This window comes from Eptesicus fuscus, chromosome 19 (genome assembly GCF_027574615.1).
Source record: "Eptesicus fuscus isolate TK198812 chromosome 19, DD_ASM_mEF_20220401, whole genome shotgun sequence".
Lineage (NCBI taxonomy): Eukaryota > Metazoa > Chordata > Mammalia > Chiroptera > Vespertilionidae > Eptesicus > Eptesicus fuscus.
Window position 1 is genome coordinate 14,208,989 of NC_072491.1, and position 71,313 is coordinate 14,280,301.

At 49.9% G+C, this 71,313-nt stretch overlaps 1 protein-coding gene across 2 annotated transcripts; it reads right to left on the bottom strand.

Annotated features, from left to right (window-relative positions):
* Nucleotides 1-34,453: 34,453 nt before the first annotated feature.
* Nucleotides 34,454-40,945, bottom strand: KLF10 (KLF transcription factor 10). 2 transcript variants are annotated; one of them, XM_008148490.3, is made up of 4 exons: nt 40,791-40,945; nt 37,618-37,851; nt 36,590-37,505; nt 34,454-36,046 (listed from the first exon to the last, which is right to left on the bottom strand). In XM_008148490.3, exons 1-4 carry the CDS (start codon nt 40,827-40,829, stop codon nt 35,787-35,789), a joined length of 1,449 nt encoding a protein of 482 aa, XP_008146712.2. In that variant the 5' UTR covers nt 40,830-40,945; the 3' UTR covers nt 34,454-35,786. The 2 variants fall into 2 exon arrangements, with proteins under 2 accessions (XP_008146712.2, XP_054564472.1); XM_054708497.1 differs by lacking the exon at nt 40,791-40,945 and adding an exon at nt 40,634-40,761.
* Between the last annotated feature and the right edge of the window lie 30,368 nt (nt 40,946-71,313).

Genomic DNA, 71,313 nt, shown 5'->3' on the forward strand with positions numbered 1-71,313 from the left:
TTTTTTTTTAAGAGAGAGTGGAAGGGAGGGGGAGAGACAGAGAATGAGAAACATTGATGTGAGAGAGACACATCGATTGGTTGCTTCCTGCACGCACCCCAACTGGGCTGGGATCGAGCCTGCAGCGGAGATAGGTGCCCTTGACCGGAATTGAACCCACGACCCTTCAGTTCGAGGACGGACGCTCTATCCACTGACCCAAACCGGCTAGGGCTGGTCTGCAATTTTAGATGAAAAGTCTACAGTGGTGTAGAAACCATCATACTTCATTATATACCAAAAGAACTACTTTTACTGAAAACGTAAAAAGACAGCATAAAAAGAATCGTAATATCCGGCGTTAAAATGTTTCCACTAATGGCACATTGGGAATTACTACTGCATTAGAAAATGACAGGAATATGGTCGCCATGCCTGTAAAAACGAGAACTGTCAGGCACGCTTGAACAAGCTTTGTTTACTGTCTCTGTCCCATATGTGTGTGGTTTTCCCCATATGTTTGTGGTAACCACTCACATTGAAAACGGATCAAGGTTTAGTGTCGGTTCTATATGAATGAGTATGTGTCCCAGATTTCCTGGGACAGCCCAGATCGCAAAGGACTGTATCCTGGTTTTGGGGGTGGGAGCATGGGGTCCCGGGTGCTGCCTGTGTGTGGTCAGGGCCTCCTCGTGGAGGTGTCAAGGGGCTACCGCACAGGCCATTAGGATAACACCTGAGACAGCAACAGAACAAAGGGTACGAGGACAGAAAAAGGTGTCTGAGCCAAGCGGGCAGTCCTTGAGGGAACACGCAGAGGTGGCAGGAAAGCACGAGGCCAGGATGTGTCTGGGCAGAACAACTTGACAATGGATTAGGCAATTATCTCGGAAGAGGAAGATGATTGTCTGGAGTCAGCAGCTTAGTCACCTTCCAGTACCATCGGTGTCAAATATTTTTAGCCTCCGTCTCTGGCCAGGAGCCTCTGAGTTGGTCCCACCTCCTAGGAAGGGGTGGGTTCTAGAGAGGGGAGCCCATAGGCCTGCTTTGCGGGAGAAGCTGTCATTCCTCCTCCTCGGGAACCCACGTGAGGCAGGCAGCCTGAGAGGCGGGCAGGATGCGGGAATGGCCAAACCAAATCTTTGCCCCTGAGGAGTGTTCAATCCAGTGTGGGAGGCAGACGTCAGAACTGATGCGTTGTAATTCCACTTTATCCAGGATTCCTATCTAGACAGAACCAAGCCCCGAGGGGCGTCCAGGGGTCAGAGCCACGAGCGCAGGAGAGCTGGGAGGCTCAGCAGACCACCGTGCAGGAGAGCTGGGGGGCTCAGCAGACCACCGTGCAGGAGAGCTGGGGGGCCCAGCAGGCCACCGTGCAGGAGAGCTGGGGGGCCCAGCAGGCCACCGTGCAGGAGAGCTGGGGGGCTCAGCAGGCCACCGTGCAGGAGAGCTGGGGGGCTCAGCAGGCCACCGTGCAGGAGAGCTGGGGGGCTCAGCAGGCCCCCGTGTGGCAGGCCGTGCACAGTGCTAGTTCCTCTTGCCCCTCGGTGGGTGAACGAGGGGATGGCGGAAACTGCTCCTCGGGGTTTGTATCAGCTCTTCTGAGATGCCTCCTTTTGCTTCTCTCCCTGTCTTCTCCCCTTTAAGGACCTGTCAGAGTCTCGGCAGGAAGGCTCTATCCACTGAGCCAAACCGGCTAGGGCTCAGCTTCCTTTTCTGCCTGGCGAGGATGCAGCCTTGCTGTGTTTTTGAGAACAACAAATAAAACACCTCTGCCAAGTGCCACAGACACAAAGTGCGTCCTCAGTACAGGTTGGTTCTGACGGGGGAGAAGAAACCCCTGAGCTTCCGGGTACAGCAGGGCTGACATGGGCGGGAATGTGCCCAAGCAAGTCCTGGCAAGCCTCTGGATTTCCTCCTCCCTCCCTCCCTCCCTGCCCCACACCTGGCCCATCCCCTCACATCCTTCATTCCCTGGAGCCTGGGCTGGGAGCCCCCAGGGCACTCCCAACCTTCCCCTCAGGTCCCCAGGGGTCTCACCTTTCCGGCATCTCTCTCCCTTCCTCCGAGTTGGTCACACCCGCTTTTTCCCCCAGGTATTTGGAGGTTCTGTGAGGTGCCAGCCACAGGGCCAGGTGCCTGGGGGTTCGGAGATTTAGGGTCCCACACGCTTCCTGTCCTCCAGGAGTTCACTGGCCAGAAGAGCAAAGCAATCAGGCTTCCAACCTGGACTTCAGCGAGGATAGCAGCGTGGCCTTGGCCAAGACACTCCCAGGGCACCATTTCCTCGTCTGCAAAAGCGGGAGAGCGATAAGCACCTTTCGGGCTGTTATGAACGTCACATGGCACAATAGGCTCTTAGGATTCACACAACCGGATTTTGTCTGTTTTGTTTTTGGGTTGTTTTTTTTTGTCTGTTGAGAAAAAATAACATGGAACCACCTCATCAGGAATGGAACTTACTTCTCTCTAGAGACAGGCAAGCTATGTTGAAGATGAAAAAGAATACACAGACATGCATACTATAAGCCAAAAGGCAGACAATAAACCCGTTGGGGAATTTTTCAGTTCTAAGGATAAATACCCGCCCCCCCCCCCTTTTTTTTTTTTTTTGCCTGGGGAAAGGTTTCCGTTATGACAATGTCCAGGTTTTGGTGCCGCCACGAGGGGGCATCTGTTTGTAGAAACGAAACCCTCACGACTGCAGAGTGATTCTGCTTTCCCTGCCAAGGTGGGGAGTCAGAGCAGAAAGGGTGATCAGGAACTAAGCTGAGGCAGGCACTGCGTTTTTCACTTCACTTCTAAATTTAGTTTTCCAATCATGTGACAGTTATAACAACAGAAGAGGCGGGTCTTCCCGTCGGAAACTCCCTCCCGGAGAACCAACGGTGTTATCCCGGGATGTGACCAGGTTGCCGGGGCCTGAGAGAACACATTGTTAGAGGAACTTACTGATTCAGATTCCACAATAACAGGTGGCCACGGAACATCTTGCTTTGGGAGGAGGTTCCTTATTTGATTTCCTGAGCGGTTTCTTTTTATGCACATGTAAAACATGGAACTATGATTTGCATTCATGTCTCTCTTAAATGTCTTCTGTTTTGTTTTCGTGTCTGTGGGTCTCTGGCAGCAATGATTGGTAACCGGGGAGCTGTCCTTCTTACCCACCTCACTTAGAATTAAAAAGAAGGTCTTCGCTTCCCTCTAGTGGCTGCTCTGGTCTCCTTGTCGACAGGAGCTGCGCTGAGAGGCTGGGACCACGAGGGGCAGAGCGGGCGTCCTCCGGCAGGATGACCTGAGCAGGTCCCCAGGCTGGGCGGGCGGGGAGAGGGGAGCATTACCCCCTCGGGGCTGCCAGCTCCTGCTGCCCGACTCCCGCAGGAAACCGCCCGGTCACGGGCATCCTCAGGGGCGTCCGCAGCAGCTCCCCCTGCTCCCAGGCTGGGCCAGGGGACCCCCACCTCCCAGGGCGGGAAGGCTCCAGGGGAGGGGGGCAGTGTGGGAGCCCTCCTGCCTCGTAGCTATGTACTGCACTACAAATGTTTTTAAAGGATGCCTGCATTTATTAAAACTTTGAAGACATTTAACAAATTTATCCAAGCCAGAAACCAAATGAACTCTCAGGAGACTGTGGTCAGAAAGGGAAATTTCGGGGTTGGAGGCCCCAGGAGTTCCATTTCAAAGTCTTTAGAAAGAATTCCCGGTAAAAGGTGCTAATGTTACATTCTTGGTTGAACTGGCACTTGGAGCGCTTTTGGTGTCATTTCACCACGTCGCCCCTAACCCAGTGCCTTGGCAAATTGGTCAGCAGTAGCATGTGTCATGGTGGACAGCTGAGAGCTCATATTCATATTTATCTGCAGGTAGCACATTTCACCGGGTTTCCTGAAAGCTAAAGTCGGTGGTGCTCAGGCAGGCTAAGTAGCCATCCCAGACAGCGAGTAAAGAAAACTTGAATTTCTTTAAAGAAAAGGGGATGGGAGGTGGGGATACCCTAAGGGAAGGGCTGCACAGCACCGAGCCAAAGGGACTGGGTCCATGATGGCAGCAAAAATGTACTCAGGACAGAAGAAGTGTCCTTCTGATTGAAACATATTCCACGCTCTTAAGGCAACTTGAAAAACAGCATTATCTCTTGAGCGGATCCTAAATTTCGAAATAACTCAACTTTTAAAAATATTTTTTAAAATTAAAACTGACTTTGGTTTGAGTATTGGGTGTCCACGAGCCTGCGGACGGAAGGGTCCGGGTTGGATTCTGGTCAAGGGCACATGCCCAGGTGGAAGGCTTGATCCCCAGTAGGGGGCGTGCAGGAGATGCTCATCATTGACGCTTCTATCTCTCTCTCCCTCTCCCTTCCTCTCTGAAATAAAAAATATATTTAAAATATATATATATTTAAAAAAATAAAGGCTATTGCTCCAAAGAATTATAAAGGAAACTGCATTAAATGGGAACTGTTAGACAGACATGAGCAGAGCGAGGACGATGGGCCAGGGACGGAAACTCACCAGGGCAGAAAGCGCGGATGCCTCGCCAGGGGCAAAACTGGGAAAGCATGTACCTTGCCCCCAGGGTAACCTTTCCTGCCCTAGCATATCACTGGTCAGCGGTTTGGAGCCCTGATCTTTCATATCGCTGGTCAGGCGGTTTGGAACTCTGATCTTTCATATCGCTGGTCAGGCGGTTTGGAACTCTGATCTTTCATATCGCTGGTCAGGCGGTTTAGACCCCCTGACCTTTTCCTCCCTAGAGATAACATCTAGGCCTCAGTTGTAGTTCAGCTCCAGGCCCAGACAAGCGACACCTTGGCTGCCTCAGGACCAGCTGCACTGACGAATGACACCCTTCCCTAGCACCAACCGACCCATTGGTGGAGACCACGGCCCTGAAAGAGCACCCCTGGAAAGCCTATGAATATTCTATTGAGACCCTCCCCTGAGAGCGCCCCTAAGATTTCCACCTGCAAGAGAGAGATGAATGCGCTCAGGACAAAGGACCCAACATGTGCTCTCCCTCCAAGGAGCACACCGGTGCCATTCCCTGCCCCCTCTTCTTCCCCCACAGGCAGGTATCCCCTAACCTCCAAGGGACCCCATGGGACTTGCAACCCGGGGAGCAATGGGCAGCAGCAGCTCTTCCTGTGCGAACCCCTGGACCTGTCTCCAAGGCCCCTTTTCTCTGACTTCTCCGAGAGCCAACGCAGCCCAGCCTGGGCTCTCCTGTTGCTGCTTCTGTCCTGAGTACATTTTTGCTGCCATCATGGACCCAGTCCCTTTGGCTCGGTGCTGTGCGGCCCTTCCCTTAGGGTATCCCCATCTGCCATCCCCTTTTCTTTAAAGAAATTCAAGTTTTCTTTACTCGCTGTCTGAGATGGCTACTTAGCCTGCCTGAGCACCACCGACTTGAAGCTTTCAGGAAACCCGGTGAAATGTGCTACCTGCAGATAAATATGAATATAAGACTCTCAGCTGTCCACCATGTCACGTGCTACTGCTGACCAATTTGCCGAGGCACTGGGTTAGGGGCGACAAGGTGAAATGACACCAAAAAACGCTCCAAGTACCAGTTCAACCAAGAATGTAACATTAGCACCTTTTACCGGGAATTCTTTCTAAAGACTTTGAAATGGAACTCCTGGGGCCTCGAAATTTCCCTTTCTGACCACAATCTCCTGAGAGTTCATTTGGTTTCTGACTTCGATGAATTGTTAAAGGTATCTTGAAAGTTTTAATAAGTTTATGCATCTTTTAAAAATATTGTAGCATTATAAAATATATTTTAAAACAAAATAAAAGGTAAAATCTCACAGATGAAAAGTCAGAGCCAGGAATGAAAGAGCCCCTTCAATGTTTCTATTTTTAGGTTCTAAATGTATTTGTGTTATGGAAACCATACAGTATGGTGATCACACTTTTATTTCGCAAACACATAAACGTGTTTTTATTTTCATGTGCTCCAACTATCAAATCTTTGCATGTTATGAAAGGAACACTAAAAATAATTTTAAAAAGGAAAAAAAAAGAACACCTCCAAACAGCTTTTGCTGTGGACTATATTTTCCAGTAGTCCCTTTTCTAATCACTAGAGGAAACTGCTTCAACACAGGATTCACGGTGGGCAAACGAGATTGCTATGGAAATGGTTTGGAGGCTACAGCGCAGTTTTGAGTTCACATGGGGACAGACAGAGGCTGTCTCCCCAACAGACTCGCATTCCAGGAAAGAGTCCCCATGAGGATGGGGTGCGCCGTAGCAAGGTCAGCTCTCCATGCAAATCTCTCGCCGATTTCCAGGAAATAAAACAATCGCCAATCCAAACTGGGTTTCTAAACTAAAATCCAAGAAAGATGCGGTGCTTCTGCAATAGAATAATCCAGGCTCTCAGAGGGCTCTCCCTGGAAACCAGGCTTGAGTTGGTGAGAACCAGACGTACAGCAGTGAATGGAGCGGCTGAGCGGGTCACTGACCCTCCCTCCCTCCCTCCCCTTTGCCTCCCCTTGGAGGGCTGGGGCCTCAAAGACTACTCCTCTGTCCTGCCTTCACGCAGTCCTGTGCCCAGCCTTGGCTCTAGGACCCAGAAGTGGGAGAGGAGGGGTGAACAGGCAGGGATCAGGACTCCCCCCAATCAACCCTCCTACCACCCTATGACTTGAGGTTGAGTCTCTTTACCCCTAAGGCCTGAAGGAGCTGGCCTGGATGTGACCCCTATAATCTCTTTGGGCCCTACAATCCTATGAAATGGATTCAAAGAAAAAAAATAGACTAAAAAAAAAGAAACAAGGGCAGGTCAACTTGCAAAAAAACAAAATAAAAGATGCTTTTGGCTTTGGGCTATTTAACACCGAACCTAAAATATTTATCATTAGAACTTAGAATAGGAAAAAAAAAGCCATTATTTGAAAAATAATCACTTTTAGAACAAAATCCAGCCCAGTTGAGTTGCTAAAGGGCTCCAGGGCTTGTTCCAGATACATGTTCAGATAACCTGGCCTTAAGGTTGTCCTTATCTCCCAACTCCACTTCCGCAACCAGAGCATAATGCTCCTGGGTCCTGTTCCTCATGGAACTGCAACTCCATCAAGGCCTCCAACCCCAAATTTCCCTTTCCGAAGGCGATCCCCTATGCTCCTCCCGGTCTGTCCTTCCATCCCAGCCCCCCCTTGTCCTCTCCAGCCCCCCCTTCCTCCTCTCCAGCCCCCCAGAGAACATGTGCGCTGGCCTATTTGCTTGTCCATGTCCCCTTTGTCCCACACCTGCCAATCCTCCCACGCACAGTCACTGTGGCCTAAGGGGGTAGCAATGGGGCACTTGTGACGGGTCAGGTCAATATATTTATGTTAAACAAATACTTATTTGGGCTTACTCTGCACTTGAAACATGTTGACTTATTTAAGCCTAACAGCCCGAGCAGGTAAGTATCTCATTCTTTCCTTTGACCGGTATGACTGGTTCAGGGACGTACATGTGATCACATAAGTCTGACACGATGCAATTGCTGGGCTTCTCAGAAAGAGACTTTTGTTCTTTCCCCTGCACTTGAGGTGGGGTGGGTGTGAAGAGCGGTGCAGCCATCTGGGGGGGGATGCGGGGGCGAGGGCACAGGGAGAATGCTCCTCTGAGGACACAGCCAACATAGGACCAAGGCAGCAAAAGAGAGAAACTGAGCCCCAGGGACAAAATGGGAGCTTCCGATCAAACGGTGCCTGAAGCCAGCCGGACTCCTGACCTTTTCAACCGGTGTGAGAGTGAATTTCCTTTCTGCTTTAAAAAAGTTCGGGTTAGGTTATCTTTTACCCGTAACCAAAATATCCCTAACTGATACAGCTCAGTTCCTGGACCTCACAATTCAGCCCAAGGTATATTTTTGAACTGTTATAAAATCAATTGATGTGCCCTAACTGGTTTGGCTCAGTAGACAGAGCATCGGCCTGCAGACTGAAGGGACCCGGGTTCGATTCCGGTCAAGGGCACATGCCTGGGTTACAGGTTTGATCCCCAGTAGGGGACGTGCAGGAGGCAGTCAGTCAATGATTCTCTCTCATCATTGATGTTTCTATCTCTCTCTCCCTCTCCCTTCCTCTCTGAAATCAAAGATATCTTTTTTTAAAAAAAATCAATTGATGAGACAAACGAGTGTGTTTGGATGAATATAACATCTGAATATTTAAATGTTTTGTTTTGGTAGCATATTTTACCAGAAACATCATGATTTATAGAGATAAGCACCCGTATAAACACACATAAATCTCATGAGCACAAGAATGCATGGCCCTGATTTTTTAAAATCAAAAGGCCAATGCAAACTATAAATGTCCAAATCTGACAGAGTTACAAAAAGTCTGCACAGCGATGTCTAAATGGTATTCTTACCTCCACCCTGGGGTAAACTCTCTGCCTAATTTACATCCTGTCGCTCTGCTGAAACACTCGCCAGATCAGAGTCTCTTGAGGGTCCTTGTTTTTGTAGACCTTTTTGCTGCATTCAGCTCTATTTGCCTTCTTGCTTCTTTACTTCCTTCCTTTCATATTTCACTTCTACGGTTTTCCTCTCCTCATCTGCCTCCCCTTTTCCCACTTCTATCCTCAAGAGTTGGCCTCGCCCAAGGTTTTATTCTCCACAAAATTATCAGTACTAGTATTAGTAGTATATAAAATAAAGGCTTAGCTCTAACCGGTTTGGCTCAGTGGATAGAGCGTCAGCCTGCGGACTGAAGGGTCCCAGGTTCAATTCCGGTCAAGGGCATGTACCTTGCTTGGTTGCAGGAGGCAGCTGATCGATATTTCTCTCTCATCGATATTTCTAACTCTCTATCCCTCTCCCTTCCTCTCTGTAAAAAATCAATAAAATATATTTAATAATAATAATAATAATAATAAATAAATAAATAAAGGCTTAGCTGTTGTAACAAAAATACACTCTCTTCCTCCCGCCTGCCCCTACCCCAACTTAACCAACAACAGTGGCTCCAATGAGAGAGTTTACTTCTCCTTCCCTTGCTAGCCTGGAGCTTCGAAGGCAGTTCAGCGCAGGCAGGCACCTGTGCCCACAGGTCTGCCAGGAGCCCAGGTTCTTGCTTTCTGTCTTCCACCATTCCTAGGAGGGTGTCCTCATTTAAAAAATATATATTTTTTTTATTGATTTCAGAGAGGAGGGAGAGAGAGAGAAACATCAATGAGAGAATTATTGATCAGTTGCCTCCTGTACCCCTTGTTCCCTACCCTGACAGGGAATTGAACCACGACCTCCTGGTTCATAGGTCGATGCTCAACCGCTGAGCCACACCCAGCCGGGCCTGGGCCCTCATTGTTGTCGAAGCTGGCTAACCAGCACATGCCACTGTTCCAGCCGGTGGGGAAAGGGAATGGGAGAAAGGAAGCGGCTTCCTCTCTAAAGGGCTTGACCTGGGACTCGTACACCTCGTCTCTCCCACTCACATCCCAATGGCCAGATTTTGGTCACATGACCACACCCAGGTACAAGGGAAGCTGGGAAACATCATCTCAGGCTGGGTGTCCATGAGCTCAGCTCAGACTAGAGGGCATAGATCCTGGCACCAACGAGCAGTCTCTGCCAGCCTCCCTTTCCTCTTTCTCCACCCTCTCTCCCTGGGCATCTCGCCCCCGCTCTTGCAGTAGCTCTGCCCTCCACTCAGTGGCTCCCAATTCTAGCCTAACTGCAGTCTGAGCTTCCTCACCCCCAGATTGACCTGTATAATGTCCCCCCAACTTCCCTCTGCCTCCCCTGTCCTCTAGAGGGACCATCCACACTCCTGGTCATTCAGGCCCCACAGTTTGTATCATCTTCAACTCCCACCCCTGCATTCTCTTCATCTACTGAGCAACCCCCAAACCAGGGCCCCGTCCATTTCCTCGGTTTCCTTCCTCCCACGCCCTGAGCTGTGCAAGCCTCCTCAGTCTCGCACCCAGGCTCTCCCCTCCGACCCAGCCTTACCCACAGCCATCCTAGAGACACTGGAAAGTGTAACTCAGATCCCATTCCTCCCTGTCCCAAACCCTTCTTGGACCCTGTTTGCCTGTGGCTCCGAGTGGAAACTCCCGGATAGGGGGTTACAATGTACCCTCCCAGCATTCTTTCCAGGACTCTCAGAGTCTGAACCTCAGGGTCTAAGACCATCTCCCCAGCTCCCGATGCGCCCTGATCCCTCCCATTGTGGCTAAGGTATTTCGACTGTGGTGCCTCCTGCTCACTCGCCATCTGCCTGGCCAATCCTACCCATCCTCCAAGGTCTGGCTGTCACGTACCTCCTCCCGTATCCCAGCCACAAGGCCCAGCACCCACCCTGCCCACCCCCACCCAGTAGCCCAGACTTCTCTGCTTCTGTAGCCCTTTGCTTATAAACTCTGTTTTGGTCCTTGACCTGCTCTGCCTCCAGGTGCCCAGATGCCCCCTCCTAGAGGGCGGACCGGAGGAGGTTTGTCCCTACGGCACTCCCTGCGCCACCCTGCGGGGCCTGGGGTGTCTGCCCCTTGGTGTTGCAGCCATTTGTCTTGGTAAAGTGAGAACCTTCCTGAGGGGGGAGGGGACCCCTGTGGAGGGGGCTGGGTGCAGGTCAAGGCTGCTGGTGTTTGCACGTTAGCGGTCCACCCGGGCCAGCCTGCCCTGAGAATCAGCTGCCACGCCCTCTCGCCCGCTCCTGCCAGCACAGCCGGCCGCCTCCCAGGGCTGTGCGGACTGTCCAGTAAAGGCGGTTTGTAACCCGATTCCTGGTTAAAAATAACCCCAGGTCTGACCCACTAAGAGTCTCCCGGGGACTCCCGGGTGGGTGAGCTTTTCCTGGCAGTGCATGCGCGTGCTTAAAGGAACCCCCGCCCCCCAGCGCCACCTAAGCTGCCTGGGGCCTGTCCTCTCTCACAGAGAGCGTCTCTTGGCCCAGGTTTGGGGAAGGCCTCTGGCTTCTCCCTCCCTGTGGGGCGGGTCCCTGGGCTTCTCAGGCCCCCGGTGGGACTGCTGAGGTCATGGCCAGATGCACTCCTGCTAACAGACACCAGTGAGCTAATACACTCCATTGTTACCCACGTGAATTGAATTTTCACCAGTTACAAGAGCAAGAACCTGATAAGTATATCTCCTAATTGGTCCACCTGCCTCCAAGCTTGCTAACCCCCAATCCATCCTCCAAATGGCTTCCACTTCCACATGGATCTTTCTAAACTGCTGATCCAGAAACACGCCTTTCCTGACAGAACTCTTCAATGACTCTCAACCCCTGGAGAAGAAGTCCAGATTCCTTAGCATGGCACTTCCTGTAGATTCTGGAGTCTGAACCAACGTTTCCACCCTCGTCTCTGCCTGGGACCACCACCGTGCATCCACGCTCACTGTCCTGGGGCTAGCTCAGAGTTCCTGCGGCCAGGAATGCCATTTCCCACTGAACGGAATCCCGTTTGTCCTTCAGGTTCCATCTCTGATGATGATGATTTCCCAATCCTCAAACCAAAACCAGTCTTCATTTCAAAGCACTTGATTCATTCGCCGTTCAACAAGTATTTGTTGAGCAACTCCTATGTGCCAGGCACTTTGCCAAAAGCGGATGAACTTGACACAGTTTTTGCTTTCATGGAACTTAGAGTCTAGGCGGGGGTATGTGGGAGGCAGGTAGGGAGTATAAGTACATCAGACGGGGTGCTTTCGGCTCAAGTAACAGAATAATTCACTCCAAGTGGCTTGGGCAATACGTGCTCTAATACAGCATATAGGAAGTTGTGCGGCAGGCAGAATTGAGAATGCGTGAATTCAGTGGTTCAGTGATGCTGGGGTCTGGGGATATAAGGTAGAATTAGGGTCCAACCTTATAGGACTACTGTAGGATTAAGTGAATTCTATTTATTAAGTGAGTTCCATTGTTCTGTTGCTTTAAAATGGTTAACTTTGTGTTATGTGAATCTCACCTCAGTAAAGGATATGTAGCTACACGTTTGTTCTTTGAGACATGGTTTGAAATAGCAAAACATTGGGTACAATCTAATACCCACCCATGTTAAATAAATTAAAGTCTATCCTCACTGGAGGATATGTTGTTATTTTAAATTGATTTTTTAAGAAGGAAAAGGAGGGAGACTTGGGATGGATGGGAACCGGGTGGAGGGGGACAATACGGGGGTGGGGGGTGGGGAGGGAACATCGGTAATAATATTCGCAACAATAACGATTTTTTAAAAAGAGAGAAGAAGGGAGAGCGAGAAACATAGATGTGAGAGAGAAACATCTACTGGTTGCCTCCCCATATGGGCCCCAACCAGGGCGTGAACCCGCAACCTAGGTATATGCCCTGACCCAGGAATTGAACCTTCTGGTGCATGGGACAATGCTCCAACCACCTGAGCCACAGGCCAGCCACTCCCCTTCCTTCTTAATGGGCAGGTCATGTGGTCAACTCTTGCTGCAAGAGAATTTGGGAAAATGAATTTTTGGCAAAAAAGAAGTAACAGGAATTTGAAAATGTGGGGGAGAGTAATAGGGAGGGGGGAGGCATCGTTAGCTGTAAACAATGGCTACTGCCATTTAATGAGTGGGGACCAGTGACCCTAAAAGTCTTATTTCTCGCGGTCTGTTGAGACACCCTGGAGATCAGTTATGAGTTATCCCTGCAGGTTCAAACCTGGATGCCCTGTTGACAAGGAACAGGGAGTGAGGGGGGCAGGATGAGGGGCAGATGGGCGGGCAGCTAGCAATCACTGCCACAATATGGGAATGAGTCACTGCAATTCAATAGCAACATGTTCAACAAGGCCATGGCATTGAAACGGATGGGGGTGCAGCAGGTGTTCTTGGTTTTTGTTGGTGTGTGGCAGCTGCATCCATCCGTCCGTCCGTCCGTCCATCCATCCATCCATCCATCCATCCATTTATTCAATGAACACAACTCTAATTGACTTAAGTAATAATTTTTTTAAAAAAAGGTTCAATTATTAGCACACTTAACCAAAAGTCCAGAGGAAAATTTTCAGTGTCTCCAGCATCTCCATCTATGTGGATTTCATTTAAACAGGCCCCTCCCACTTGGAGGTGAAATGGCCACCAGCCATTCCAGGTTCACATTCTGGTGTCGCCGGTAGCCCCTGGGAGAGAGAGCTTCTCTTCACTTAGTCCACACACTAAGTCTAATTGGGCCACGTGGGGCGAGTACTCATTCCCGTGCCATCTCTGCACTGTGTGTGTGTGTGTGTGGGGGGGGGGGGGTTAGATTATACAGCCCGTTGAGGATTACATGGTAGACGATGCTACAGAGAGGAGGGGGCGTTGCGAGTGGGGAGTGCCCACAAATTACACGGCTCGTTTGTGAAGAGCGGTAGGAGGTGTGCGTGTTTGGAATGATTTTCAAGATGGTTTGGTTTCCCCTTAAATAAGGAGATTAGCCTATGGTCACATATGCATGAACCTTACCAGACGAAGAGGAAGAAGAAGAAAAAGAAGTCCTAAAAGTCAGTAGTAGGCACATGGGCCTGTGGGCCTGTCACCGAGAGACAGCTTTGTCCAGTGCTACGGCCCACGGTTTCAGAGGAAAGGACAATGACCGAAGTGATCTGATCTCATAAGTGGAAATGGTCTCCTCTGTAAAGTTCCGTAGTCTGTGAGCGCCTCACACCGAGATCCCAAACTTTGGCTTTTGTGTGCAGCCAATTTTGCACCAGAGTCTGACAGACATCCCTGCATTCTTGTTAAGATAGTGGTCGGCAAACTCATTAGTCAACAGCCAAATATCAACAGGACGACGATTGAAATGTCTTTTGAGAGCCCAATTTTTTAAACTTAAACTTCTTCTAACGCCACTTCTTCAAAATAGACTCGCCCAGGCCGTGGTATCTTGTGGAAGAGCCACACTCAAGGGGCCAAAGAGCTGCATGTGGCTGGCGAGCCGCAGTTTGCCGGCCACGGTGTTAAGCCAATTCCAGGCCCTGGCAAAGAGGAGGCCTAGCTCACAATGGCATGGCTTGGATTCCTTCTGGGGCTAGTTCCCCGGCAAACGTCTGTCGTGCTCTGACAGACGACCCTCCTGAAAGGGGTTGAGGAACGTGGGAACTTCCAACCTGGCCCAGCCGTGGCATGGCGGCGAGAGCGCTGTGTGTGTTGGGTCTGCGTTCTTCAGAGGGGAAGTTCACAACTTCACGTTGACCTCTGGCTGCCTTCCCAGACGGGAAATTCAGTGCCAGGGACATGCTTTTAGTCACTGCCTGTTTGGGAAGTGAAAGATCAAGTGCCTCTCAGACGGAATTCCTCCCTCGAAGATTCCCTGAAAATCAGGGGCATGTCAACTGCCTGGAAATGCTCAGAGGCGACCAGGTGTGTGGGGCACCCGGGTGTGTGGGAGAGCGGCGAAGTACTTCTCAGTGTTCTATGTCCTAATACTGTTACGTTTTTCTCCGCTTTTTACTGCATATTGATTATTGAAATGATAGATAGATCTGGCATGAAAATACCTTAGAAAACATCAAGAATCAAAGTTATACATAAATAGATTCCTCTGCTTGAATGTCAATGATAACAATTATAATAACTGACATATTTTGTTCCAGACACTCCAGATATTATATGTAATATCTCATTTAATCCTAACACTATCTCAGTGAGGTACCTATCTAATCTTCCCATTTTACAGATACAGGGAATGAGGCTAAAGCGGTCAAACGACTTTCCCAAGGTTACACAGTAAGTGGCAACACTGAAATGTAAACCCAGCAAGATGGACTTTTAACTACTATCTAATTCTAACCATTCGTTTTGATTAATAACGCATTCCTTTAAAATAAGATTCAGATGCCTATTCCCAATAATTACAGGAAATCCCCTAATTTCCACATAGTTCAGATGGTAGGAACTGGGAAGACTGGGAACAGTGAGGGTCCAAGCCAAACAGAACTAACTCATCAGCCCAGGCCCGCCCAGCCCAGCAGTCCCAGGAGGGTGCCCGGGCCGCCCAGGAGGGCTCTGACCGTGCGAGCTGGGTCCGGGGGTTCTGGCACTAAGAAGCATCCCAGGCAAAGCAGCAGGAGCATTGATTGACAGGAGCTGGGGGCTGTCAGACACCCTTTCCTATCTGAAGGGGGGTCAGGAGTCCTCCTGCTGAAAGTGCGCAGACGTGGCCTGCTCAGGAAGTCAACGCCGCCTCAAAGGTACATGAACGTTCTCAACACGTGTGGGCAGCGAAAGCCCTCCTGACCAGCAAGGAGTCAAAAAATGGTGCCTGTTTTATTTTAAAACCCATTTTTAAAGTGCCTGCACGTCGGGTCCAGAGCTTGGTCCTTCCTGAGACAGGGATGTGGGTGGGAGAGGGAGGATGGTCCCCGCTCACTGCTCGGTCCGGAAGGAGGGGCGGGCTGAGCCACGGGCGATGGACGGACAGGCCCGAGGACTCCAAGAAGGCGCCTCATCTGCTTGGCTCACTAGCAGAATTATGAGAAACAAAAACCGTATTCCTTAAAGCAGCCACCTTTTACCATTGAAAGCAAACTGGTGGACTCTCTAACGCGGAGAGATGCTGCTGGTGGTGATGATGCCGACAGTGACAGTAAGTACTCGTTGGTTGTATCTCTGTGTCAGGCCCTGCATGAAACTCTACACAAATTATTTCATTTAATTAACGAACCTACGGGGTGGTCCTCTTATCGTCATTTTACCAGTCAGGAAAACGAGCTTTTCAGAAACGTGGGAGCTTCCCTGCGGCCACGGAGGAGGCGGTGGCGCTGGTGGTGGCGCGGCGGAGGCCTGGCCGCCTCCATCCTTCTGCACCATTGCGGGCAGCAGCGCCCGCCCTGCTTTTCCAAGGACTCACGGACATCTGCAGCTTCCTCGAATACGGACACTTCACCTTCACTTTTTCGTTATTTTCTTTTCCAGAACCTTTTCAGAGGCTGCCCACGTTTTTAAGGGCTAGAAAAACTCTTTAAAAATAATTAGAATGGAGATCTGTGGAGACCCTTGCCCCAGACACAGCAAACGTCTTATCCAAATGTATTTTGGACACAGGACCCAAGAACCTAATCTGTTTTCCTCCAGACTAAAAACTGTTATGACCTGGTTATTTTCCTTTTAAATAATTGCTCTAGTTTTAATATATATATATATATATATATATATATATATATATATATATGTATTTCTTTTATGTTTTTATTGATTTTAGAAAGAGGAAGGGAGAGGAAGAGAGAGAGAGAAATATCAGTGATAAGAGAGAATCATTAATCGGCTGCCTCCTGCATGCCCCACACTGGGAATCAAGCCCACAACCCAGGCATGTGCCCTCATAGGGGATCTAACTGTGAACTCCTAGTGTATAGGTCGATGCTCAACCACTGAGCCACACTGGCCGGGCTCATTGTTCTAGTTTTGACTTAGAATTTAAAAACCTGCAGGGGTAGGGAAGGAGGAAATGGCGTCCTGATTTCATTGCCTGCAGGTAGTAGGGCTCCTCAACCCAGATTCTGCATTGAAATGGGCCTGAGAGAGGGTGAGGTGACTTACAATAGCTTTCTGAATTGTTTAAGACTCTAGAATGAGTGAGACGTACAAAGTTACCTAGACTCGCTGTTTGGCAGAAAACCAGGATGGGAAAAAAAATCAAGGGGCAAGGTGTCCAGAAAATAACCCAAAAAGACGTCAGCCAGGCCAGCTGCGGACAATTCCACGGCGCATGGGGAATTCAGCCGCAGTGAGCCGTCCTGCCAGGCAAAACATCAGGCCTCACAGGGAGCTGGAACCCGGCATCCCCGAGGAAGAAGGCAGCGGGCGGGCTGGCCAAGGAGCCCAGCTGGCCAAAAGCCAAGTGACCAGACCCAGGAAAGTGCTTCTTCACCTCCCGGCCTGGCTCAGCAGGGGGCGCCCTCTCCTCCGGCTGGAGCCGGCTCTCCTGACAGTCACCAGGACACTGCCTTTCAGAGGCTGCCTTTCACCTGGTTCTTCTCCAAAGGGTTTGGGCCAGAGCCGTGTTTCTCTGCGCCTGGTAGCAGGACACACGCCCTCCACCGCCACCCACCCAGCGTGATCCCCCAGATTCCTCCCAGCCCCGCTGGCTGAGTCAGAACCTCGTGGCTGCGGCTCAGGAATCAGCCTTTTAAACAAAACCTCCAGCTCGAAAGTCAAGGGTAGGAACCAGTCAACGGCAAACAGCTTGGAAACAGACGTGCTGTGCTGTCCCCTGGGGTCTCCCGGGAGCCTGGCACAGGGTCTGTGACTGGCCAGTGACCAGCAGCTATCGAGCGGATGAACGAACGCGTACCAGAGGCTACTCACCATCCTCTGGGGGAGGGGTCAGCTCGCAGAGGGCCCGAGCCCTCGGAGGTCAGGGCGAGCGCGCCTGTACGCTCCCTGGGGCCTGGCACCTCTCCTTTGCCCTGCACTGTGGCTCAGCCACATCTGCGCAGCCAGCAAGGCCACCCTGCAGGCAGACGCTCGTCTCTCCAGCAAACTGCCAGGCCAACCAGGTCGGGCTCTCAGGACTGCTATTTGGCAGAATACAGGGAACCAACCTCAGACGTGCAGACAGCCACCCTGCCCCGTGCCAGGAGGGTGTTGCTGGGGTCAGCCCCAGGAGACGCCTAAGGAACTCCTGGCAGCTTAACCCAGTTACACCACACAGCCCCATCCAGCCCCCTCCCCCCCAACTCCCCGGGGGGGCAGGTTCTCCCTTCCTGGGCTGGCCCTCGGTTGTTAAAGCCGCACAGCAGCCCCCCTGTCTCGCCCTCCCCGTGCCTCCAACGAGGACACTGAGTCCCGGACCTCGCAAGCCGAGGAAGGTACCTGCTGCAGTCACACTGCCTCGTGCCCGCAGAGAGCGGATAACTTTCAACACGATTTCATTTCTGTCATCTCACTTCGCACAGGGGTATCGTTACCCCGCCTGACAGGACCAATGGGCTGAGCCAGGGCTCAAGGGCACAGACCTGCTTCGGGACTGAGCCGGCACCGTGACCGAGGCCCGGGCCTTTGCTCCGGTCAGACCTGGGAGAAGCGGCCGGCCACGTGTTTCAAACACGACTGTGCTTCACACTCACCCGGGAGCATATTTTCTTTTTCTTTTTTTTTTAAAATATATTTTATTGATTTTTTACAGAGAGGAAGGGAGAGGGATAGAGAGTTAGAAACATCGATGAGAGAGAAACATCGATCAGCTGCCTCCTGCACACCACCCTACTGGGGATGTGCCCGCAACCAAGGTACATGCCCTTGACTGGAATCGAACCTGGGACCCTTCAGCCCGCAGGCCGACGCTCTATCCACTGAGCCAGACCGGTTTTGGCCCAGGAGCATATCTCATGTTGACATAGGAAAGCAGAGCTCCAACCCGCCCGGAGCGCTCAGGGAGTTCAGGGCACCCAGGAACCTGCATGTTCACACGCGCCTCCAATGGGAGCGAACAGAGCAATAGGCATGGAGCATATTCCTCCGGGAGACCTCGCCGCTGTGTGCGGCTTGACAAACGTGGATCGATTTATGGGTGAGAGTTGGGCAGCCCTTGGCAGGGAAAATGGTGCCTGAAACCCTCAAGCCCTTGCCCCAGCGGCCTCGGGGCCCCTTCAGGGGGACTCGCCCATGGAAAGGAGGAAACACTCCAGACCCGAAGCCCGCTGTCGGCGCTCAACAAGGAAGTGCGGCGTCTTTCTTCCTCCTCTTCGCTGCCAGGAAGTAACCTTTGGCTGCATATTCTTGGGCCAGTTTTTACATTTTGCCCCATTTTTTTGCTTTAAGCTGTTTTTTTAAAAAACACCTTTTGTTGTCACATTCTCCACTCCCCCCTCCACCCCCCCCCCCACCCCCCGTCTTTCAAACTCCTGAAAGCTTGACCTTTCCTTCCACACCAAAGGCTCCCGAGTGAAAAGTGTCTGGGACTCACGTTGGAGCCATCAGTTTCCTTTCGCTGCGTCCCACTGGGTATCACCCCCATCCCCACAGCCAGACCTCGGCCCACACCGGCCTGCTGCCACCCCACAGAACCGCCTGGGGAGGGGACAGTAGACCTCGTTCATGGTGCTTCACCGATGTTGCTGGCTTTTTTAATTTTTTTAACCAAAGTTGAAGGCACGCCCTGACCGGTTTGGCTCAGTGGATAGAGCATCGGCCTGTGGACTGAAGGGTCCCAGGGTTTGATTCTGGTCAAGGGCACATGGCCTGGGTTGCGGGCTCGATCCCCAGTGTGAGGGTGTGCAGAAGGCAGCCGATCAATGATTCTCTGTCATCATTGATGTTTCTAGCTCTCTCTGCCTCTCTGAAATCAATAAAAAAAGAAAATAAATTTTAAAAATTAAAAAAAAATTTTTAAGTTGAAGGCAAGACCCTCCATCAATAAAAACATTATGACTCACTTTATTGCAATACTTGCTTTATTGCGATGTTCTAGAAGGGGACCCGCAATATCTCCGAGGCCGGCCTGAGTATGTATGTACCCGGTTCCCTGCGTTAAATGCTCCCGGGGAGGGGAAGGTACAGAATGCTGCCTCCAAGCCCCACAGGCCTATCCCTACATAAGACCCTCCTCTAAGTGAAATCAACAAGTTGCTATTTGCAGAAAAATCTACGTCAGCTCTGACCATGTCTCCTACATTCTCCTAGATTACACAGACGTCGGTGTGTCTGTTTTGAAATGGTCTCTCTCAGTTTTTTTTTTTCTTCAAGCGCAGTGCCCACTCCCCCACTCCCTCCTGAAGAGCTTGTTATTAACGTGTTTCACTTAAAGTTTCTGTTTTGCTCACTTCTAGTCTCTTGAAAATCTTTGCATAGCTTGTTTTCTAATTATAAAAACGTGTGTTCATTCAGAAAATTTGGAAATCCCAGACAAGTATAAAATAGAAAAAAAAAAAATCACCCATGGTACCACCACCCAGAGTCCTTCTTCTATTAACATTCTGCTGTATATGATTCTGTTTTTATACCCAGAGAATTTTTAAAAATATATTTGGGATCACATTATTTCATAACTGAATTTTTTTCACTTAATATCCATATATATAAAAGCCTAAGCGACCTTTTGACTGGTAGCTATGACACACACTGACCACCAGGCGGCAGACGCTCAATGCACAGGCATGGAAACAGGAACAGACTGATGAATCTCAGAGTGGAGGGGGCAGGGAGGAAGGGGGAGGACGGGAAGAGATTAATCAAAGATCTTATATGCATACTAGAGGCCCAGTGCACGGATCAGGCCAAAACCCACAGTCTGACATCCCCCGAGGGGTCCCGGATTGTGAGAAGGTGCAGGCCAGGCCAAGGGACCCCACCAGTGCATGAATCCGTGCACCAGGCCTCCAGTATTATGATAATTTCCTTAGATCCTTATCTTCTTCTTCTAAAGCGTGATTTTATTTTTTTAAAGATCTCCATAGAATCACATCATTTGGAAGTGCCATAATGTACTTACTCATCCTCTTAGTGGGTGTAGAGGATATTCATCATTGTTAGGGATCACTCACACTTTGTATCAAAGCCCTCTTCCTATGTTTAGAGACTCTCCCACCCAGAGAGACAGAAACTCCATCCCAGGAGGGATAATACACGCTTTCCCAGGCTCCCTTACAGCTACAGTGCAGGCACATGTCCTGGGCTTTGCCAATGAGATGAATTTGCCCCAGCTTGGAATTGGAAGCTGGAGTGTGAAGAAGCGGGGATCTCAAGGCCTCTAGTTGAGTGAAGGTGGGGCAGGGGTGGCAACTCTGCCAGGTTCTCGCAGGTTCCAGACCCCATCATTCAGCAGCTTTGGTGCTGACAGTATCAGCTGCAGTGTTTGTGCCCAGGGGCATCAGAGGGGGGTGGGGGTGGGGTGGGGGAGTCTTCATTATACATACTGAGGCTTGATTCTGAGTGTTGTTTTTTTGCCTCCTCCAAGCCTGACTCCCTGATTTTCCTGAAGGTTCTGTGAGCTATTCACTATCTTTTAATAAATCCTGTTTTGTTTTTGCTTAAAATAGCCAGACTTAGTTTCTGTTGCTTGTAACAAAGAACTCTGATTGACAAAAATTATTTAGCTTGTTTTAACATTTGCCATTTTAAATAATGTTGTGGCCAACATCCTTGGACGCATCTATCTGTGTACGCATCTATCAATTTCTGAGGTTAAATTCCTAGAAGTAGAATTCCTAGGCTCTTGACAAATATTACTAAATTACGTTCCAGGAAACTAGGAATTTCTCATGTTCATTTTTGCAGTTCCTGGTAGTTTTTAGAGGTGATATTTATTTGTATACATATTAGAGAGGTAGGCAAAAGTAGGTTTGCCGTCGTTCATAATGAATAATACAATAATTAATCAGTAATACAAAAAACAAACTGTTTCGTGTACTCACAACTGTAAACCTACTTTTGCTCACTCTTTATTTTCCCAGTGTTCATTTATTCATTCAACAAACACATGCTGTGTGTCCGGCACTGCACAAGGCCCTTAAAAATAAGGATGCATTCGACTAACTACAGTCCCGTGCTGCGTAATGACGTTTCAGTCGACAGCCAACCGCATCTACGCTGGTGGTCCCGTAAGACTACAAGGGAGCTGAACAATTCTGATTGCCTACTGTAAGGTCAGACACAGCCACTGTAAGGTCACAGCACAATGCACTGCTGTGTTGTGACCGTCTAGGATAGTCACGCTATCAGTTAGAAATGCCGGGGGGGCACTGGCCTGGGCCCCTGGTTAGCTTCCCACAGACACCTCCCCTTTCTAAATCAGTGTAAGGACTGGACTGGCCCTGTGGTTTTTATTACGTTTGAAAGACGCTCTTCAGTAATAGTTCCATTAGGAAACTTTGAAGAAATAAAGAATTTATTACTTACAGGCCCTGGATGGCACAAGAAATGCCAGGGGCCACACAGCAAGGTAGCAGGATGGGGGGTGGGTAGGGAGAGAGAGAGAGAGAGAGAGAGAGAGAGAGAGAGAGAGAGAGAATATCTGCATTTGAGCATGGGGTTCTCAGGTAGGCAGTTGGACAGACAGGAACAGAGCGAGGATGATGGGCCAGGTACAGAAGGCCACCAGGGTGGAAAGCCCCCGTTGCCTAGCAATGGGCAAAACCACCCCCAGGGTAACCTTTCCTCCCCTACCTATCACTGGTCACGCGGTTCCCATTCCAACCACTCCCTCAAGCATCAGCCCCCAGGGATAACATCTAGGCCTCAGTCAGGTTCAGCTCCAGGCCCACAAAAGCAGCCAAACCAGACAGGCTTCCCGCCCGGCACTCCCTCTGCCTCCACCCTGGTCCCCGAGCGCAGCATCCGTGGCTCTCTCTGGGGGAGCTTGGCCACGTAGGCCTGCTCTGTGGAGGTGCCACAGGCCTCTGTCCACCCAGCTCTGAGCTCCTTGGAGGCACGAACGTGCTCTGTGGGACACTCGGCCCCTCCCCCTGAAGTTCATGGGAGCCGTAGTGCTGGGATGAGGTCAGAGGGTGAAGTCCCCTGCGTGCCCTGAGAAGTCTGGCCCCCACCCTGTGGTAAGGAGGCGACTCTGGGTGGCGGTCCTGGGGTTGAGAACGCTAACTCAGAGCAGCGCCTGCAGGGAGTAAGACCGCGGTGCACACTGTGTGGCTGAGGGGGGCACAAAGCAACAGTAGCTCTCATCATGTGCTAGACTCCCGCCTCTCTCTTACACCCCCCACCCTCGCGTCCCTGACTCCAAAACAAGGGCGCTGTGTGGCTGGCTGGCTTCCAAGGGGGCTCCCCAGACAGCAGGCTGGATGCACCTTCTGCGGCACAAGAATCAGCCAACGAAGGCAGAGGTTAGTATTAACAGCACGTCCATGCCACACACGAGAAAAATGTGGCTCGGAGAAGTTCAGCAACATGCCCAGGATGAGGTCAGTGGGGAAGCCAGGGTTTGAAGCCACAATAGTCTGTTTTCAACTTCCCAAGCAGAAGTCCAGTCTCGCTCGGATCTTCCAATTGGCCTGGGATCCCTCCGGCACTTAGCCTGGAGTTGGGCTGGGTGTCTTAGGACCAGCCTGACCTGAAGCAGCCCCTCCCTGTTCACCCCGTTCCAAACACGGCCACGGGCAGGCTCAGTGTTAAGGCAGCCAAACCAGAAGAGAGGAGCGAGGGCCAGGCCAAGTTCCCGCTCCAAGTCTCTCCCACAAGGACCAGTGGCTACGGCTGAGGCCACCCAGGGTGCCTGCACACTGGCCAAAAGATGAGGGTGGCTTAGGCATGGCCACATGCACTCCCTTGGAAAGGGCTGAGTGGCCCTAGCTGGTTTGGCTCAGAGGATAGAGCGTCAGCCTGCAGACTGAGGGGTCCCGGGTTCGATTCCTGGTCAGGGCACATGCCCGGGGTTGTGGGCTCGATCCCCAGTCGGGGGGGGGGGGGCCTGTGCAGGAGGCAGCCGATCCATGATTCTCTCTCATCATCGATGTTTCTCTCTCTCTCTCTCTCCCTCTCCTTTCCTCTCTGAAATCAATAAAAATATATTAAAAAAACAAAAAGGACTGAGTGCACAGCTGCCGAAGAAAGCGTGCAAACAAAACTGAGCAATCCCTAAAACATTCAGGTGCAGAAAACAAGGTTAACCGCCTCGCCACCCAAGCAGCAGGCCCCGGAGAAGAAACCAGCCTGGAGCTCAAAGCGTGGGGCTCAGCCGTCTTGCCTGATCCCAGAGTTTTTATGATGAAACAGCATGTGTCACCCCAAAAACTGTGCCTGTAAAGCCCTCCAGGGGAACCCCGTTTCTGGTCCCTTGCAGCAGAGATCCCCAATAGGTCAACCTTACACCCAGACAGGCCCCCTGTGGCTGGGGCATTTGGCATGCAGACATCATCTTTCTCCTGAACACTTCCAGCAGGCTGCTGCACTGGAAGGCCTGGCACCGAGTGGGCGTGGCATGGAAGTGTTCATGAGAAAGATGATGTCTGCATGCCAAATGCCCCAGCCACAGGGGGCCTGTCTGGGTGTAAGGTTGACCTATTGGGGATCTCTGCTGCAAGGGACCAGAAACGGGGTTCCCCTTCCTTTCAGCCTCACGCTTAATCCGAACTTGCCCTAAAGCACACCAGTAAATGGTGGAATGGGGATTGAAAGCCAACAGTCCACAGTTTTGTGTTTTTAGCCACCATTCCAAATATTCTTAAAATGTTTAGAGAAGATCACCCTTTTACCCACTTAGCATTTGCAATACCCTCACCACCAAAACCAGGCACAAGGCAGGTGTGGTCAGCTCTATGCTCTTTCTTTCCTGCTCCGTAGAGCTGCAAAGTACAAAATGCCTGGCGATCACCGCTCACCCCGCCCCCTGCTTCCCTCAGTCCCTCCCTGAGGATTCCAGCTCCAGTCTTCCTCCCCGACAAACGATGCTTCAGGTGAAAGGCATAGACTATCCTCATGAAAAACGTGTGAATCTCAAAATCCAGGCATTAATTCCAGAAGGTGTCGTGATGAGCTGGGAGGCATCATCGCAATTATTAAAACAGTGCTTGATGCTTTTTGCTTTGTCTACACAAGCTCAACCGGGGCAGTGGCGGTGTGTGAAGGGGGAGGGCTGAGGCAGCTGCTCCTTCCTCTAGGTAAGCTGGGTGGGCACTGCCAACACATGCCGGGGAGCTTCTTTGTTCAGGGCCCAGGACCGGGGACTTGTCCCTTCTTAGTTATGCAAATACTAGCGTTCCCATTGCAGGAAAAATCCTGCAATAGGGTTTCCTGCTGCACTCTACCCCACCCCGCCTGCTCTCCTCCCTTCTCCCCCACCCCGCCTTCTCCGCCAGCCCGCCTGCTTTTCTCCCTTCTCCCCCGGCCCCGCCTGCTCTCCTCCCTTCTCCCCCACCCCGCCTTCTCCGCCATCCCACCTGCTTTTCTCCCTTCTCACCAGCCCGTCTGCTCTCCTTCCTTCTCCCCCAGCCCCGCCTCTGCTCCTCCCTTCTCCTCCCCCCGGCTTGTTTGCTTCTCCACAGCTTTGCTCCCTTCTGCAGCTCTTGGCTTCTTTCTAGGCCGTCTTGATATGCAAATTAGCCGCCATCTTGGTTGGGGTAATTTGCATACTCGTCCTGATTGGCTGGTGGGCGTGGTTTGGCTGGTGGGCATGGCTTGGGCATAGCGAAGGTGTGGTCAATTTGCATATTTGTCTATTATTAGGTAGGATAAGGTGCCATTGTGGCAGGGGAAGAAGTGTCACAGGTCCTCTTGTTCTTTGAAGTCACCACCCTCAATACCTCTGATATGCAGGAGTGGTACTTGAGGGAGGTGAGTAAATCCACTTGGAGCAAAGCAGCCTCATGGGGCAAAAGGGATTGTATCAGTCAGTATCAAAATATATAAAAGGCTAATATGCGAAGTGTCCCTCCTACTGATCCAACGGGTCGCTATGACACACACTGACCACCAGGGGCAGACACTCCATGCAGGAGCTGCCGAGCTGCAGTGACTTGGCAGCGGCGGTTCTTGGGTGACTGACGCACCCTGGAACCAAAGAGGAGGGAGCCCGATTCCTCGATTCCTCGCAGGGCCGCACGATTCCACCTTTGGCCGTGGGTTACATTGTTGCTGGGGCACTGTCGGCCCGAATCTGGTTCACTGCACACTTGTGTTTGTGTTCCACACCCTGTCCGACAGCAACTTTTCCCTCTCGCACTCCGGGACCCCTCAGGGGATGTTGGAGAGCCAGTTTGGGCCCGATCCCCGCAGGCCAGACCGAGGGACCCCACCTGCTAGAGGGACCCCGCAGATGCCCCTCCAGCCACAGAGCCACCCCAGGTGCAGCTGGCCGGGGAGAGACTGGGAGGTTGGCTCCAGGGCGTGTCCGGCCCTGTCTCGCTCTGTCCTGCCCGCCGCCCCCGGCCACTTTTTAATTAATTTCCTTTCACTGCACATGAATCCACGCACTGGGTCACTAGTACATTTATAAGTCAAGGTTATGCTGCGGCAACAAGCAACTCCCCAAATCACAATGTCTTAAAGCAAAAAAAAAAAAAAAAAAAAAATGCTCATGAACCAATTTCTCATAATCAATCTCTTTACACCCACACACTAGTTCCCCCTTATCCATGGAGGGCATGTCCCAAGACCTCCAGTGGATGCCAGAAATGGCAGATAGTACCAAACCCCATATATGCATATGATAAAGTTTAATTTATAAATTAGGCACAGTAAGACAGTAACTACAACAACTAATAATAAAATAGAACAATTATAACCATATACTGTAATAAAAGTTATGTGAATGTGGCCTCTCTCAAAATATTTTATTGTCCTCACCCTTCTTTTTCTGATGATGTGAGATAATAAAATGCCTCCGTGATGAGATGAAGTGAGGTGAGCGATAGGCAGTATGACGCAGCCTTAGGCTACTATTAACCTTCTGAAGCTACATCAGAAGGAGGGTCATCTGGTCCTGGATCATCAGCCATGCTGATGATGTTGGTTGGCCAGGAGCAGACGATGTTGATGGTTGAGGAAATTTCATTTTTTTTGGACTGCAGTTGATCACAGGTAACTGAAACCTCAGAAAGTGAAATAGCAGATGAGAGGGTGGGGTACAGGGCTACTTGTACGTGTGTGTGTGTGTGTGTGTGTGTGTGTGTGTGTGTGTGTGTGTATCCTCGATGGTTCTCTTTCTTTGGAGAACCCCAATATTCCAGGTCTTTTCATTTGACCAGTGCTGCTTCCCTGATCCCTTCTCCGGGGCACAGCTACCTGTGTGGAGAATTGGAGGCAGTTCTATCTGAGAACCAACTCTAAATCGTTTTTCAAGCTGGTCTCAAGCTGTTCAAAAAAATACGAGGATGGGGTTAAGGCACCAAGAATAAATCAGTGAGATGAAAGAAAGGCTCCCTTTAAGGTGTCCCTAAGGATGTCGTCTCCTTAAAGGTTTCTGCTAGCTCCAAGGCTCCGGTCCCTGCCCAGTGCCCTTGATGACAGCCCCCATCTATATCCCTGCTGCCTGCTGAATGTCCTCCACAGAGAAAGGCAGTGAGTTGAGGCAAAGTTTCTCAGCCATGCCAGGCTGAGGAATTAGAATCACATAGAGGGCCTCAGTGAGCCGTGTGCATGTCCATCTGCATCGGATTTCTTCTCTGCCCTGTAGAAAAAGCATCCAAGAAAACCTAAATGCTCTTTAAGAATTTGGAAGGTATAATAAATGGCCCTGTTAGCATCAACAGAGAGTTATGGGAATCAGAAAAAGGTAGTTTTGCCCAGGCTGGGGCGCTCAGTTGGTTAGCTCAGTCCCGATATGCCACGGTTGCAGGTTCCATCCCCAGTTAGGGCACATCCCAGACTCCACCAATGAATGCATAAATAAGTGGAACAACAATTGATATTTCTCTCTCTCTAAACATCAATAAATAAAAATTGTTAAAAAGAAAAAAAGGAAAGATAGTCTTGAGCTTTTCATCACCTTTGTCTGTGTCCCCAGGCCACGTAACAACTTCCCACTTGTTCTCCCTCCCTGAAATGGCACAGGCCTCCTTTTGGTTCACTCTTCAGTCTGACAAAAAAACGAGTGAGCCCCTGCTGTGTGCCAGGTGCTGTGCTAGATGCTGGGGAGGTGAGAGCAGTGAGCATGACCCACAGAGTCCTTTCCTCATGGAGTTTTACACTCAAGAGAAGAAAGACACTGAGCAATTTTAGTTCAAAGGCAATGGTTGCTGTGATAGTGGAAATGTCAATGTAAAAGAGCAGGAAACACTCCCAGCTGAAAAGAATGCATGTGAAGGCTCAGAGCTTGGACATGATACAGAGACTACGGTGGAAAGTGGTGTGGGAGACGGGGAAGCCTGATCTGCTCAGGACACCAGCAGCCACCTTCATAGGTGGCTACTGAGCAGGTGAAATGCGGTTAGTCCAACTGAGATGGCTGTAAGCATGTAATACAGACCAGATTTCCAAGATCAGTATACAAATGTAATATATATCATTAACAACTTTATATTGATCATATGTTGCACTGATAATATTTTGGATGTACTGGGTTAAATTAAGTTATTAAAATTAATTTTTTTTACTTTTCTTTTTTTAAATATATTTTTTAGTTATTTTTTTATAGAGAGGAAGAGAGAGGGATAGAGAGTTAGAAACATCAATGAGAGAGAAACATTGATCAGCTGCCTCCCTCACACCCCCCACCAGGGATGGGCCCGCAACCAAGGTACATGCCCTTGACCGGAATCGAACCTGGGACCCTTCAGTCCGCAGGCCGACGCTCTATCCACTGAGCCAAACCAGCTAGGGCTTTACTTTTCTGATGTAAAATTTTACTAGAAAATTTCTAATTACATGTGTGGCTCCCATTATACTTATATTAGACAGCACCATTCTAGACCATGTTAGGAAAGCTAGCCTTTATCCTGAGAGCATTGGGACGGTTTTGAAGTGTTTTCAACAAGGAAGTGACATGGCCTGATTTGCATTTTCAAAAGACTCTGTGGCGAGGAAACTGGATGGTGGGGTGAAAAGACTAGAGGCAGGGAGACCAGTTATGGGCAGGGGCAACTGTTCCACTGTGAGATGGTGGATTAGACAGGGTGGTAACAACGTGGGTAGAGAAAACTTAAAAAGCAAAAAAAACCCAACAGATTGCTAATACCAAACACTCTCATTCCAATGAGAATAGGTTAAATCATGTGGAATTTCCATCTTTATCAATAAAAATATTGGAATATCTAACAAGGGCCAAAGTTGGAACAATTGAGTAGCAAAATATAGTATTATAATGCAAAGAATGATATAAATATCCATAAGTCCATACTGACATAAATAAATGAACACATAAAGAAATGGGGGAGAAGCAACAGCTCTTTCTTACAGAAGTCTAATTAATAAATAATTTAGGAAACAAGAAATCACCATTAGCATATCACAGTAATAACTGCCTCAGGAAGATCCACTTGAGGATACTGAGTGGGCAAATGTTTAAGCAGAAACAGGTTATTTGCATAAAGTAGCTCCCTCCAAATAGTTCATAATGCTAAAGAGAAAAGTTAGTCAGTTTACAGTGGAAAATTCCAGCAGGTATCACTTAGCCAAGTGATTGAGTAGCATCACCAGTAATTGAGACATCATGTATTCCTTGATATGATGCACTGAGGACATTATTCCTCTCTGGTATCTTCCCAATTAACACATGACCTCAATCTAATCATGAAAAAAACATCAGACAAACCAAAATTGAGGGGCATTCTATAAAATAATTGAAAAGTACTGTTCAAAGGAGATAAGACAGGAACGGCCATAGGTTGGAGGAAACTGGAGACATGACAACTAAATGCAATTTGAGATAATGGATTGGGCCCTGAAATAGAAAAAAGACATTAGCAGAAATACTAGTGAAACCCGCCTTTGAGAACAGTGCATGGGGATGGTGGCGTAGGTGACTGCCTGTACTCACTGCCTCTCACAACCACATCAAAATGATAACTAAAATACACAACAACCATCATCCAGAACCGCTGGGAAGCTGACTGAATGGAAGTCCTACAACTAAAGAAGTAAAGAAGAAAGCACACTGAAATGGGTAAGAGACAGGTAGGAGGTGCGGAGGGGTGGAACAGGCTGGTCTGGCACCCACGTGGGCCGCTTTTTAATTGGGAGGAAGATCGCCTCTGTGGAGGCTGCCCGGAGGAGCAAGGGGTCCCAGCCCCACACCAGACCCCCAGCCCAGGGTCCCAGAGCTGGGAAAAGAAGTCCCTATGGGCAGTAAGAACTATGGGCTGTAAACACCAGTGCGGATTGGGGCTCAGTGACACAGGATGCTGGAGACCCAGCTGCTCCTCTTACAAGGCCGGCGCACAAACTGAACTTACAAGGTCCTGCTTCCTCTAAGCTCCAGCACCCAGGGCAAGGCTCTGGGAGACCCAGACACATACGGGGAGAAACCAGACTGTCTGGCATCAGGGCAGGAACTCAGGGGTGGCTTTCTTCCAGACGGAGGTTCTTGCAGCAGTCATTGTTTCCCGTGCTGGGACCTCCCCAGTGCAGGGCTGACTGGCAGCCATTTCTGTTAGCTCCACCCTGGTGATTCCCTGAGACCCTGCCTCATCCAATTTACAACCCCATCCAAGCTGTGAGCAGCAGCTTTTGCATATGAATGGCCTTTCCCTGCTCAAGCTAAAACCTCTCAACAAGCTGCAGTTGGGTCAGGGAGCCACAAACCTATCAATAAAAGGCCCAAGACCCAGCACCAGCACCAGCCTGCCTTGCTTCACAGCTGGGCCTCGTCTGGGCACTTCCAAACCCAATACAAAGAGCTCCTGCTGGCCTCAGACAGTGGCTGACTTTGCACCTCCCTGGAGATCCAAGAGCCAGTGTATCCAGTGGTCAGTGTCAGACCATACCAGATTACAACTCCACACACTCATAAGTGACATACTCAAGGGGCAGATTCAGTGAACACCAAAGTCCCACTGAAGCAAGTCCTGCTCCATAGGGTGTCTCCTATGCAGCAGCTTTCCCACTGTAGTCACAGCTGGTCCCCACAGCCAATTGGCCTCCCAGTGACACCAACAGCAAGCAAGTCTCAACTACAACAAGACTGTGCTCACAGCCCACAAAGGGGTGTACCTACAGCTCCCAGCTCAGGTGACTGGGGAGGCTGAGCCACTGGGCCCTATAGAACACCTATTACCCAAGGACACTCTACCAACTCAAGGGGACATAGCAGCTATACACAATACATAGAAACAAACACAGGGAAGCAGCCAAAATGCGGAAACAAAGAAACATGTCACAAATGAAAGAAATGGAAGAAAGCAAACTACTGGCTATAGAGTTTAAAACCACAATTATAAGGTTACTCAAGAATCTTCTAGAAACCTCCAAGGGACTTAGTGAAACTTTCAAGGATCTTAGTGAGAATGCCAAATATATATATATTTGGAAAAGGACCAGTCAGAAATTAAGCAGTAATTGAGACATCATGTATACACTGACTGAAATAAAGAATAATATATAGGGAGTCAACAGTAGACTACAGCAGCGGTCACCAACCAGTGATCCGCAGACCACTGGTGGTCTGTGAGGTCCGAAAGGTTGGCGATCGCTGGTTTAAGGAATCCTTTGGAGCAGCAGTCGCCAACTGGTGGTCCATGGACCACTGGTGGTCTGTGAAGTCAAAAGGTTGGCAACTGCTGAACTAGAGGATCCCGAGAATCAAATCAACAATTTGAAATATGAGGAAGCAAAAACACCCAAACAGAAGAGCAAAAAGAAAAAAGAATCCAAAAATATGAAGATAGTGTAAGGAGCCTCTGGGACAACTTCAAGCGTACCAACATCTGAACTATGGGGTGCCAGGAGAAGAGAGAGAGCAAGATATTAAAAACCTATTTGAAGAAATAATGACATAAAACTTCCCCTACCTGGTGAAAGAAATAGACTTACAAGTCCAGGAAACACAGAGAACCCCAAACAAGAGGAACCCAAAGAGGACCACACCAAGACACATCATAATTAAAATGCCAAGGGCAAAAGACAAAGAGAGAATCTTAAAAGCAGCAAGAGAAAAGCAGTTAGTTACCTACAAGGGAGTGCCTATACGACTGTCAGCTAATTTCTCAACAGAAACTATGCAGGCCAGAAGGGAGTGGCAAGAAATATTCAAAGTGATGAATAGCAAGAACCTACAACCAAGATTACTCTACCCAGCAAAGCTATCCTTCAGAATTGAAGGTCAGATAAAGAGCTTCACCGAGAAGAAAAAGCTAAAGGAGTTCATCACCGCCAAACCAGGATTATATGAAATGCTGAAGGATATTCTTTAAGAAGAGGAAGAAGAAAAAAAAGATAAAGTTAAAAAATATGAACAACAAAGTGGCAACAAATACATATCTATCAACAGTTGAATCTCAAAATCAAACATAAAAAATCTGATGAACAGAATAAACTGGTGAATGGAATAGAATCAGGGGCATAAAAATGGAAGAGTGATGATTTTCAGAGGGAAGAGGGTGTGGCGGGGGCGGGAAAAGATTAGACAAAGATCTTATATGCATATATGCAATACCTATGGACACAGACAATATGGTGGTGAGGGACTGGAGGGGGGTGGGAACCTGGTGGAGGGGATCTATGGGGGTGTGGGGGGAGAGGGACATCTGTAATAATCTCAACAATAAAGATTAAAAAAATAAAAATAGTCCTAGCTGGTTTGGCTCTGCGGATAGAGCATTGGCCTGCAGACTGAAGGGTCCCTGGTTCGATTCCAGCCAAGGGCACATGCCCAGGTTGTGGGCTCGATCCCTAGTAGGGGGCATGAAGGAGGCAGCCAATCAATGATTCTCTCTCATCATTGATGTTTCTATCTCTCTCTCCCTCTCTCTTCCTCTCTGAAATCAATCAATAAATAAAAACTAGTGAAACCTAAGTAAGTCCTATACTTAACAGTATTGTACCAAGGTTAATTTCTTAGTGTTGACAACTGTTCTATGGCTATGTAAGGTGTCCTAAGGGGAAGTTGGATGAAGGGTAAAGGGGAACTATTTTTGCAACTTTGACTAAGTCTAAAATTTTCTGAAACAATCTGTTGAAAGACAGCTGAGCCCTGGCCAGTGTGGCTCAGTTGGTTGGGCTTCCATCCTGTGCATGGAAGGGTTGCCAGTTCAATTCCTGGTCAGAGCACATGCCTGGGTTGGGGGCCGATACCCAGTGTGGGGCATGGGGAAGGGGGCAATGGATGTTTCACTCTCACATTGGTGTTTCTTTCTCTTAAAACCAATAAAAATTATTTTTAAAAAGACAGCTGAATTAGCAGCAATTTCCTATAGTCCAACTTAATATATGTCAGATCAGAAACAACCAAACTGAAGTGCTAAAGCTACACTAACACATTATCGTAACACTAGAGGCCCTATGCATGAAATTCGTGCAAGGGCCATGGCCCCGGGCCCACTGCTGCCGCCCGCCGTGGCCGGGGCCTCTGCCACCTCTGCCGCGGCCCCTGCCTACTGTGGCTTTGTCCAAAAGGATGTCCAGTCTAATTAGCATATTATGCTTTTATTATTATAGACTAGAGGCCCAGTGCATGATTAAATCATGCACGTGTAGGGTCCCCTACACGCTTTCGCTTTCGATCACGGGGGAGCTGGGTGCCTGTCCGCTGGTGCCTGAGCTGACAGGCACCCAGCTCCCACGCTTTTGCTTTTGATCGCGGGGGAGCTGGGTGCCTGTCCGCTGGTGCACCAGGACTTTCAGAAGCCTCGGCGAAGGCTTCTGAAAGGCCTGGTGCCTGAGCTGACAGGCACCCAGCTCCCACGCTTTTGATGGTCCACGGCGGGATGTGAGCTCGCTGCCCCAGAGGCCCCTTCTGTGCCACAGCACAGCCATGGCGCAGACGCTGAGCTCGCGCCGCCGCTGGCAAAGCGAGCTCAGCGTGCCGCCGGCCCAATCGGCCACCCCGGCCACCCCGAGTCCACCCCCCCCCCCCCCCCGCCTCCTGGCCAATCGTGGGCATAGCGAAGGTACGGTCAATTTGCATATTTGTCTATTATTAGGTAGGATGCTACAAGTGTACTTGTTTTAGAGCAACTTTGCATTGAGATCAGAGCCGGCTAACGTTCCACTTAGCCCTAATACTCTACTCGAATGATTTTATCTACAGGTTCACTAAGGAAAAGTCTCCGATGCCAACCAGGACTGGGAAGAACACAGCGAAAGGTGGCAATTTCCACTGGCCCTGTCATTACAGGGGACTGAGCCCTCAGTCAGCTACCTTCCTCTAGTCCCACTTCTGAAGACCGCATGATGAGGAAATCTAGGGGGGTTACGATGGCCGTTTCCCAACACAGAAGCTGCAGGATGGCAAGGCCTCCTCCAGAAGCCGTGCTGCAGTTAGGTGGTGTTTAGTTCCCAAGAAAAGATGCTTGCCCTGCCACTGGTGTCCTGCTACACTGCCCCTTACCATGGCTGTTCAACAGCGACCCCGACTCTAGGCCAGTGTGCAGCTGGGCAGTGTGGAAGATGTTCTCTCAGGACAAGGTGATCTGAGAGCCAACTACAACGGTAACCTCCACAATTATACTCACTACCCCGAGTGGCATTTACAGCTCCTAGTTCTTTCGCCTGATGAGTGACGAGCAAGTGTTCCTCTTCGTAGGTGGATTAACTTTCATGACGCTTAAGTACCAGTATGTTTATTGCTTAATGGTCTGAGCTAATCTAACCACCGGAGGTGAACAATTTACTATTTAATGTCAGGCTTCTTTTCATTTGCCACAGCAGTCTCATGGCTTATAATTATTCTCTGTGATGTTCCCTTTAACTTAATGCTACTTAAGAAGGTTTTGCTGAGAGCCAGAGCTATATTTCAACCCCAAATTATCAAAATGTACAAAAATGTTTAAAAATTAAAATGTATTGGGCAGACGCTTCCATGATCTCAGTGAACTGATGCCTGGCTTCACTTTGTATATACCTTCTAAATAGAGTCGTATGGTAAAGATATACCCCTACAGTTCTAAATCATCATCAGAGAAATTCATATACCAAATCCTTTCATAGTGCCATAAGTGATTAATGTCAAGGTTAGAGAATCATTTTCAACAAATGCAATCAACCAATTAGATATACCAAAGGAAATTCTTTATTGTAAACAAGATATAAAGTACAACAAAAGAAATATTGTGCAAACTGTAAATCACAAGGATTTTTTATTTATTCAAAGAAAACTTTTCCAAGGGTCCAAGAGTTTGGATGTCAGAAACCTAGACCCGATATCGAGAAAAATGTTAAATGGGTAGATATAGGGACATTTTTCACTATATATTTTAAACAATTTACTTTTGTTTTACCACTGTGTATATCACCCACTACACAACAGGATATAACAGAAATACTGTTAACAAAAGTGAATGTTATAGTAATTTTTCTACATATCTAGTTCCACATCCCCCCATAAACCTCCTATAAATTAACAGGACAATATCTGTCCATTTGTGAATAATGGTCATTGACTTTCTAATTCAATAAAGCACATGTTATATCCTCATAACATAAGGGTACTTTACTGATGACATAAGCCATCTTTTTCAAGGAGTTATCTGAAATTCTCGATATCCCTTCCTTACAATATATATTTTCATCTTGGAAGTTTTTTCTAAACAAAGTGCAGTGTATCTTAGTCTCTAGAGAAAACACATTGGTATACAATTCTTAATTCTACACAAGAAACTGCAGGCAAACTAAAGTTCAAAGCATAATAAAATGCCTAGATAGTCATTTTTTAAACTTTCAAAACAAAAATGCAAAAAAAAAGTTGTAGCTACACTTCAAAGGAATTAAATTATTTGAGGATTCCAAATTTTAGGCCCTCTTTAGCAATATACAGCTAATCAATTCCAAACGTCAGCAATAATGTAAAAATGCAATGTCTATTTAACAACTACATCCACAAAGTTGACTGGAAAGACGAGGAATAGTAAACAAGATAACTCTAGGAAAAGATGACAATATTTATAATAATAAAAATTGACTTTATATCTCCATCTCTGTACCGTAACGTTGATTTCCAGTCTCTATACTCTTGAAACCAGTGCTTTAGAAGAATCACATTGCAACATTGGTCTCAAGTACAAATGGCAAAAGTAAAGTAACAAGTTGTGCACACAAATTCAAAATTTGTGCTGCCTGTGCTGACCTCTCATCTGAAACCTTCAAAAACGATTTAAAGGAATAAAAGCTTTCCCGTGTCTCTTATGTGATAAGAAATGAATCCTGCCACTCGGGCGTGCCTGTGACACAGCACTTGTTGTCATGTAACCCCGTCTGGGCCTTCTCCCCACGCTGGGCTTCTGCTTCAGCCCCCCTGGAGGGCCAGACTTGCAGTGGAAGCATTCCTGTATCACCGCTGGCTCCCTGCTGTGACCAAAGTTAGTTCTTGTTCTTCACCTTCGGAGCTGTCACTGTGTGGGAGCAGCGGTTGGAGGTAGGGCAATGTCGTTCAACTTGCTCACTTCCATCTGCCAATTTGGTAGCTTCTTGGCTGACAGATGACGCCGGGCATGCTTGGTCAAATGGTCACTCCTCATGAAGCGCCGGTCACACATGGGACAGGCGAATTTCTTCTCACCTGTGTGGGTTCGTCGGTGTCTGGACAGTTCATCAGAACGGGCAAACCTCCTTTCACAACCTTTCCAGCTACAGCTAAAAGGCTTCTCTCCTGAAACAAACAATTCAGATTATCGTTACTACGCATTTACTACATCACTGTAAGTTACACATTCAATTATATCTATGTATACATTTAAAAAATAGAAGCTACTGAATTAATAAACTGTCAAGTACTATACACGACTAAACGAATAAACTGTCACGTAAGTACATCCACTATTTTCAACTTTCATTATCACGTTGATAGGTCTTCCCTTTATAAAAGAAGACCAAAACAAAAAGGCTTCTGAACTCCAACTATGGTGCAAGGGCTTTGGAGATAATTTATTAAAGTAGCTACTCAAGACATTTAAACAATCATCATTTGAGAAATTAAAACAGAGTTGAAGGAACCGCTGAACTAAAGCCAGCCCGAGAAATTAAAACAAAACACCTTCATGAAATCTTTGAGAGGAGCTTGCACAGGCAAATATCATCCACTGAATTGGCTAACATGGCAAGTTCTTCCTTAAGATGTCTGGTTTATATCTGTGATCACTGCCAAGAAAATTTCATCTAAACTTCTGGAACATGAACAAGAAATGTCTGGTACCTGTATGTGTTCTCATGTGGGCCTTCAGATGAGAGCTTTTAAAGTACGTCTTGCCACATCCTGGATGGCCACAGATGTGACTTCTTATCCTCGAGGAGTCAATCTGAGGAGTGACTTTGGCCGCCGAAGGGGAAAACCCTGGAGCAGGGGCAATGGGAGAGAGTCTGGTGCCATGTGGGCTCACTACTGGAGGCTTTGGGCTCTGGACCACGGGCTGGGGTACGACAAACATGACGGCGCCTTTGGGCACCTGGGGGCCCATGAACACAAGAGGTGGGCAGACAGCGGGGGGCTGGCTGGGTGGAGTGCTGGGAACTACGGTGGTCACCACAGGGCTGTTTGCAGGGAGGGGAACCATCTGACAGATGACCGGCATCGGTGGCACCCCCCCGGCTGATACTGCAGCAGGTGGAGACACCAACACCGACTTTTGCTGTGGGGACACGGAAGCTGGCTGCGATCTGCAGATGACGGTCTCTGAGGAAGGCACAGAAAAGTCATAAAGTACAGCGCCTGCTTTCTCATCAACATCTGCTGCTGTGCTTCTCTCACACGTGGATCGGTTCGGTGACACAGCTGCACACGGTACGCTTTTTCTGGCAGCCTCAACACTGAGGTGGGCTCTTCTTCTGAAAGAGCTCTCCGGACAGTTGAGGATGCTGGCTGCTTTCACCGGGCAGGACTGGTGGTTACACAGCTGGGCATCGGCTGTGTGACGGATCACACTTGTCGCCTGAGCCTTGGGGAACTTGGGGACGGGAACGGGGCCTTTCTCTTCCTCTTTGAAAGGTGCAGCAATGTGAGGCTTGGAAGTATCTGAGAATGATTTGAAGTGTCCAGTAGATGGCGCTGGTGCAATCAGATTTGATACTTGAGAGGGTTCAAAGTCAGAAGGACTATAAGGTGGAGTCAAACACTACAAAGAGAAAAAAAAACAGGCATAACAGTGTGAGAAATTTAAAGTAGAATTCATTAGTTAAATTATAAGAACGTATATCATTTACATTCATCTAAAAAGCAATACTTACAAATGCTGGGATCGTATGAAAATCAGGTGTACTAGGAAGCAAATTCTCTTCCTCTGACATATCAGATACAGGAGTAACAGGTCTGTTTTCAATGTATTTCTTAAAATCAGTCTTCCAACTGCAGCTCATTGACATAAGAGCTTCTACAGCTTCAAAATCACTTTTCTCTGCAGTTTTGTTCCAGGAATACATACTCTCTTTTGATCTTTCAGAAATCATTTCCATTCTTTCCTCCTATAGAAACAAAAGGTTGAATACCTATAAGCATACTTTTTGTCATCCAAGTAAGATCAGAACACTGTACAATTTTTTTCATTTTTTACTATTTGCACAACTCTCCAAATTAAATAGGAAATCATTTTCCTCTCACCCCTGCTCTAAACCTTCCTCATCCTTCCTCTCACATTTAGGCTTGAACACTGAAATCCTGGCTAGGTAGAGAGGCGCATGTGATTAGCATTAGGGGACGAAGGCCAAAGGCACCCGTACATTTGTGATCCAAAAAAAGAGAAGCACTTAGCTTAGAAGAAAAATAGTTATATATGTTCCTTCCAGAGTAGCCACTTGCCACTGGGGTCAGACAAAATAACTAAGGGATGGCTCTGCAAAAGTTACCTTCTTTTAAGACTTCCTTAAAAATGCAGTGCAGCAGACAGCTCTGGCCTGTTCATATGGACCTTTGAAAAGTCACTTCACACTTTGGGATAAATCAACAGGATAAGGATTCTTCAGTCTCTTTCAAATTAGTGTACAAGATTATTTGAAATTTAATTTTTTTGGATAACTTAGTTATCTATGGTGAAGAGAAAGTGAAATACATGGGAAAAAAAATCCCAAAACTTTAAGTTTCAACTTCTTCATGTTTGTGTTCCGTTTAACACAATGGTGTGCTACTCACAATTATGGCCAGCTAATGCAATAATACTAAAAAATGGATAATCAGAAAATTTAATATTCTACTCGGAATTTGCAAAAAACCCTGGCTGCAAGGAGTTTGCAATAGTCAAAACAGAATATTTTAATTCTTTCAAGAACTGCCTGATGACAAGATAAACAGCACACCCTTTGTATTCACATGTACAGCTCCTTCGATCAAGTGTTGAATGCTTCACATTAAATCGCACTTTTAAGAACAATGGGTACTACCCACCACCTCTCCCGTTTTTCATTAACGTGATCCCATTCTTCCTCCCAAACAAGAAACTGTGTAAAAATATCGAAAAGCATTCTTTACACGTTGCCAGGTATTATTCTCAACGTTCGTTTTTTAAAATGCGTAAACCTTTCGTGTTGAAATGCTTAGAAAACGAGCCATCGCTCTTAAAAATGTCGCTAACAATGCAATTACATAATCGAGCGTGCATTTATTGTAAGCTGCAACGGATATGTAGAAAAGCCTCTAGACGCCCAAGCAAGAAAGGAAAAGGAGAAAAGGCAGGCAGGGGAGAGGAGAGTGAGCTGGGAAGAGAAGCGGGCGGGCAGGAAAGGGAGCGGGGCGGGAGCGAGGAAAGGGAAGCGCGGGCGGAGGCGCGGGCGGAGGAGGCAGACGAGGGGCGGAGGCGGACGGCGGGGGAGATCCTCGCTGGCGGGGACAGACGGATGGGGCCGCCCTAACCTCAATGAGGCTCATGGGTGAGTCACTGGGAACATTCCTCGCGGCTCGCACGTCCCCGCGTCCCGGCCCCCGCCACAGGCCTACCGGCCGGCGGCCCGGGCGCGCATTGGCTGGGCCGCCAGGGCGGGGGCGGAGGAGGAGGGGGCGAGGCGAGGCATGTGAACAAAGCGTGATCAGCGGCTGCTCCCGGCCGCGCAGGAAACGTTAACTGGGAATTGCCGCGCCGTCACCTTTCCCCTACTTCCTGAGCCGGGGCCCCCGCCCTCGCGCCGGCCGGGGGAGGGGCCGCGGGCGCCGCCGCCAACCGCCCGGCAGTGCGCGCCGAGCCCGCAGGGAGGGGCGGGGCCGCGGGCGCCCGGCTCCCGGAGCGCCCGCCCCTCCCAGCTCCCCGCCGTTCCCTTAGGAACCGACAGCGGGGCCGGCTTGCTCCCGCCCCTGGCGGAGGCCGGCGCTGGGTCACTCGGGGACGAGACGCTCCCCCGGGCGCACCCGCTCCCGGCCCACCCCACCCCCCGACCTCCGGCTCAGCTGCCGGAGGAGGAGCCGGGTCCCCGCGGAAACCCGGCCTCCGCCCCCTCCCGGCGAAGCCCCCGGGGATCCGGCCGAGCCCTCGGCGCTTCCCTCCCACGCCGCTCCGGGGACCTCAGACCACCCGGTCTCTCCCCGCAGACGCGGCGCACCCTCCCGGAGTCTGCAGCTCCGGCCCCCGCCCCCCCGCGCGTCTCCCCGGGATCCCAGACGTGCAGCCCCCCACAGGCCCGCGCTCCAGGCGCGCGGCCCCACGGCCTGCGGCTCCCGCCTAGACTCAGGGCCCCCGCACCCCCGTCCGCCCTCCCCTCCCCGCGGCTGGGTCCCTCTTTCCACCCTCCCCTCCCCGCGGTGGCTCCCCGCCCCCTCCAAGGGGTTCGTAGAAGGCGGCCACCTGCCCCCTCCGAAGATGGGAGTCCCCTGCCGACGTCTGGGGGCGAACTTCTGGTCCCCCTCCTCGGCGCTCTGCGGTCCGCGTGCCATTCCCCCGCATCCTCGCCGGGCACCCTCTCTCCCCGCCCCCGGATATCTGCGGAGCCGTCCCCTCCTGCAAGCCTCCGTTCAGACCCCCCGAGAGAGGGTCCCCTCTCCTGTGAGCACCCCGCCGCTCAAATGCTCGCGAGCAGCCCCCCTCCCACCCTGGATCGCAGTCCCGATCCAGGAGGAGGCATCTCTCCGGGCGCCAGGTGCAGGGTGGCCCCCCAGCCTGCTCACTCTTCCGGCCCCTCCAGCCACCCTCTCCCTCACTTGCCTCCAGTCTCTCCCCGGAGGTGCCCCTTCCCCTCACTGCACCTTGAGCAGACCTGTCTCTCCCTCGGCGCTACATCCCAGGCCGCCTCTCCTGACCCCCCTCGCGACGCCACCCGCCCTCACCGGAGCCTCGCCTGCAGGCAGGAAACCTCCCGACTCCCCCACGACTGCGCTGCAGCCCGGGTCCTCAGGCGCGGCAGTCCGGGGGCTCGGGTTCGCGCCCCGCCGGCCGCTCAGACGTGGCGAGCCGGGGCGGGCAGGGCATTCCCAGGTGGCTTACCGCAGCCTGCTGCTGGAGAGAAGCGCCGAAGTTGAGCATGGTTGGCTGCCTGGCCGCGGGCGGCACGCTGACTGGCTGCTGGGCTGCTGGTCCAGACGGGCGCGCGGAGACACTCGACGTCGCTCCCGCCGCTGCCTCTGCGCTCCGCGCCGTCTGCCCCCTCCCCATTCAGGTAGCCGCTCCGCCTGCCGCGCGCCGCGGGCGGGGGTGGGGCGGAGCCGGGGCGGAGCCTGAGGCGGGCCAATCAGCGGCAAAGGTGTGTGAGGCGCCGGCCAATAGGCTCGCGGGGCCACGCGTGATCAGCGGCTGCCCGGCAGCGTGAAGCTTGTGTCAGTGGAGCGTGTACACAATCCCCGGCAGCGTGTTCCCTCGGCCCGAGGGACTCCCGCAGCCACCTGACTCAGTGACAACCCCCCTAGCCCTCGCCCACCCCCCGCCAGTCGTTCCCCACCCACCCACCCGGTCTAGGGGGCGGGGCCACGGGCGGGGCCGTAGCCCGGAGGCGCGGCGGCGGCGGCGGCGGCGCGCCCAGGCACTGCGGCGGGCTGGTCCCACGTGGGTGGTGGGGAGGGATGCCCACTCTGCCGCGTCCCCTTGGCGCGGGGCCCCCAAGTCGGCCAGCCGCGGGGTGGGCGGGACGCCAGGCAGCCGAGCGGGGGAGGCGGCGGCTGCAAGCTCAGGGGTCCGAGCCAAGAGATTTGCATTTGGAGACGCCAAACCTTTTCACGTCTGGCGAGAAAGCAGAGCCCGCTGACCGACTGAGCTGCATTTTCTAGAGCTCGTGCTTGGGTTTTGCCTGGCTGAGCTGCGGGGATCGCGGGGGCGGGGAGGGAGCGAAGGGAGCCCAGTAGCTGAGCCGACACCTGTTACTGCGCCCCCCGCCCACGCCCGGGCCTCCGGCGCGGGCTCGCCCTCCCCATCCGCGTGGTTGGGAGCGGTGCCTGCCCCTGCCTGCCCCGCCCATCCTTCCTCCGGCACCGCCAGGAGAACGGCGTGGGGACTGCAGGGAGCCCGAGAACTGGACCAATGGGGTGAAGGGAAGCCGTAGACCCGATTTTTATTTTTTATTTTTTTATCCTTTCTGGTGCCGACGCTCGGTGGCGGAATCGAGTTTTGAGCTCGCTGTAGTTAAAGTTTAAATTGAAGTCTACAAGCTGTTTCAAAAATAGACCCCACCCCCACCCCAGGCCCAGGCCTCCGGAAGCACCCTGCCTGGAAACTGGGGATTAAGGGGGGGGGGGAGGGAACTCCCAGGGTCGCCAGGGGCCCGCCCAGGCACGCCTGGGGCCCTCGGCGCCACGCCTGGGGGTGGGGTTGCTGCAGGGGTATTAGCTAGGTCAGCGCCCCTCCAAAGCACCACTCGCCCCCACCCCCACCCCCACCCCCACCCTCCCACAACCTCCCCCGTCTTCCCTTCCTCTCCCCTCCACCCCCCGGGCTGGACGGAGGCGGGCGGGGCCTGCTGTTTGGGAGCCCGCGGCTCTGCTCCCTGTTTGCGCCTTTTTCGCCGTTTGGTGCCGGTTCACAGCAACTGTTGGAGAGTTGGGTAGTGATAACGGGGCCTGAAGGGTACCGACATTTTATCTCCCTGGGACAGGCTGAACACGTGGCGAAGATCACTGTCCCTCCCGCGAGCAACTGAAAGGCTAATGTACGAGTCCTCTTTGTACCAATAAGCACAGAATGAGCATAGAAAAGGAACTAGTTATTTGAGCAATTGCCAAATCTATGACCATTCTCCGATGACTTCTTCTGGTGTATCTAAGGCCCAGGCTAGCCAACAACAGTAATAATAATAATAATAACGATTCCCAGGGCCAGAGCCGCCCACGGTGGGAAGGAAGAGAACTGAAGGGCCTCCAGTCACTGCCGCTCCAGAATCGGCTGGAGGGGCGCCAGCTCAGCAGCCCAGGCCGCTCTTCCTGTCTCCCCTCCGCTCCAGGCCGCCCCCTCCCCCTCCGTCTGCAGGGTGTCCTTCCCGGCAGGCTTCCTTCCGCCTGGGCAGTCCCATCCTGTTGATCTGAGCCTCCCGGGCTGGAGCAGCTGGCCCTGGGCACCTGCTGCCGCAGAGGAAGCTCCGGTCTGCGCCCAGCCGGCAGGCCAGCTTTCCTTCCTGCCAGGGAGCCGTCCCTCCAGGTCTGAACCCCCGTCCCTCCCTCAGGAATGTGGGGCTGCTGGCCTGGTGCCCCCGCAGGCTGAGAAGCAGGGAGCTTTCACGGTTTGTGGGAGTGATTCAAAACAGGAAAGGAAAGGGAAAAGGGGAGGAGGAACAGTGTGGCAATGGCACAATTCCTAGAGATTCAGAGAAAGATGTTCCCTGGCCACCTCAGACTCCACACAACCAAAACTGAGACCCTTGTTGCTGCTCTTCCTGTGTGCACGCCTTGTTTCCCACGCAGCCTTCACCTTCTCCCTCAAGGCCCTGGAGCCAGGTGGTCCCCAGAAATGTCTCTTTCCTCTGGTCCCACTTCTCTCCCTTAAATGTTGCTCTAGGTCAGTGGTCGGCAAACTCATTAGTCAACAGAGCCAAATATCAACAGTACAACGATTGAAATTTCTTTGGAGAGCCAAATTTTTTAAACTTAAACTTCTTCTAACGCCACTTCTTCAAAATAGACTCGCCCAGGCCTGTGGTATTTTGTGGAAGAGCCACACTCAAGGGGCCAAAGAGCCGCATGTGGCTCGCGAGCCGCAGTTTGCCGACCACGGCTCTAGGTCAGTCTGTCATCAAGGCCCTCTTGGTTTAAGCAAACTGTAATCTCCCGCCCCAACCCACCATCACCCCAGTTCCCTTCCAGTGCCCAAACTTTCCACAGTAGGCCAGAGTGGCTTTTTGGAAGCCATGATCCAATCGCGGCCCTCCCTACTTAAACATGATCCTTTGCTCCATTTCATTCAGAGCTATACAGTGGGCCCCCAACTTCTCTCCCCACCCTCCCAACCTCATCTCCCACCCAGACATACCCCTGACCACAGCCATAACAAATGACATGCTGTTCCTCAAGCATACGGTACACTTTCATGTTTCTAAGCCACCTACTATGTGTTCTAGTCACTGGGTGCTGGGACAATAGCAATGAACAAGACCGGTCGGTTCCCGGCTCTCAAAAAGCTTGGATAAAAAGGCAAAGACAGGTAGACAAGATATGCACACACACACAAACACATACACATATTCACTTATGAAGGCAGGTGAGTTAACTGTAAGGCACAGAATTGCAATAGAGGGATGTGACTGTGGGTCGCTGGTCTGGCTTGGGAGGGAAGAGAAGCTTGCTTTGAGGAGGATACTGTTAAGCTGAAAATCTAATGAGAGGACAGGCTGATCCGAGAGTGCGCCTGCGTAGAGGAAACAGCCATGACGAGTCCTAGAGCAGGAAGGAGCGTGCCCTGTGGCCGGAGTGGGGCGTGTGCTGGGGAAAGTAGGAAGGCACAGAGCTGGCACAGTGAGGCCGGAGGAGCCCGGGGACTGATGAACTTATAGGCCCTGTTTGAAATGGAGACTCTTTCACAGGCAGCAGGAGGCCATCGTGTCTAGGAAGAAATGCACTTTTTTTTTTTTACCCTATAAGAGCCCCTTTGCCACCTTGTTGACACCTTTCTAGATAACTCCGAGATGAATTCATTGTTCTCCTCTACTTCTCCACACCTCCATGCTCAGAGCAGAGCATGTGGCACATCCAATTGCAAGAAGTATTTTACAAAACTAAATTCCGCCGGCGTTCCACCCAGATCTGAGCTCCTTCAAGATGGTGGCCACGTCAAAGTCATCTTTCTGGTTCAGTGTCTGTTCCAGACGGGGCACTCAAGATTTTTAAATGGGTAAAATAAAACTGTAGGTCGTCTCTGAAGACTCACTGGGGTTATAGACAGAATGTGGACTGATGCCTAGACAGAAGTCTGGATCCTTCCATACCTTTCCTTAGCTTGTATCATGGCAGGGCCAGGCATGGAAATCTGTCCTCTTGGGCCTGAGTGAGAGGAAGTCCTTGGGCAGGAGTAAGCAGTCCCTCAGACAGACGCCCCCTTTCCTGCTGATGGGGCTGGGTTCTCCTTGGATCAGAACAGTGAAGGAAGTGGGAGGAGGGGCTGGCAGTAAAGAGGCCTCAGGTCAGTTATGGATATTAAAGCACATTGTACCCAAGAGTCATCTCTGTGTTCCTTCCAGTCAGTGGGTATCATCAGCATTCATTCCTTGCCCCACCATGTGCCGGGGGCTAGCTGAGCTCGGAGGAACAACCATAAAAAAGACACAGCTCCTGTCAGGGAGCCGTCCTGGGGTTGGCCACAGCCAGCCCTCCAGGTCTGAACCCCGTCCCTCTACTTCTCCACACCTCCATGCTCAGAGCAAAGCATGTGGCACATCTTATTGCAAGAAGTATTTTACAAAACTAAATTCTGCCGGTGTTCCACCCAGATCTGAGCTCCTTCAAGATGGTGGCCACGTCAAAGGCATCTTTCTGGTTCAGTGTCTGAACCCGTCCCTGAACCCCGTTGAAGGAGCTTCCAGTCTAGTGGGAGAAGTAGATAAGCGAGCCAGGCATGACTGTGGAGTGGAGAGTGCACAGAATGTCCTGGGAGGCCAAGGAAGGGGTCAGGGAAGACTTCCCCCAGCTGATCCTGAGCTGGAGGAGTGGGGGGGTGGGGGGGGGGAGGTAGAGGGTGGCGGGCTCGGTGAGGTGGAGAAAAGAGAGAACTGTGGGGATTCAGGATGCTCTGAACTGTCTGGTTACAGATTTGAGAGGTAGGATGAGGAGCTCAGGGTGTTAAAGAAGGCAGCCCAGAACTGTGGTCGGCAAACTGCAGCTAGTGAGCTGCATTCGGCTCGAGAGCCATGGTTTGCCGCTCTGTTGACTAATGAGTTTGCCAACCACTGGGAGAGGGGGCTTAATCACAAGGAACAACAACAGCCTGTAATTATTGGAATTCAGAGTCTAGGTCAGTGGTCGGCAAACTCATTAGTCAACAGAGCGACAAACCGCGGCTTGCGAGCCGCAGTTTGCCGACCACTGGCCCAGAACATAAAGGGCCTTTGTGTGCCCTGCTAAGGAATGTAGATGGAGAACTCTGTCCAGAGGACAGTGGGGACTTACCAACAGGCTTTAGCCAGGAACGATGCTATAGAAAGCTCATGCTGCCCTAACCGGTTTGGCTCAGTGGATAGAGCATCAGCCTGCGGACTCAAGGGTCCCAGGTTCGATTCCAGACAAGGGCATGTACCTTGGTTGCGGGCACATCCCCAGTAGGGAGTGTGCAGGAGGCAGCTGATCGATGTTTCTCTCTCATCGATGTTTTTAACTCTCTATCCCTCTCCCTTCCTCTCTGTAAAATATCAATAAAATATATTTAAAAAAGAAAAAGAAAGAAAGCTCATGCTGGCCTTATGTGGAGAATAGACCAGAATGGGTGGTGGTGGTGTGTGTGTGGCGGGGGGTGTCTAACACCAGTGAGGAGGCTCTTGCAGTAATGTAGGCAGGAGATAGTGTGACACCAGAAACTAGCAGGACTGGGTCATTGATTGGATGTGGGCACGAGGACAGAGGGAGATGTGGAGGAGGACTGCTGGGTTTCTGGCTTGATTCACTGGATGACACAGGACAAAAACAAGACTCTAAAGCTCAAGGAAGGGACCCTGGGGAGGCAGGAGCTTTTGGTGGGGGAGGAAGAAAATGCCAAACCCGAATTAGAACATGTAAAGGTGAGATTACCTGTGGCACATCCAAATACGGATGCCCAGGAGGCGGTTGGAATTTCAGGTCTGGAGCCAGGAGAGAAAGATCTGGGCTGGAGATTAAAGTGTGGGAGTCGCCCTGGCCAGTGTGGTTTAGTCTGTAGGAGCCTCATCCCATACACCAAGAGGTCGCAGGTTTGATTCCCTGGGTTGCAACCAATCTGTGTTTCTCTCTTAACATTGATGTTTTGCTCTCTCTCCCTAACCCCTCTGTTTAAAAATCAATGACAATGTCCTAGGGAGAGGATTAAAAAAAAAGGGGGGGGGGGCGTCATTAACATGTAGGTGGCAGCCAGAGGATTGGATAACATCCCCTAGGAAGAGTGAAGAATAACAGGTAAGAAAACTGAGGGTGGGCAGCTGGGGAACTACAGGCAAAGGAAGGTGACCGAGCAGGAACAGCACATGGTGAAATGTTGGCAAAGGGCGACACAGCAAGTACTTCTTTCGTATACGCTGCACGTAGGATTTCTTGGCCTAATGTAACAAAATGGCGACAAGAGGCAAGCCAGGGCTGATTCAGAAAGTAAAAGTGTCAGACAACCTAAAAAAAGTTATCCCCTCTGGTGATCATTATTAGCTATTTTTATTATACTTAGTCACCATGGTTTTTAAGCTCATTAAGATATTTATTTTTAATTTTGAACTCTTTAAGTAGTTTTTTGTTTTTTTTATAAAGATGGCTACAACAACACCTCCCATTCCATGTAATCTTTAACAATGGGACTTTGCCATTCCTGCTTCAAGAGGTGAAGTTGGTTTCCCCAACTCTTTTTAAACAGTATTTTTAAAAATACATTTTTATTGATTTCAGAGAGGAAAGGAGAGGGCGAGAGAGATAGAAACATCAATGATGAGAGAGTATCATTGATCAGCTGCCTTCTGCATGCCCCACAATGGGGATTGAGACTGCCACCCGGGCATATGCCCTGCCTGGGACTTGAACCGTGACCTCCTGGTTCATAGGTCAACGCTCAACCACTGAGCCATGCCGGCTGGGCTGTCTCCCCAACTCTTGTTCCGGGATTCGCTTTGACCAATGGAATCCTGGGTGGGTGCGGTGGGACTGGGCGCCTAGGTCTTAGGAAAAGCCTTTGATGTTTCCGTTTTCACCCTCCTGGGAGCACAGCCACCAGGCAGAGGAGCTTACGGTGAGTTACGGAATGAGAGAGAAAATGCGGAGAGAGAATGGCCACGGGAGGAGGCCAGGGCACCCCAACGTCCAGCCAGGACCAAGCCTCCAAACGCAGGGCCACCTGGGACCAGCTGACACAGCCCGAAGCAGAGATAAGCTCTACTTGAGTTCCTGACCCACAGAATCATGAACAATAAATGGAAGGGCAAGGCAGGTGGGACTTCCTGCTTCCCTCCCACTGGAGAGTCCCCGACCCTTTCTGTCCGCAGGGGTGTCCCTGGGCTTTGAGGGGTTTGCTGTGCTGCAAGCGGTAACTGAGACTGGATGTGTGTGTTTGTTTCAGCTCTGGAGTGACAGCCACGGTTTTAAACTTATTTTATAAGAATACTTTTTTTTTTTTTTTAAGGATCTTAAACAGCTGGGAGGAAGCCCCAAAGTGGACTAGAAAAATTAATCAAGTAGAAGAGGACGAAAAATTGGAGTAAGAAGTGATGTTTTATTTGAACTTGGAGAAGTAGGAAGTACTAAAGCTGGAAGACTCCCGCCCTGCGTCCCCCCCCCCAACCCCCACACACACCCATCCTCCCACCCCCTGCCCCAGGAGCTCTCTGCTGAGTGCTCCGACAGGGAAATACGTGTGTAACCGGAAGGAAGGGAGTTCACTGCCCAGGTCTGCTTTGCACCAGTGGTTGCCTGGCTCACTGAGGCTCTGGAGGACCTAACTTGACCCGCTCTAGAAAGGTCATGGCATACTGCAGCACTTCACCTTAGGATTATTTTTTTTAATTAAATTTTTCCACTCTCCATTCTGCCCATTTTTTATCTCCCCAAGAGGAGAAGTAGTTAAGTGATTCATTGGCTCTGCAAGGTTCCAACTGGCAGTAAAGTACAGTTATTTAATATTTTGATTCTTACAAAGTGAAAATAGCCTTATTGCCTTTAAAAAAAAACACACACACAAGAAATACATGCTGTTTACATGATTATAAACAATAAAAAAATACAAACAAGAATACAAAAATGAAAATCTCCTACAATCACACTACCCAGGATTAACCATTAGTAACATTTTGATATATATTTTTCCCAGACTCTTTTTCTCTGCCCTTCTTTCTCACTTCCCCCTCTCTATATATAATAGAATATACTATTTTATAACCTGCATTAAAAAAATTAATCTACCGTGGACATCTCTCTATACATCAATAATTATAAAAGTAGAGCTTACTTAAAAGTATGAGTTTTTGGCCCTGACTGGTTTGGCTCAGTGGATAGAGCGTCGGCCTGCAGACTGAAGGGTCCCAGATTCGATTCCGGTCAAGGGCATGTACCTTGGTTGCGGGCACATCCCCAGTGAGGGGGTGTGCAGGAGGCAGCTGATCGATATATCTCTCTCATCGATGTTTCTAAGTCTCTGTCCCTCTCCCTTCCTCTCTGTGAAAAATCAATAAAATAAAATAAAATAAATGAAAAAGTATGAGTTTCGTCCAGCCAGCGTGGCTCACTGATTGAGCATCAACCTATGAACCTGGAGGTCATGGTTCAATTCCCTGTCAGGGTACATGCCCGGGTTGCAGGCTCAATCCCCATTGAGAGGTGTGTAGGAGGCGGCCCATCAATGATTCTCTCTCATCATTGATGTTTCTATCTCTCTCTTCCTCTCTGAAATCAATTTAAAAAATTTTTTTTAAAGGAGAGAATAATTTTGAAATTTGTTTTCTCGCCACTGCCCTTCTAGGCCAGGGTCCAAAGCTCATTTTTATACACCCAACTAAGTGCAATGAAAAGACCATGGCACGTTCAGGGAAAAGCCATACGCAGTGAAACGGATTGGTCCAGGGCCCGGCTTCATGCTCATGTCACCACAGTAGCCAATCGTTTTTCAGCTCCAGAAGTCATTCACTGTCAGCTAGGACTAGGATGGTTAGCTCCTGCTGCCTGCGGCTCCAGGAGAGAATCTGAAACCCGAGCATATGGAGAATATTTCAACTTAAATTGGGGAATATGGCTGCTGCTAGAGTGTTGCTATTGGTTCCCTGGTAGATTCGGCTGTGAAATCGACCATCTGCCCAGTGTGAGAGGCTGCTGGTGGACTAGGGTCCCGCAGCTCTGGTTTCCAACACGTTTCTCATCACCCTTACCCGTCCCTAGCCCTGCCTCCCTCCTCCACCCACTGGCTGCTTCCTGAGGTCACACAGCTCCACCTTTTCTGGCCTTGGGCTTTACAAATTGTTGGATGGATATGGCAACAGTAGAGAAGGGACAGGATTCATTGGGAGGGGAAAGCTGGAAGGACAGGAAGAAGGACTGTCGTGGGAAATGAGGAAAGATCATGGATCTCAACTTCAGCTCCCTGTTGGCTCACCTGGGGAGCTCTTAAAAATCCCCAGTTCAGCTACACGTAAGACCACCTGAAGTCAACATCTCTGGAGGTGGGACCCTGACATAAACGGAATGGGGAGATAGAGAGAGGAACATCGATGTGAGAGAGACATATCCTTTGGCTGCCAGAGATCGAGCCTGCAACCGAGGTATGTGCCCTTGGGCAGAATTGAACCCGGGGCCCTTCAGTCCTCGGGCTGACACTCCATCCACGGAGCCCACCTGGCTGGGGCCGTCAGAAGTGTTTGAAGCGCCTCAGGTGATTCCAATGTGCAGCCAAGGCTGAGAGCACAGCTCTAGACTCAGGAGACGTGGCTCTTGGATCCCGTCCAGCCGTTACGGGCCGTGTGATCTCGGGAAAGCCACGCACCCACTTTCTCTTTCGTTTTCTGACGTCTGAATGTGGTTGCCTCCAAACGTCTTTGACCAGGACCAATTTTAAAAAACGTTTCCTAGCTCTGAAGTTCTAAGAATTTATTCCAATGGCCATTGAAAGTCACGTGGGGGTGTGAACTTGGAAGTGTCTTGAAGTATCTGATTTGAATGTTGCTCTGGACGTCAAACTCACCCCACAAACTCTGCCAACAAGTCTGACAAGAGAACTCGAGGGCCTTCTCTGCTAAGAGAAAATGTCCACCGCCTTCCATTTCACAAGACCAAAAAGAGGACAGTGGGTATGTTTGTCTCAGGTGGTTACCTAGCTCGTTAGGCAACTGTCGAGAAAGGTCACGGGCGCTTGCTCACACTCCCTCTCTTCCCACATCTGAGGATGGTTGCTACCAGGCGAGGGCCTTTTATATGAATACACTTAAACCTTTGCACTCGCTTGCTTTTTTCTTGGTTCATTTATTCTAATGCTAACCGTGTCGAGTCACACTCGACATCCGAGTGCAAAAGGTTAAGAGGAGAATAATAGTTTTGTAATGGGGGGGGGGGGGGGGGAAGTTGGATGGGAACTTCCTATTGGAAAATAAAACTAAATGATATTAAAATATGTTTTGTTAGGTTTAGCAAACCTAGGTTACAATAGCGAATATGCACTCATTCTCAAAGAATAAATTGCGTTATTCTTCTCTGCATACATTTTCTGACAAAATTATGCATCACATACATATTTATTCATATGTACTATATATATTCATATATTATATATCATTTCGCTTTACTTGGACTTTAATTTTAAAGTTTCACCATGGAAGAGGCAGGGGTAGTAGTATTAGCTGAAAGAGGTGTTTCAGTAGGGACCAATTTTATAAGTAAGTGGTTTATTAGAGAATATTTTCACTATTCAACTTATTAACTTCCAGGAATTGGATAATGAACACTTGGGTAATTATAAATATACATATTTATGCCATATGTATAAATATGGCATAAATATGTATATTTACAGTAACTTGTAACTTGTACAGTAACTTGTGTTAACTAGCATATACCTTACATAGAGGCACAAAAATAGGTAAATTGTATACTGTAAGGTATATGCTAGTTAACACAAGTTACTGTACCCTGTACTTGAATATGCCATTACAGACAATGTTACTATTTCCTGTACTTGGGGGAAGTTGTCACGTTAACCAAGTTTTATTTTCTAAACTCAAAAACCTCCCTCCCTTTCCTCTGCCACGGGCAATTTTCATAGATTCCTAGTCATTTTTGTAGCTGTCTCATGACCATGTCCTCACAAAGCAATTTACCAGCTAGTTTTTGTGCGTCCTAATAGCAATAACGATCTCTCATACTCATTGAGCCAAGGCTTTATTCCAAGCACATTCTTATATTGTCTTGTTTAATATTTATAGCAGCCCTGTGACCGACATGGATAATACCATCTCCGCTTTGCAAATAAGTTTACATGCGTGCTCTATTTTGCTGACCACTTGTTGAAATAATTGGAAGTGTTCCGTAACAGGTCTTCAATTTGGGAAATTCTTTCTCCTTAGTCCAGTCTGAAAAGCATTTCCCTGGACAGAAGATAACTCTTTAAAAATAGCTTTTTAGCCCAGCCAGCGTGGCTCCGTGGTTGAGCATCGACCTATGAACCTGGAGGTCACGGTTGATTCCTGGTCAGGGCACATGCCCGGGTTGCGGGCTTGGTCCCCGGTGTGGGGAGTACATGAGGCAGCCGATCCATGATTCTCTCTCATCATTGATGTTTCTCTCTCTCTCTCTTCCTGTCCCTTCCTCTCTGAAATCAATAAAAATATAAAATTTAAAAAATAAAAGACCCTAGAGAGCTCCCTCGCCCCTCCCACCAGGTGCGAACACAGCAGAAACAGCCCCCTAAGGACCAGAAAGAGCTGCACCTGGATTTTGGAACTCGCAGCCTCCAGATTTCTGAGAAATTAATGTCTCTGTTGCTTAAGCCACTCAGCCTTTGATATTTTTGTTACAGCGGCCTGAACGGGCTGAGACAGTGAGGTACCTAGAACAGTCAACATTATAGAGATAGAAAGGAGCTGAAACCGGTTTGGCTCAGTGGATAGAGCTTCAGCCTTTGGACTGAAAGGTCCCAGGTTCGATTCCGGTCAAGGGGCATGTACCTTGGTTGCGGGCGCATCCCCAGTAGGGGGTGTGCAGGAGGCAGCTGATTGATGTTTCTAACTCTCTATCCCTCTCCCTTCCTCTCTGTAAAAAATCAATAAAATATATTTAAAAAAAAAAAAGAAAGAAAGAAAGAAAGGAGACAGTGGTTGCCAGGGGCTGAGGGGAGGGGGCCTGGTGTGTGTGTGTGTGTGGACCGTGGCCCCTCCTGGAGCCCGGGCCCCGTGCTCTCGGAAAGCTGGCGTCTTTCCTCCTGAAGAGAGCAGTGGTTCCCGGGCTGGGTGTTCATGAGCTGCACCAAGGGATTCAAACACAGATTCCGGAGCCCTGTCTCTAAAAATACAGACTTGGTGGTCCCACCGGGATGGGGCCTGAGAGTCAGTATTTTCCAAACTCTCCTCGGGGGAGGTTTGCTCATCAACCAAGTGTGGGAACCACTGGGCTGGGTGGTTAGCGGGCCTTGGGTAGTAACATCACTTGATCCTAGGCACCTGCTTTCTGGACTGACACTCGGTTATCAAGCTGCACAACACACCGGAGCGCCTCTTCGAAACTCTGAGGCTGGTGCTTGCCGTTCAGCCCCGTGGCAAGTGTATATCGCGTGCCCGCCATGCGCCTGTGCCCAGGGATGTGTCAGAAGAGGCAGGGTCTCTGCCCTCTGGGGCATGTCCTCGAGCAGAGACATTTAACACCACCCCCCCTCCTGCCCCCAGCACTCCCCTTTCCACCGGCCTTCGCTCCCTTGCATTTTTTCATTTCCCGGACTGCTGGCCTTACTAGATCCTAAACTCCTTCCAGAGCCAGATCTGTGTCCAGTTCATGTCTAGGCTGTGGTGTTCTTCTGGGCCCACCCCCACGCCCCATTGCCCACAACTGGTGTGATGGTTTGCGTTCAGTAAAGGTCTGTTAAAGAGACCCATTCATTCACCCAGCAGATATTGACAGAGGCCTACCATGCACCAGGCATGGCTGCGGGTGCCAGGGCGCAACATGTAAGCAGGCGCTCCCTCTCGGGTCAGGCAAGTGCAGGGCCGGCCCCTGAGAATGAGCTTCCCCTTCAAGGCTGTGCTCTGCGGGCCTCACTCGCCTCGCTCTAGTCCGAGCTCTGCTAGGAGCTGGGAGACAGCCACCACTGGAAGCAGAGATGAATGGACACAGGGAAACGCTCCCTTCCCCCGGGGTCCTGGTGGGGCGATGCATGCTGCGCATCCCTAAGTCCATTCCCCCACCCGTGTGCCCTCTGCCTTCCCAACCAGCCTGTGAAGTCCTCTTCTGGTCCTCCCCCTCCTCCTCGTCCCGCCCCACCTCCACAAGCGTTCCGCCTGGGCCACTGTTTTCCAGAGGCTGGTCCTTGACCTGACTGCCTGGTGGCACCTGTTTAGAATGCAGCTTCCCAGTCTCACCTATGGAGTCAGGCTCCTTGAGGGTGGACCTGCTTCCTGACAAGCTCCAAGGATGGTCAAGGCACGTTCCAGGTGCCAGGAACCCTGCCCACCCATTTGTTCAGGCAGCACCGCTACAACTGGCCTCCGCGTGAGGAGAAGACAGGGAAAGGCATTCTAATGTGACCCGGTTCCCTCATGGTTCTGTTTGCAAAGGCGGAAAAGGCAGGTGTGGGCAGGGGCAGACTGGCCTGGACTCTCACCTTGTGGAGCTCGGCAGGAAGGTCTTCCCTCAGCTCGGCCTTGCACCTTCGCCGGGCCACGCGAGGTCCTGCCCCATGATCCTCTGGTTGCCTGCCCGGCCTCCCCAAGGAGCTCGAGTTTGGCACTGCCAGTAGCTTTGGTGACTGGGTCAAAAGTTTCCACGGTGCTAAGCAGGAGGCGGGATGAGTCAGTTGGTGGCCAGGGTAGGGTCTGAGAGCCCCGGGGCAGACAAGCAACGTGGGCTGGTCTGTGGGTGTGGTCATCCTGACGTCTAAGGCAGGAACCTATCGTGGTCACTTGCTTCACGTGTGCCCTGCCTGGACGCCCACGCACTCTGGGGCGTCAGATGCATACTATTAAAGGGTGATCAGCTGAATGGCATCCATCAATTGCGTGGATTACCAGTAAACCCAGTTTGCAGGGTGGAGCGTGCCTTTGACTTTCCCAATCCATTAGCTCCTTGGCAGCATCAGCGTGAGATTCCTCTCGCTCTCCGGCCACACCCAGCTCCCGCAGGGAAGAAGTGGGGAGTGGATCCCCAATCTGCTTTTGAAAGGGTCCGGGGTAGAGAGATGGAGGACCCGTCGAAGTCCAGCTCAGGAGGGAATTTGGGGTAGCGTTGGCAACTGGGTCGCCGTCCCAGTGCCCCCAAATGGCAGGTTATTGATGGAGGGCTGTCAACAGCAGGCCATTGGAGCTGAACGAATAACCTACTTGCTCCCAGGGTGGAGGACAGTGGTGTTCAAGCGTTCGAGCGCACCACTATCACCTACGGGCCTTGTTAACACGGGCCCAGACCCCACCTTGGAATCTTGGGAGACGAGGCCCAGGAATTTGCCTTTTCAAAGCTCCCACACAGCAGTCTCAGCACCTCCAGGGCTCTCAAGTAGGGACCTTGGCAGTGTTTGTTCCTCATTAACGCCAGGGTGTCTGCCCCTACCCGCCTCCTTTTCTTCAAGCATGGAGGTCTGAACGCTGACAGCGGGGCTAAAGTGGAACTGTACTTCCAGATCCCCTTCCCTGTGGCCTGAGGCAGAGTGGGGTCTGTGCAGGACGTGAGAGATGCATGGGACGGGGCAGCCGTCACTCTCCCGAGGTGGTCAGCGTCAGGTGCGTGGCAGGCAGGTGCAGGGGTGCCGGGTCCCAGCGTGTCCTCCCTCTCCCCTTCACATCCAGCTCCCCGCTGGAACCCAGGCAGCCCGGGGCCCTGCCTCAGCTGCTTAGTGGCAGGTCCCGGAGGAGGGACCCGCAGGGCGCAGCGCCCCACGGCCTCCCACGGGCTTCTCTTTGCAGCCCCTCTGATTGACTGCTTGGTAGTTCCTGATCCACACGCGGAGGCAGGCCAGGCCCTGGGCACCATGGGCCTTTCCATTCCGGGGCTCACACTGGTGCTTGGTCGATCTTGGCCGATGACCGGCCACGTCGGTGTGGATAAATCCGTGACATAAGCGCCACCCCCCCTCCCCCCTTTCTCCAGAGACCAAGATCACAGATTCATCCTGGCACTGGAACTTTCCTAACACCCCTGACAGTGACTGCTGATTGGTCAGAATAGTACACTGAATAGACACCGTTTCTCACCTCTGGGCGGCCCCTGAGGGCCCCTCACGGTCATCTGGGCCGTCAGAGGCATCAGCATTTTTAAAAAATATATTTTTATTGATTTTTTACAGAGAGGAAGGGAGAGGGATAGAGAGTTAGAAACATCGATGAGAGAGAAACATCGATCAGCTGCCTCCTGCACACTCCCTACTGGGGATGTGCCTGCAACCAAGGTACATGCCCTTGACCGGAATCGAACCTGGGACCCTTTCAGTCTGCAGGCTGACGCTCTATCCACTGAGCCAAACCAGCTAGGGCAGCATTTTTGTTTACAGGAAGATCTTTACCCAAGAATACCAACGAGGGAAGCAGAAATTGGGTTGTAAATAAATGGCTCCAAGTTTTTCAGTTTAAGCAACCAATAAATCAACCGCAAATAACCATTTTTCCAATCCAAAGGAAAAGACAAAAAGATGGCTTTGTCTGTATGATACAGTGCAACTTGAAAGGGGGGGTCTCATATGAACACACATGGCTGGGAGCAAGGCTGCCCGGCTGGGGACTATGTCACTGCAGAGACCACCTCCTCTTCCCCCCCCCCACCACCCCCCCGCCACCCCCGGCCCCCCACACACATGCAGGCTGGTTTGTCGTGAATCCAGCAGAGCTGCTGGGAGTCTCCCAATCCTGCCCATCTCCCTGCTCTGCAGTTGCCTAGCTGTGGCTGCAGAGCTTGGCATTCCTGCCAGTGACTGGCACCTGGTGTGGTCAGGGGAGGAGAGGGGAGGGAAGGGAAGGAAAGGGGAGGGTAGGGGAGGGAAGAGGAAGAGAGGCAAGGCAAGGAGAGGTGCTGTGGTGCAATGGAAGGAGGGGGACAGGAGGGAGGCGACTACTTGGCTTCTTGCTCCAGTTCTGCCACTGGGTAACCATGCCACCTGGGACAAGTCAGCATCTGAGCCCCAGTGCCTCAGCTACTAGTAAGAAGGGGCGGAGGGAGGAGTGACTATTAGTTGCTCGTACGCACCTCGTTGGGTGGTGAGAACAGCAAGCAAAATGGAAGTAGCTGAGGGGAAAGTGCTTTCAGTCAGGGAGGGCAGGCTTTGCTTTCTTCGCTGCCTTCAGTGAAGCACAGAGCCCGGCGCATAGCAAAGTGGGGTGTTCAGTGACATGTCTGTTGACCGAACAAACGTGAACACAGACAGCCTTCTCTCCTGAGGGCAGACGAGGGAATGGGGTCAGGAAGGAGCGCTCAGGGGCTTCAAGGGCGGGGGTGGTATTCTGCGTCTCTGGCGGCACCGTCACATGCCCCATCGGCTCTCTGTGTGCTCGCACATTAAATATTCTTTTGTAGGTATGTCCCAACCTCTCATGAAAGCACTTTACAAAAATTAATGCAAAAACTAGAGAGAGAAAAGCCCTGTAAAGTACCTTGCTGAAGGAAGGTCATATTATTGTAACTTTTGACGTTGCTTCTGCATTTAAAACTGTTGTGTGCGGCTCAGTGGTTGAGCGTCAACCTATGAACCAGGAGGTGAACTTTCAATTCCCCATCAGGGCACATGCCGGGGTTGCAGGCTTGGTCCCTGGTGGGGGACGTGCAGGAGGCAGTGGATCAGTGATTCTCTCTCCTCATTGATGTTTCTTTCTTTAAAAAAATGTTGTTGTTGTTGTTGTTAATCCTCACCCGAGGATATTTTTTCCATTGATTTTTAGAGAGAGTGGAAGGGCCGAGGAGAGTCAGAGAGAGAGAAACATCGATGTGAGAGACACATCGATTGGTTGCCTCCCACACGCACCCTGACCAGGGCCGGGGGTCGAGCCTGCAACCGAGGAATTCATGGCAAGAAGGTTATATCAGAAACCACGATTTGGCGGGACCTACATGTGAAAGAGAGCGTGTGTAAGCTGGTTATTTTTGTTTGTTTGGATTTACTTTTGAATACTGCCTTTCACGTAGGTGTGGGCCACACCTATGCAGGTCACACCTATGCTGGTCTTTACTTGTGCAGGGGACTCTGCCTTGCTTGACCTTGGTAGTTCCTCCACATCTTTCAAGACCGACCCCAGGGGTCCTCCTTGCTGGACGTTTCTTCGAACCACCACACAGGCCTCCTGCGGCCTTAGCGCATCTTTGGCCGTGGTTCTCAATCAGGGGTGATTTTGTTACCTAGGGACAAATGGCAATATCTAGAGACATTTATTTTTTATTGTTATTGATTCAGAGAGGACGGGAGAGGGAAAGAGAGACAGAAACATCAATGATGAAAGAGAATCCTTGATCGGCGGCCTCCTGCGTAACCCTTACTGGGGATCAAGCCCGCAACCTGGGCATGTGCCCCTGACAGGAATCGAACCTGGGACCCTTCAGTCCGCAGGCCGACGCTCTATCCACTGAGCCAAACCAGCTAGGCTAGAAACAGTTTTGCTTGTCATGGCTGGGTGGGGCTGGGGGTAGAGGATATGCCCGTGGCATCTAGCTGGTAGAGGCCAGCACAATGCACCGCACAGCCACCCCCACAACGGAGCATTACCTGGGCCAAGTTCCAGCGGTGCCACTACTGAACCGGGATTGATGGTGTGGAATTCCCGCTGTGTCTCACTGAGACCCAGGTTCGTCCTGGGCAGGGGCCTTGTTGATTCAGCCTTTCATCAGCACCCTGCTTGGACACACACACACACACACACACACACACACTCTCTCCGCCTCCCCCCTCACCCCCTTCATTTGTTCCCCTACCAAAGCGTAAGGTGCTGGAGATAGTCTCAAGGAGCTCTGCGATCAAGTGGAGGCAAAGGTCATGTAAATACCAGATTATTCACAAGGCAGGTTGGAAACAGGGCCGTACAGGCCCAGGCCTTTGGGAGGACTGATTATTAGGCTGAACCAAATGAAACTGCGGACATTCTACCTTTCCGGCTGGAAAAGGGGTTATTTCGTACGGTTTCTTCACGAATACAGTTTAACCTAAATCCTCCGGACCGCTGGGGGCGCTGATCAGACTTCACCGAGGAGAGACTCGGGAAGGAAGCCCTTGGTTCAGATCGCGCCTCCTCTGCTGCCTGAAAGACAGGCCCGCGCATTTTACTTTGTATTCGGACCCAGTTTTACTTCTTTGTATTGTCTTCCAGCTTCGCAATTATGTCGTTGAGCAGGATTCCGGCAAACTGTTTGTGCTTCGGGTTGGTTCGATCCCTGTCCTTGCATTGTAGCCCACGGGACGCTGAAGAACAATGTTGTTACAGACACCGAATATGCAGCGTTTCCCTGGTGGCCACAGGTGCAAGAGGACACTGTCCCCCGATGCCATCCAAAGCCACAGCCTGTCAGAGGAGCCATGGGGGGAACGGTCGGAAGCTAGAATCCCAGAAGCACGCTGTGGCCAGCCACGCGGCCACGTGACCCTGGGGTGTCGGGCAGCCCCCCACAAGCCGGCCCGTGAGCCTTGGCCACCCCCCCCCCCCCCCCCGCCCCACCCCCGTTCTGGAGCAGGTGGTGGAGGGTAAGCATTTCAAAGCTGGCAGAGTGGCTTCCAACCATGCACAAGCCAGAACACTCTGGAAAACTCGACTGATTCGAAGGGCCGGACTCGCAGCCTGAGAAAGTCTGGCTCCGGGTGTCCATCTGGCCTCTTGGAAGAATTGCCCGGGAGCTCAGGGCAGCCCGGTTGGAAGTCCCCGGGGGAGCATAGTCTCTGCTTGTAGATGGAATCCGGCCACTGGGCACCGCCCCGCCACGCCTGACGGGAGCTGGGCGGGAGCTGGGAGCCTCCGGCCAAGAAGATAAGCCCAGGATAGCCCCGGAGGCCACCAGCCACCTGCCAGTTGGACTTACTCGGGGCCCCTGGTGACTCCTGCGATGACACCGGACACCAGTAGCACGGCAGCCTGAGATCCAATACGCTTCTCCCCTCCTCTCCCTGCGGCTCCTAGAGAGTAGAGGTGGCTCCTACCCTTCAAATGCAACTGTGACCCCCCCAGGCCCTCTGCTCACGTGGCTCCCGGCTGATGTTTGAATGCTTTCCCGACCAGATGCCGCTGTCAGCGCCGCGGATTAAAACGCTCGATTCCAGCCTAAATATAAAGCAAGCGCTAGGTGGAGAGGACTGTTTGCAGGGAAAGAGGAATTCAGACCATGGCTATCGCCTTCCTTCAGCTGTGCTTTTTCACATGGGGATTTTTGTTTGTCTGTTTTAACACGGGCCCAGGGGGAAAGACTTGTGGACACTGGACAAGCTGACGTGTGTGGACTCAGATTATGTACAAGACTTGGTGAGGCAATAGGGCTTCCACCATGTCCTTAGGGGAAAGGCTGAACTTTTGAGTCCACATGATTTCCCAGCATCTGATATTTTAGTCCCACCATCCTTCACATTTAAAAAGGCCATCACCACCCTGGCCAGTGTTGCTAAGTGGTTAGAGCGCCGGCCCAGGCACCAAAGGGCCGAGGGTTCAATTCCGGTCAAGGGCACGTACCTGGGTTAAGGGCTCGCTCCCTGTCCCCAGTCGGGGCACGTGCAGGAGGCAACCGGTCGATGTGTCTCGCTTTCCCCCTCCCTCTCTCCCTTCCACTCTCTCTGCAAAGCAATGGAAAAAAATATCCCCAGGTGAGGATTTTTAAAAAAAGCCGTAACCGCGTCGATTGCTCTGCGTGGTCAGCCCTTCCCAAAGGGACCCTCTTTCTACTTCCTCCTCTCGACGGACCGTGACGCTGTTTGTTTGTGATGAGGGAGATTTTATTTATATCAAATTGAGTTAAAATACTAAGATGGAAGACTTCATTGTAATTTGTGTTTTGGAGGGAGAGAAAGACTGTTCTTTGGCCTAGCCCCCGTGGTCGGCAAACTGCGGCTCGCGAGCCACATGGGGCTCTTTGGCCCCTTGAGTGTGGCTCTTCCACAAAATACCACGGCCTGGGCGAGTCTGTTTTGAAGAAGTGGCGTTAGAAGAAGTTTAAGTTTAAAAAATTTGGCTCTCAAGAGACATTTCAATCGTTGTCCTGTTGATATTTGGCTCCGTTGACTCATGAGTTTGCCGACCACTGGCCTAGCCATCCTCAATCTTAACAACTCCTAAACGGAGCTTCACTTCTAGACACGACCTGTTACAGCCACCCTCGGCCAAGCACAGCGGCCACTTCTGATTTCTCTCCTTCTGCCATGCCGGGGGGAGGTATGACACACGTTTGCTGAATGACTATGTGTTCCCAACACTCTGCTGGCTTTCGCCTCTTTATACCACTCTCCCAATACAAGGTGGTGGCAAACACAGGCTTACAGCTGTTCGCATGGAAAAAGACATGCAGGTTATGATGGTCACAATAGCTTTATTAGTTTTGTTTTGCAGACACGACTGTACACGTGATTTTTTGCCACACCTTGTAATAAGTGTGAAACTTATATAGACTCCAAACCTATAGTTTGATAAGTGAAATTATTATTTTTACATTTTTTATTATTATCTTTAATCCTCACCTGTAGAAATGTTTATTGATTTGAGAGAGAGAGAGAGAGAGAGAGAGAGAGAGGGGTGGGGGGGGAGATATCTACCAGTTGCTGCCCACATGTGCCCTGACAGGGGATTAAACCTGAAACCTAGGTATGTTCCCTGCCTGGCAATCAAACCCCCAACCTTTTTGGTGTAGGCCAGCGGTCGGCAAACTGCGGCTCTGTTGACTAATGAGTTTGCCGACCACTGGGATAGGGGCTTAATCACGAGGAACAACAACAGCCTGTGTTGGAATCGAGAGTGGCGATGATGCTACAACCACTGAGCCACCCAGCCAGGCTAAGTGAAATTAAATATCCTTCATATTTGGTAATGTTTTCCCGACTTAACAATGTCTCAGAGAGAAACACCTTGGTTTTTAAAATATTTCTAATTCATCTATACTAGAGGCTCCTGGGAATCCTACATAATCAAATCCACAGATTTTTGCAATTAGTATTTAAAGCATTTTCTTCAAAGGTTGTAGGAATAATTGCAATAGTGTGCTGAGGTGGCTCTTGCCAACTCTTCGGTCAGTGACCTCATGTTAGTAGCTTGATGTCAGCCCTGGAGGAGTCTTTAAATCAGGGAAATTGAAAAATGCTACCGATCAAGGCTCCCCTCACCCCCCACCCCCCCTTCGAGAGCTGGTTTTGAAACATTTGCTACCATTCCACTGAATAATTGTCTCACATATATAATCATAGGCTACATTCCTGGTGTCACAATTTTTAAAAATTAACTAGTTGTGTGTTTATTTTTATTGAAGAAAAAACAAAACAAAACAGGAAGTACCAGGAGTCATAGCCACTCTGGAGAAGAGAAGGAGGTCAAGATTTATTACTGGAAGAAAAACCAGTTCATGCGTCCATGAAACAGGCCCAAAAGAATGTAGAGGGGAAAATTGACGAATATAGAGGTCCTCGCACCCATGGACTCCTGGTCATAAACTCCTGTTAATTCCTCAAAAAGAGAAAAGCAACTATGCATACGTGTGTTAAGTTTAGATACTAGAAAAAGAGACCATAAATATAGTGGCTTAAACAAGGAAGAAGCTCATTCTCTCAGGTAAAGGTCCATAAGTAGGCTGCCCAGAATTGGGAAGGCAGCTCTCACCCTCAATATATTGCTTCTGTCTCTGAGTCTAAGGTGAGCTTTCCGGCTCCTACCATCATGTGCACAGCCCAGTGATCTAGAAGGAGGAGAGGGGGGAAAGGCAAGGGCACCCTTATTCATTCCTTTCCAGGGCATGGTTCAGAATTTGCACACGTCCTCTCCGCCCTCATTCTGCTGGCTAGACCTTAGTCACATGGCCATACCTGGCACAAAGGATGCTGGGAAATGTACTCTCTAGTCAGGCTTCCACATGCCCAGCTAAAGCCCTGGATGCCTATAATGAAAGGAAGGACAGAATGGATGTTTGTGGTCAAGCTTCCCCAAAGATGTTCCAGACTCATTCACCACTAACGGAATAACTATGGTTAGGGACTTGTGTGAGCTGAGATTTGAAATCAGTCTGACTGAAGCCAACACACCTGCTCTTAAGACACGACCCCCAGAAGATGTTACCTGAGGTTTCCAGAACATCACTGCTGGGAAGAGGATCAGAATAATACTTATGGCCTAATATTTATGTGGACAATATAGAGATCTCAAATATGATCTCTAGGTGTTAAGATTCATTAGGTTGCACAAATCAATTAGAATCAACTTAAACAAGCAAATAAAATAATTTAATTAATTAATTAATTCATTCACTCATTCATTCAATGGAAGGGCAGGATCCCAGTAAGTTTCCCAAATTTCAAGAGGAACAGAAATTAGGGATCCAGAACAAATGAACAAACAAACAGGAGCTCATAGACTAGAACCGTGGTCGGCAAACTGCGGCTCGCGAGCCACATGCGGCTCTTTGGCCCCTTGAGTTTGGCTCTTCCACAAAATACCACGGCCTGGGCGAGTCTATTTAGAAGAAGTGGCATTAGAAGAAGTTTAAGTTTAAAAAATTTGGCTCTCAAAAGACATTTCAATCGTTGTACTGTTGATATTTGGCTCTGTTGACTAATGAGTTTGCCGACCACTGGAATAGAACAAGCGTGTGGTGGTCACCTGAGGGAAATCAGGCCCACCCTGTGCCTCGGGGCTGCCTCAGAAGAAAGGGGCTCCCTGGGAGCAGTGCCGGCACCCCCAGAGGGTCCAAGGCACAGTAGGTTTCAGCAAGATTTACAAATGGGATCAGGCAATAGGAGAATAAATTGGAATTTTGTATTGAAACTAAATTTAGCAGTTTTTGAGTTTTAATAAATTGTATTATATGGATTATTAAGTGTAATTCACATATAGCACAGACCATTGACATTGACTAGGGTCAAACTGTGGATCTAGGTGATAATTCAAGGAGTTTAATTTAATACACCTTAAATTTTAAGGTGTGAGGTTACTGTTCTGGTGACCCTGCTTGGGGAGAGGGAGAGGAACCCGTGTGTGGGACACCATCTGAAAATTTACTTTCTGTTTCATAAAGGTATCAGGGAAGTTCCATTACAAGGAGTTTAGAAAGGGGAGAAAAACATCACCCATGATACCACTACCTTAGTTACGTCATTCTTGTCACTTTAGTTGCCATTACAGTGCTCATACCATTTTCAACCTGCTTTTTTTTCATTGTCCTGAGCATTTTTATGTTGCTCATAGGCTTCACAACCATGACATTTAATAGCAACATGAGAATACACTCTGTATGAAATGAACAGACTTGGCACCCGGGGAAGTAAAGTTGACATTTTTGTCAAGAAAATACTGACCCGATGCCAACCGCCAGCCTACCTGATTCCTAAGGATCGCCTATTTCTGAATTCTTTGTGGCCATGCTCTTCCTGCCTGTCTTACTGAGGAATTTTCAGATCTGTTGCTTCGAGGTAGGAGCAGACAAAACGTAGAAAGCAATGTTGGTGGGGCAGGAATGGGACGCTTAGTCCATGCTGATGGTCTGGACACCTAGATCAGTGATTCTCAACGGAGGGCAATTCCGCCACCCCACTCACACCCGGAGGACATGTGGCAATGTCTGGACAGGCCTGTGGTTGCCAAAACTGGGGATGGGGGAGCCATGTTGCTGGCATCTAGTGGGAAGAGGCCAGGGATGCTACTAAACATCCTACAATGCACAGGACAAAGAGTTACCCCAACCAACACATGAGCGATGCCAAGGTTGAGAGACTCTGACCTGGACTGCCTAGAATTTCTTTTATCATGTTACTGGATAAGCACTGCCTGTGTTTTATGTTGTCTGATTCGGGAAGGATTCTGGAATTTTTGCTCAGGGTGATGGGTCTGCAAAATACTTGAAATATAGCACGAGGGGAGAGAATGCAGTGCCTCGGCATAAAGACTCTGGAATTCAAAAGTTTAAATCCTGGCTCACCAGGTAAGCCCTCTGAGGATGATACCTGCCTCCTAGAGCTAAAATGAGGATTAAATTAAGCAACGTGTCTAAAATGCTTAGCACGATGCCTCACATGTTGTAAGTGTGCAATAGATGATGGTGGTGATTACTACCGTGCCAATGCTCAAGTTCACAGTATGTATCACTTCCCCAGCCTATAAACGGCAACTGCATTTTGTAAACTTGTATTTTAGGAAAAATAGACTTTAACTGATTTTTGTAATCTGGACTTTAGAGACCCGGGCAATGTATGAGAGATGCATGATCAACATAAATTTTACAGGAAGAACTTCTTAGGTGAGAATTATCTAGTTGAAATCTCTAATATATTTTCTCTGGTGGATTTTTAAAATATATATATTTTTTATTGATTTCAGAGAGGAAGGGAGAGGGAGGGAGAGAGAGCTGGAAACATCAATGATGAGAGAGAATCATTTGATTGGCTGCCTCCTGCACGCCCCCTATGAGAGACGGAGCCTGCAACCCGGACCTGTGCCCTGACCGGGAATCAAACTGTGACTTCCTGGTTCATAGGTCAACACTCAACCACTTGAGCCACACCAGCCGGGCTCTGGTGAATTTTTTTAAAAATAATTACTGCAGTGGTTGTTCTTACTCATTGAAAAACACTTGTTTTCTGGTATTCTTGGTTAAGCTATTTTGATCTACTGAGAATTTTAGAGTGGGCCTAGCTGAGATAGAGGTTATTGGGTATGTAGACAAAATTATTGTCCATAAATGCAATTCGAGTCCCCCAGTGCAGTGTAAGAATATCTCTCACCCCCTTCCTGAGCTAAGTGGCTGCTTATCAGAAAGCAGTGGTAGGGGAGCCCAGCATGCATTGGGGGCGTCTGTAACCGCTCTGTAACCTACAGCTTGCCCTTGTATGGCTGAGAACATCTGGGGAGCACTGACCGTCCCGCAGGAAAGACATCTTGAGTTTCCTGAGTCCTAGTACAGGGAGGAGGCTGCGGAAGAGGAGGGAGGAGGTGGGAGAAGAGAAGAGGAGAAGGAGGAGGGAAGAGAAGACAGGAGGGAAAAGGAGAAGGAGCAGGAAGGAGGAGGAGAGCATGCTTGGGCCAGCCCAGAGAGGGGAGGCTGAAATGAATTCAGGGAGAAGGCAGGGGTGGACATGCAAGGGTTCTGGCCTCAGAAGGGAAAGGAGAAGTGACCCAGAGTGTGAGAACCGCTCCTAACGAAGGAGGAGCCCTGGTTCTGGTGAAGGGAAAAGACCCCGGAGCACAGGGGGTGCGGAGGGAGGCTGGGCGAACATGGCCGTCTTGCCCTGGGAACACTGACCCAAAGCAGAGTGTTTGCGAGCTTCCCAAGGCCAGAGTTCTTCCTCCTGCTCCTCCTCCCTCCTCAGCACTGCCAGGTGGTCAGGTTCGGCCTCTGGGATGCTGGGTGCTTTGTGCCCCTGGGAGCCCTCGGTGGGAAAGGCCACTGTGTTCTCCTGCAGACAGTCTGTGCTTTGAGACCCACCTGATGAGGCGTCTGGGGTGTGTGTAAATGCTCCATTGCCTGGCATGAGTGCAGCCTCCTGTGCAAGTTCTCATCATGTTGCTCCAAACCTGCCTCCCAGACAGCCTGTGTTTTGGGGTACCAATAGCTTCCGTAAAACTGCTCTCATTCGACCTTCCAAAGCTGACCAGTCCAGGTCTGAATCCTGTTTCTGCCCCTCATTGACTGCACAATCCGTGGGCAGCGTTGACCTAACTGTTCTCTACCTCCATGTCCTCAACTGTGCAATCAGAACAAGAATCCCAAGAGGCAGGGGGGTTGTTGCAGGGTTAAGTGAGAAGGCAGGGAAAGCATTTTTCATGGTGTCTGGCATGTGGAAGGAGATAAATACATGATCACCATAAAAACAAAATATCAATGACAGTGCTTAATGTTAACCTTATTAATGGTAATAATTCTCATTATAGTTCTTCAAATATTCAAAGTCTGCTCTGTTCCCATTAAACTCTTCTTTTCTAGCTTAAAGGTCCTCAGTTCTTTTCACATTTTCTCCTGGGGGCAAAGTTCAAACAGCAGCTCTGTCAAGAGGTCGTGAGTCCCATGTCCCTGGAGGAATTCAAGCAGAACGTGGAGGGTCACAGGGCAGTGAAGTTGTTGAAGGCCTTGAAGTTCTGAATGAGGCTTAAGCTGGGAAACCCTACGGGTCCCTTACAATCCTGTACCCTTCCAACCTTCCAACCTCAAAAACAAGGTCAGAAAATAAGTGTGCAATTAATGCTACACCGTATCATAATGGTTATCATTGTCAAGGCCAGGGCTTCGGTAGGAATCATGTCTTCTACAATCGAAAATTAGGGGAGACGGTCTGATTAATGCTCAAAACCTCACCGCATCATGCTTGATTCCAAGGGCTGGAAAGGTGGGTAAAGTGTTACTTTTCTTGATAAAAAGAATAGCCACACTTATATGGTGATTCTAATGTAAGTCCGTGTGTTTCACATGCATTTATTTTGTAGTCCTCATAAAACCTGCGAGGAAGGTCCTGCTGTTTTCTCATTTGACAGGGGAAGTGAGGCTCAAGAGGTTGTGACACGCCCAAGGCCACAGGGCGGGTGAGTGTGGGAGCAGCGCCCAGTCAGTGGAGGCGATCTGGCTGCAGGTCCTTTCCTGACCACTGAGAGATTCCGCTCTCTGCCGAGGACCGAAACCACATACATTGCACTTTGAGTTTTTGTGCCATTTCCCAGAAGACCTCCAGCCACCGAAGCTCAGTCTGTAACGGGAGAGGAGTCCTTGGATCACCTTGTCCAGCCCCGTCTTATGGAGGAGGAGCAGGTACCCGAGGCCCCTTCTCTAGCCGTGATGGATGCTGGCAGAGCAGAGGAGGCCCCGTTTCCTGGTCACAGAGACAGGTGTCTCTGGGCCACCGTCAGCAGGCCTCGTGTGAGGCTTTGAAGAGGAATAAACTCGGTCCCTGTTAGTCCAAGTGTGGCTCCAGTGTCTGGACACCTTAACTCATAAAGTAGGCCCCGCCAGGTCAGACCAGGCGGCCTTTCTGCTGATCCGCCCACCGCCGTCTGTTTGCACCGAGATGAAATAAACAAGCTTCCCCACTAGGGAGGTGTTCGGAGCAAATGGGAATTCTTGATCAGAGACGCAGCCTGATTGGGAACAACCCGGACGACTAATGATGACTTCCAGGGGAATTAAAAGTTTACCTCCTGGTTCATAGGTTGACGCTCAACCACTGAGCCACACACAACAGTTTCTATCTCTCTCCCTCTCCCTTCCTCTCTGAAATCAATTTTTAAAAAAAAGAGAGAAAGGAATGCAAAACATGGAGCTTCTTTAAATTCTATTCAAACCAAACCAACTGTAAAAAGGCATTTTTTTTTTTTAGATAACTGGGGAAACATCAGATAGAAACATCAATGATGAGAGAGAATCATTGATCGGCTGTCTCCTGCACGCTCCCTACTGGGAATTGAGCCCCCAGTCGTGGCATGTGCCCTGACCGGGAATCAAACCGTGACCTCCTGGTTCATAGGTCGACACTCAACCACTGAGTCATGCCGGCCAGGGTAGAAAATAACATTTTTGATGGTTTGATTTCCTTCCCTCCTTTTCCCTTCCATCCCTTCCCGTACTGGTAAGTTTAGATACATGAGACTGAGAGTATTTTCACAGAACGTCTGAGAACTTGAGTTTCTCGTGTCTTGGTGCACAGGTCAAGTGGACATTGTTGAGCACATCCCTGTGCCTGCCCCGTGCAAAACATACTATGTGTGGTCTTGCTCAATCCCCACACACCCCTGTGATGTAGGGTGTTCTCTCTGGCTCCATTTTGGAGATGGGAAAACTGGGATTCTGAGAGGTTCAGACTCTTGAGCCCATGCTCCTGGCCACCATGTCACAGATCTCCTGGGGGCCCTGTTGGGTCGTGTTTGCCTGTTTTCCAAGAATGTCCTCTCTTGGCTATAGAGCCCAACCTGGAGGTCATCATGGCTGTGGAGCACTAGTTCACAGGTCCATGGGACACCAGTCCCTGGAGATGACCTGTGAGTTCATGGTTCTGGCCAAAGAACAGAATAAATGCTCTGGAGAAGGCCTGCAGCAAAGAAAGCTGTTGAACTCAAAGTATCCCCAACATCGAATCGTGGAACCTCTCTTCCAAGATGAAGGACGTTTTGCATCCCCTCATCTCCCCAGTCAGGAATGTGATGTGTCCGGTCATAGGCAGGGCAGGCCCAAGGAGCTAGAGCCCTGATTAAAGTTTGCCGCATGCAATCCACCGAGTAGGTAAGAGAGACGACAGGCTGTGTGATTATAACAAAGGGTGAAGAAAGATGAGCGTGTTTATTGCACAGGAAGCAAAGCGAGGCCTCCCCACAAGCTGTCGCCTTCCAGTCGCAGGAAGCCTAATGTTCTAGGACTGTCTGGTTTTAATTATTCCAATTTATCTATTTGGAATTGACTTTTTCTCTGTCGGGTGCCCGAGTTTCTGGCTTCCATCCCTGAGACAGGAGCTGAAAACATTCGAGAATATCACAAAAAAACAGCGACCTGCCCCTGAAGAAGCATCGCCAGCTTGCCATGCCCCTAGTAAGCATCCTGTTGTTGACAACGATTCTCTGTTACAGGGCAAAAACATCAACAAAAGCTCAACAAGTGTGATAATACTTGGATGTGAGGGGGCAGCCTTTAGGATACTTCCCTCATAATTTTTGCCCTATCGGGATAACATCCCTCTTAGTACTCACATATGGCTTTTCTTTAAATCACCTCACCTTTTTCTTTTTAAACATAAAGAAATATATCTAAATGGAAGTTTATAGTACTTTATAAACAGAGAGCCACCATCCCTCTCCAGAAAGGAGGAAATTAAAAAATTACAATAAAAATAAAATAGCTTGTCAAATTTAAAATATTCAAAAGAGAATAATGAAAGCAAATAACACATCTAATGAATTGTTTAAAATGCATACCTAGAAATCAAGAGATACTTATTAAATTTATGGGAGAGACAGATGTTCATATTTTTTAAATTTTTCTAGTTGGAAAGGATACAAGAGGGCAATTTAACTCTAGCTATCAAGTGACAAATGCGCATGCCCTTGACCCTGTCACCTTCCTTCTGGGGGCTGATCTTACAGGTGCACGGGCTGAATCACGAGGGTACAAAGCTGTTTGTTACAGCATCGTCCATATTGCAAAGGATTGAAAACAACAAAAAGACTGGCGACCCCCCTAAACATCCTGTGGGACAAGTGAGGTTAAATGCAAGATGATCTACACCCACACAATGGAATACCATGCAGGCACAAGAAAGAATGGCGCAGATCTTTATGTATCAACCTGGATGATCTCCAGGACTTTTTTTTTTTTTTAATGACAAAAGCAAGACGTATGTACAGCAGTGCGTATCTCGAAGGCAAAAATAAATATAAAACAAATCTACTTACCTGCTTTTGTATGCATACAATAAGGCTAGGAGGACCATACAGAGAACACCCATTGCTTCTAGGGTGGGGAATTGTGTGCCTGGGACAGACAGAGTAGGGAGATTTTCCACTGCACACCTTTTTTTTTTTTTTTTTTTGTAAGTTTTGAGTTTGAACTAGGTAAAGTGTGGCAGGCAGAATAATGACCGTGCAAAGATGTTCACCTTGTAATCCCTAGAACCTCTGAACATGTTATGGCAAGGAGGGATTAAGATTGCAGATGGAATTAGGGTTGCTAGTTAGCTGGTATTAAAATAGAGATTATCCTGGATTATCTGAGTGATCCCAATGGAATCTCAAGGGTCCTTATGAATAAAAGAGGGAGATTGGAGAATCAGTGTCAGAGATGATAAATCTGTGTTTTTGGTTAATCCTGACCTGAGGATATTTTTTCCATTGATTTTTAAAGAGCATGGAAGGGAGGGGGAGACACACAGAGAGAGAAACATTGATGTGAGAGAGACACATCGATTGGTTGCTTTGCTCTTGCACCCCGATTGAAGCCGGGGAATGAGCCTGCAACTGAGGTACATGCCTTTGACCAGAATCGAATTAAAGTTGTCCCTTTAGTCTGCAGGCCAACACTCTAACCACTGAGCCAAACCAGCTAGGGCTGTTTTAAGCTACTAGGTTTGTGGTAATTGGTTCCAGCACTTACTTTAAATACGTACATACGTACATTTTTATTTATTTAAACTATACACTGAGTGGCCAGATTATTAGAGGCCCAGTGCATGAATTCGTGCATGGGTAGGGTCCGTCCAGCCTGGCCAGGGGGAGGGGACATGGGCAGTTGGCCAGCCTACCTGCTGTTTGAACTCCTGGTCGAGGGGACAATTTGCATATTAGCCTTTTATAGGATATACACTGAGTGGCCAGATTATTATGCGTTCAGAGATCATAATAATCTGGCCACTCAGTGGATAGCCAAATGGATAAAATTTTGACCTTGGCCCAGCTGGTGTGGCTCAGTGGTTGAGTGTCGACTTATGAACCAGGAGGTCAGGTTTCAATTCCCAGTCAGGGCATATGCCTGGGTTGTGGGCTGGATCCCCAGTGTGGGGCATGCAGGAGGCAGCCGATCAATGATTCTCTCTCATCATTGATGTTTCTATCTCCCTCTCTCTCCTTTCTTCTCTGCAATAAAAATAT

Coding starts and splice junctions, on each gene's coding strand:
- KLF10 (XM_008148490.3), bottom strand. CDS start 40,829: ATGCTCAACTTCGGCGCTTCTCTCCAGCAGCAGGCTGCG. Junction 37,852..40,790: donor CTCTCCAGCAGCAGGCTGCG/GTAAGCCACCTG, acceptor TTGTTTCTATAG/GAGGAAAGAATGGAAATGAT. Junction 36,047..36,589: donor CCACATGAGAACACATACAG/GTACCAGACATT, acceptor TGTTTGTTTCAG/GAGAGAAGCCTTTTAGCTGT.